The following is a 72,089-nucleotide window of genomic DNA, read 5'->3' on the forward strand; positions in this document are numbered from 1 at the left end:
CGGTTTTTTACCTGCGGAAAAGCTGCGGTTTTTTTTTCGCAGCATGTCAATTGTTTCTGCGGATTCTGCTGCGGTTTCACACCTTTAACATAGTAGAGGTGTGAAACCGCAGGGCAAAACCGCAGGCCAAACCGCAGCAAAACTGCAGGTCACTTTACCTGCGGTTTTACCTGCGTTTCCGCTGGAAAAACCCGCAGCAGAATCCGCAGCGTGTGCACTCACCCTAAATGTCAGCTCGGCGAGCGAAAAATAAGGCCTCACCCAGCCCCAGATTCCGAAAAATGACATGTTTTTTTGGCAAGCTTTAGAATTTTTCTTTTCACCACTTAAATAAAAAAAGGACCTAGACATGTTTGGTATCTGCGAATTCGAAATGACCTGGAGAATCATAATGGTAGGTCAGTATTAGCATTTAGTGAACACGTTAAAAAAAAACAATTGTGGGATTTCATTTTTTTTTTGCAATTTCACCGCTCCGTTTTCCAGTCCACTATATGGTAAAACCAATGGTGTTGCTCAAAAGTACAACTCGTCTTGCAAAAAAACAAGCGCTCACTTGGCCATATTGACAGAAAACTAAAGAAAGTTACAGCTCTGAGAAGAAGATGAACAAAAAAACAAATGCAAAAACCCCAAGGTTGTGAAGGGGTTACCTACTCACCCCATCTGCAGAATTGTCATTTTTCCCAGTGCAGAGAACAGGGCAATGCTGCCATCTAGTGGCGATCATGTACAAAAACAGACTACTCAGCCATAATACAGGATCATTTAAAGGGAACCTGTCACCCCCTATGGCGTTTTTCAGTTAAAGAGCCACCTTCAGCAGCACTAAGGCTGCATTCTGTGAAGGTGGCTCTTCTTTTTCTGACCCCTAGTAACACTGAAATATCGACTTTTATAAATAGCTCCTCATACCTGTAATGTGTCCCATAGGTATGATGTGTCCCCCTGTATCAGCCGCCTACCATCCGTCGATCATGCCTGTCCAGTGTCTCAGCGCCGCCCACTATCTGTCTATCATGATGCATCCGTGCGTTGCTAGCCTCCTCTTGATTTGAATTCCGGCACCTGCGCTGTGACAAGTGTTCTCGGGCATGCTGCCAGAGAACCGACATCAGGCTATTGCGCCTGCGTGTTGCGGAGGATCCAGCTCTGCAGTGTGAATACATCATAACACACTGCGTGGCGGGATCAGGGGCCTCCACAACGCGCAGGCTCAATAGCCTGATGACGGTTCTCGGGCAGCACGCACTGCACATGCCCGAGAACACTTGTCACAGTGTAAAAGCGTGCATGAATGAGTAGTATGTCACCACGGAGCAGACGGACCAACAGTTAAAGGGGAGGTTTATTTACAGGGGATAATACTGGTAAAGTAAACAGTATATGAATGAATATGATATGAACAGGTTAAACAAACAGCAGAAAAGCATAAACAGAATTCAAACGTTATAAAAGTTATTTTCCTATGGTGAAAACTTATCAGTCCTCAGGGGTCTTGATTGAAGGGATCACTCTTGTCCAACGTTGGCACCGAGGCACCAGCGGCGCTTGCAGTCCTCTGTCTCCTGAGCCTTTAACGTCATCCAGCCGGGGTATGAGGGGTTAATGCGGGAGCCAGAGGGGTATGAGACTGACGATATTCCCCTTTGCTCCAAGTCTTTCTTACTCTGCAGCGGTGCTCTCTCACCGGAATCAGGGGCTCTACATTAACACATAAGTCGCCGCAACCTTATACGCGGCTCAGTCTCTCTGTACAGGTCACAGTCCCGTTACTGAATGCCACTTCTTTACAGGGGAGCGTCTCACCACATAACACGGTCTCTCGGCGGGTGAGCATCATGTCACAGACCACAGTCACTCTGTGGGGCAGCGTCTTTTCACAGAGGGGAGTCAGCAACCTTCCTGACTGTGCAGTCCCAGGCTTCACGTACTCACTGTCCACTGTCTTTGTCCGCGGTCTTTCTGGCTCTGGTGGCTGTACCAGAGTTCTCTCCCCTGCTGCGTCAGCATCCTCCCCTGTCAGGTCTCTGTGCTGCTCTGAGGAAAATGCGTTCAGTTTTCCCACTCTCAGTCCTCCCCTCTTCCTGTTCCTGGCTGCTGAACAGTCTCGTAAAGTGTCCCCCGGGAAACCTAACGCCCTGCTCAATGGTTCCGGGCATGGAGCTGAGAAGGCAACCCCCCTCGGCTCCTTCTGTGCTTCACCCCCTTACATTCCCCCTCTCTGTGAGCTTGCCATTCTACGGGCAAGAGTTTCTGGAGCTCCTGCTCACAATCTTCCAGACCTTGTACAATTTGCTGCCAGATGAATTCATCCTGGTTGTAGCGTCTGGGGGGTACACCTGCCGTTGACCGATCAGAGCTTCTCAGATCAGTAGAGGTTGTGGAATCAGCCACTGGGAAAGTGGAAGTTGAATTTTCCTCGGTTACTTCCATAGTTTCAGGCACCAGCCCTGTTTCTGGGTTTCCCTGAAGGGGTAGACAGTCTCCCTCATCTTCGTCTTCAGCAGTGATCACTGGTTCAGCCACCGGGGGCACCGGGGCAGACGGCACCACTGGAGGGTCTCGAGACAAGCAGGGACGCGGCATATTCCGATGTAGTGTACGGGTGGGGAGCTCTTCACCTGTTTCAGGTTGAGCCTCATAGAGGGGTCCCCGTCCACCGAGCCGTCGCTTCACCCTGTATGGGCTCTTCTCCCACTGAAACTCCAACTTGTTGTGAGGGCACTTCTCCCTTACTAAGACTTGATCCCCCGGTCGTAGGGCTGTCCCCTTCTGGGGAGTGACCTGAGGGTGTTCCAATCCACGGAGTTGGTTTTGCACCAGCCGTTGAATGGTCCGTAGCCAGCAAAGATGTTCTCGAACCCAGGAGTACACGCCCGTCCGTGGGTAGTCCTCCTCAGGCTCCAGCGCCAATTCAACCAGTCCCTTCCCGGGCCGGCTGAAGAACAGTGAATAGGGTGTGAATCCTGTGGTACTGTGTTTATGGTTATGTACGCCCACACTAATTTGGGAACAGGCTCAGTACAGCGCGCTTTCTGATCTTCTTCTAGTGTCCTCAGCATCTGGATCAGGGTGCGGTTAAATCTCTCTCAAGCTCTGCTCCCCTGTGGATGGTAAGGGGTGGTCCGAGACTTATCGATTTTGTACAACTGATGTACCTCTTCCATCACCTTCCCAAGGAAGCAGGCTCCTTGATCAGAATGGATTAGCTTGGGATACCCTTACACTTGAATGAAATGTTTACAGATAGCATAGGCCGCAGACTCGGCAGTCTGGTCCCGAGGGGGCATGACCACAGCAAATTTGGAATACTGGTTGATCATCACAAGGCAATGCTCATAGCCCTGATGCGCCGGGCCAATTGTCAAGTAGTCTATGGCCAGTAGCTCCATGGGGGCAGAGGATCTCACTGTCTCTGTGGTGGCTCGCTGTTCCGGCGGTTTGACTAGTTCACAATTCTGGCACTGCTGACATACTCTCTCCACGATGTTCCTCAAGTGGGGATAATAGAATAAACGTTGCTGCCACTGGAATGTTTTTTCTGGCCCGAAGTGTGCTCCTTTCTGATGCGCTTCCTTAGCCACCTGTTCTACCAGGGACGACGGGATGATCGTCTGCCAAACGTGACTCAGTTCAGATTGTAGGTACACTTTCCTGTACAAGATACCATCCCGTAACTGTAGCCGCTCCCACTGGCGCAGCATCCGTAACATCTCAGGGGACATGGCTGTCCTCTCACTCTGGCCAGGCACTTGTTCGGCTACGAGCCACCATCTCAGCTGAGCTATCTCTCGATCTTCCTGCTATATTCGGACTCACTCATCACGGGGTTGTTCCAACAAATTCTCCGGTGTTCTTTCTTGAACTGTTTCCCACATCGCTGCCACCGTCCTGGCAGTTCCTCCAAACTCTAGAACCTCTATAGCCTCCAACTCTTCATCCCGACCGAGCACTGGCGGACGGTAATTTACTCGGGAAAGGGCGTCAGCATGAGTATTCTCCACTCCCCTCCTGTAGGAGATCTTGTACCAAAATTTTGAACTCGTGCTACCCAACGTTGTTCTAGGGCCCCCAGCTTAGCTGTTTCGAGGTGAGCCAACGGATTATTATCCATGCGCACGTGGACTTCCGAGCCGGCCAAATACTCTGCAAACTTCTCAGTCATTGCCCACACCAGTGCCAACAACTCTAGCTTGAATGAGCTGTAATTATCCGGATTTCTTTCCGAGTCATGTAAGGAGCGACTGGCGTATGCGATGACACGCTCCTTTCCATCCTGCTTCTGCGAGAGTACTGCCCTGAATCCTTGTAGACTTCCATCAGTAAGCAAGATAAACGGCTGCGTGAAGTCGGCATAGGCCAACACAGGGGCCTCGGTCAGGGCTCTCTTCAGAGCCGGAAATGCTTTCTCCTTTTGCTCTCCCCAGTATATGTTCCTGTTCTTCGCACATGAGGGTACTCCTTTCAACAATTCCAGGAGGGGGTTTGCAATGTGGGTAAAATCTTTCACAAAGCGCCGGAAGTATCCCATGAGTCCCAGGAATGCTCGCACATCCTTCATGGTTTTTGGGGTCGGCCACTCCTGCACCGCAGCGATTTTCTCCTGAGAGGGCTCGGCAGAGACAACATGCCCCAAATATTCGATTTGTGTCCGGAAGAGGTAGCACTTCTGGGGCTTCACTTTCAACCTGTACTTTTGTAGCCGACTCAGAACTTGCTCCAGTCTCCGGAGATGTTCTTCAACAGTGGGAGCAAAGATGATGATATCGTGTAGGTAAATCAGAGTGACTTTGAAGTTCAAGTCTCCCAGACATCTCTCCATGAGATGCTGAAATGTTCCTGGGGCATTGGCTAGCCCGAGAGGCATGAGGTCGAATTCATATAATCCCATTGGAAGAATGAAATCTGTCTTGGCTGGATCTTGTTCAGACATGGGTACTTTCCAGTACCCGCTGGCCAGGTCCAGTGTAGAAAATTTCCCAACGCCGACATGGACTCCTCTATCTGTGGCAGTGGATATGAATCTCGCACTGCACAAGCGTTGAGCCGGTGGTAATCCACACAGAAGCGTAAAGTACCATCCTTCTTCCGCACCAAGACGATGGGGGCAGCCCACGTGCTCTGGCTCTCATGGATCACTCCCTTCTTCAGCATCTGCGACAGCATTCCCTTTACCTCTTGATACATTTGTGGGGGTATCTGGCGATATCTCTCCCATATCGGTCCCGCATCCCCAGTGGGTATCTCGTGGGTGATGGCCGTCGTGTGCACAAAATCATCTTCATCTTTTGCGAACACCTCCTGGTACTTTCCTAACAAGGCCTCCACCTGAGGAACTTGATGAGAAGGCAGTTCTGAGAGTTCTGCCCACATTTGTTCTAGAATCCGTCGGCCTTCTTGTAGCAACCTGGGATCTGGGGTGGTCTCTGCCTTTACAGTTACCAACCATAGGTCTTCTGGCTTTGCAGTCAGCTGTACTGTTTTGGAGGGCACCAGCTCGTCTGGTACACCTAGGATGTGGGCCACTTCTCCTCTGGGGGCCAGGGTCCCGTCAGTCTCTCCCAAATTCACACAGCGCACGAGTACGGTGCCGTTACGCACAGTGGCCAAGGTCCGTGCGACCAGTATCCCAGACGGCAATTGATCAGCTGGGCTGGGCTCCACTTGTACCTCCACTCCTTCTAGAGGGACACCTGCTCGCACAGGTAGGGGAAGCATGGTCTGTCCAGGGGGCAACACTCGATTTAAAGAAGCGAGGACGATGATCTTGCCTAGTTCTTTTCCGCTGCTGCATATTTCCCGGACCTGGGCTGTCCGAGTCAGCTGTTGAAAGACCCTCTTCTGTGGGGTCTGGTCACTCCACTGTCGTAGGAATTGGTCTTAGGTCTCATTGAGAAGTATACTTCCAAGGTCTTTAAGCACGTTCATGCCCAGGGTAACGGTATGATCCCTAGCGGCTTCTCCATCTACCAACACCACTCCTTTTCTCCCCACATCTTTTCCACAGATTTCTATGTTCAGTCATACCACCCCTGCGACTGGGATAGGTAGGTGATTTGCCGCTGTAAGCCTAATGACTGGGCCCCATTCAGGCCGTAGTGCCTCCGTGAAATGTCTACGAAAAAATTTTTCGGGCACTGTTGTCACTTGCGAATCAGTGTCTACTAGGCACTGCACAGCTCTCCCGTTGATTTCGGCCCAGACCAGGGGGCACATGGAAACAAGGCTGGTGGGACTCTTTTCACTCCTCCTCTGCTCTTCACGCTCCGGGCGGTGTCCCTCGTGCTCGGAGCCACCTAGTTTAACGGGAGCCGTGGGGATGGTCGGCTCCGCTGGGGACACCACCGGGCAATATGACCGGGCTCTCCACAAGTATAGCATGTGAGGGGACGTCTTCTCTGGGTAGCTACAACTTCTCTTCGGGGAACAGCTCCTCTTCCTCGCACCAGCGAACCGGGCCTCTCTGCCTGGGTCCTCCTGGAAGTTGCCATTTCTTCGCGGAACTGACTGATCTCCATTCTCAGGTCTTCTACCCATCGGGTGACTTTGTCTTCAGTGGTGGTTGCCTCCCCGCTTTGCACCTTTCCCACTGACCCTGTCACTTCCTGTTCTTGCGCGTGCATACGCGCCTCACTACCTACTTCAGAGAAGGTCATGTCTGGCTTTACCCGCAGGCACTCTCGCATAGCCTGCTTCATCATTCCATCACATAGCCCTGTCACCACCTGATCTCTGAGCACCACGTCTACTGACCCCACGCCTACCCCGTCCATCCGTTTAATAGCAGTGTGGAGCTCTTGTAGGGCATTCATAAACTGAGTCAAGGTCTACCCCTCTCTTTGCACCCGATGGAACAGTTGCATACAGAGTTCCCCTACTTCAGTGGGGTCCCCGTGTGTCTCCTCTAGAATAAGCAGCACCTTGTCCAGAGTATTTCTTTCACGGGGGTCTATGCATGACCGAGTCCCGTGCCTCCCCCTCTAAGGCCATCAATGCTATCTCTGCCTCTAGTGCTGGTGCCAAGGGGTGCATCCACAGTAACCCCTGAATTCTCTCAGTCAAGTTCCACAACATCACATTGTTCCCCGTAAACCTCGGCAGATTATTCAACATGGCTCCCAGGGAAATGCTAGTCTTGAGGCCTTCCCTGACTACTTGGTCCGCTCCGTCCGCGCCTTCGTGTGACATCCTGCCAACTACACCAAATGTAAAAGCGTGCAGAAATGAGTAGTATGTCACCACGGAGCAGACGGATCAACAGTTAAAGGGGAGGTTTATTTACAGGGGATATTGCTGGTAAAGTAAACAGTATAGGAATGAATATGATACAGTTAGGTCCATATATATTTGGACAGAGACAACATTTTTCTAATTTTGGTTCTAGACGTTACCACAATGAATTTTAAACAAAACAATTCAGATGCAGTTGAAGTTCAGACTTTCAGCTTTCATTTGAGGGTATCCACATTAAAATTGGATGAAGGGTTTAGGAGTTTCAGCTCCTTAACATGTGCCACCCTGTTTTTAAAGGGACCAAAAGTAATAGGACAATTGACTCCAAGGCTATTTCATGGACAGATGTGGGCAATCCCTTCGTTATGTCATTCTCAATTAAGCAGATAAAAGGCCTGGAGTTCATTTGAGGTGTGGTGCTTGCATTTGGAAGGTTTTGCTGTGAAGGAAACAAGCGGTCAAAGGAGCTCTCCATGCAGGTGAAACAAGCCATCCTTAAGCTGCAAAAACAGAAAAAACCCATCCGAGAAATTGCTACAACATTAGGAGTGGCAAAATCTACAGTTTGGTACATCCTGAGAAAGAAAGCAAGCACTGGTGAACTCATCAATGCAAAAAGACCTGGGCGCCCACAGAAGACAACAGTGGTGGATGATCGCAGAATAATCTCCATGGTGAAGAGAAAACCCCTCACAACAGCCAACCAAGTGAACAACACTCTCCAGGAGGTAGGCGTATCAATATCCAAATCTACCATAAAGAGAAGACTGCATGAAAGTAAATAAAGAGGGTTCACTGCACGGTGCAAGCCACTCATAAGCATCAGGAATCAAAAGGCTAGACTGGACTTTGCTAAAAACATCTAAAAAGCCAGCACAGTTCTGGAAGAACATTCTTTGGACAGATGAAACCAAGATCAACCTCTACCAGAATGATGGAAAGAGAAAAGTATGGCGAAGGCGTGGTACAGCTCATGATCCAAAGCATACCACATCATCTGTAAAATGGCTTGGGCATGCATTGCTGGCACTGGCACTGGGTCACTAGTGTTTATTGATGATGTGACACAGGACAGAAGCAGCCGAATGCATTCTGAGGTATTTAGAGCCATACTGTGTGCTCAGATCCAGCCAAATGCAGCCAAACTGATTGGTCGTCGTTTCATACTACAGAAGTGTAATAACGTGCAGGAGGAATATATGTCACCACGGAGCAGGCAGACCAACAGTAAAAGGGGAGGTTAATTTACAGGGAGTAATACTGGTAAACATATAACAGAGAAAATTCTGTAAAAGGTTATATCAGAAACTGAAGAAATAACAGAGGTGCAAAACAACAGAAAGTTATTCTCTTATGGGGAAGAAACTTATTAGTTCCTGGAGGTCTTGATTGCAGAGATCACTCTTCTCCCACGTAGGCACCGAGGCACAAGCGGTGCTTGATGTCCTCTGTCTCTGGGGTCCTAGGTATAGTCCAACTGGCGTATGGAGGGTTAACGTGGAAGCCCAAGGGGTATGCGGATGGCGGTATCCCCCTGTACTCAAGGTCCTTATCTCTGCTGCTGCAGCAGCGGCGTTCTCTCACCAGGGTCAGGGGCTCTGCCTGGGACAGTCTCTCTTGGCAGGTCAGTGTCATGTTACGGTACGTCCCTTGGTCACAGGGAAGCTTTCTCAGGGTAAGGCAGGGTTTCACTGCAGGGGAGCGTCTTGTCAAGGCACACGGTCTGTCGGTGTGAGAAAGTCTTTAGCAGAAGGGGAGCGACCAGCCCTCCAAGCGGTGCAGTGACAGGCTTCTCGTACCAAGTCTCGTGCTCAGTGCTCACCGCATGTGTCTGCGGTCCCTCAGTGTTCAGTCGCTGGACCCGTCTCCTCTTCTCTCCTGTGTCCGCGTCCTCTCTGCTCCCGACCCCGCGCTGCTCTGCTGAAAGCATGCGCAATTCTCCCGCTCTCAGTCCTGCCCCCTTCCTGTTCCTGGTTCTAGTACAGTTCCCTAAAGCATCCCCCGGGGATGAGAAACAGAAGAGCCATCCTTCACAGAAATGCAGCCTTAGTGCTGCTGAAGGTGGCTCTTTAACTGAAAAACGCCCTGGGGGGTGACAGGTTCCTTTGACACCCAGTTCTCTCTGCTTCTTATTGCAGTTTCTTCACTGTGTTTTTTTTTTTTTTAACAAAAGTAGGAACAGAACCTACTGCCCACACAACAGTACAGCAAAGCTCCAAGGGGCTGAAGGGAGATGTGTTGTGCAACATTTTATCTAAGGATTTCCTATGGAGATGCACGGAGACCTAAAACTTACCACACTTACATCACAAAGCTGCAATATTTCCAATTGCCACAACTACCACGGAATCTTTTCTTGAGCGCATCTTTGGTTGGGACACAGGCCAGGTGGTCAATAAGCAATATGAGCGGCAGCTACAACGCAGGTAAATGCTTCATTGTATCTGGCACCGTGACAAAGAATTAAACTTGTGCCATGTTACCCATATCGGTAACACTGCAGGTTGGATGCTGTGTACATCCGTAATGTCCAACATGCAGCATTCAGATGTTACAGTAGAGTGGATGGGATTTCAAGAAATCCCATGCCCACTATGCGTGCACCGATGCCCGCGGATCACCCACAGAGACGGACATGCGGCACGTCTTTCCAGACCGCAGCATGTCTATTCAGTTGTGGCCAAAAGTATTGACACCCCTGCAATTCTGTCAGATAATACTCAGTTTTTTCCCTGAAAATGATTGCAATCACAAATTCTTTGGTATTATTATCTTCATTTAATTTGTCTTAAATGAAAAAAACACAAAAGAGAATGAAGCAAAAAGCAAAACATTGATCATTTCACACAAAACTCCAAATATGGGCCAGACAAAAGTATTGGCACCCTCAGCCTAATACTTGGTTGCACAACCTTTAGCCAAAATAACTGCGACCAACCGCTTCCGGTAACCATCAATGAGTTTCTTACAATGCTCTGCTGGAATTTTAGACCATTCTTCTTTGGCAAACTGCTCCAGGTCCCTGATATTTGAAGGGTGCCTTCTCCAAACTGCCATTTTTAGATCTCTCCACAGGTGTTCTATGGGATTCAGGTCTGGACTAATTGCTGGCCACCTTAGAAGTCTCCAGTGCTTTCTCTCAAACCATTTTCTAGTGCTTTTTGAAGTGTGTTTTGGGTCATTGTCCTGATGGAAGACCCATGACCTCTGAGGGAGACCCAGCTTTCTCACACTGGGCCCTACATTATGCTGCAAAATTTGTTGGTAGTCTTCAGACTTCATAATGCCATGCACACGGTCAAGCAGTCCAGTGCCAGAGGCAGCAAAGCAACCCCAAAACATCAGGGAACCGCCGCCATGTTTGACTGTAGGGACCGTGTTCTTTACTTTGAATGCCTCTTTTTTTCTCCTGTAAACTCTATGTTGATGCCTTTGCCCAAAAAGCTCTACTTTTGTCTCATCTGACCAGAGAACATTCTTCCAAAACGTTTTAGGCTGTGTGCGGAAAAGGTGCGGATTCATCCGCACGGATTTTGTACAATCCGCAGGTGAAACCGCAGGTCAAAAGACCTGCGGTTTTACCTGCGGATTGCTCTGCGGTTTTGCCCTGCGGTTTTTCATCTCCTCAATGGAGGAGATGGCAAACCGCAGGAGAATCCGCAGAAAGAATTGACATGTCAATTCTTTCTGCGGATTGAAAACCGCAGATAATCCGCGCGGAAAATTCCGCACCGTCTGCACTGCGGTTTTTGATTCCCATAGGGAATCATTGTACTGTACACCGCAGCAGAAACTGCTGCTGGTCCGTAGCGGCCAAAACCGCTGCGGAACCGCAGCAAAATCCGCAGCGTGTGCACACAGCCTTAGGCTTTTTCAGGTAAGTTTTGACATACTCCAGCCTGGCTTTTTTATGTCTCGGGGTAAGAAGTGGGGTCTTCCTGGGTCTCCTACCATACAGTCCCTTTTCATTCAGACGCCGACGGATAGTACGGGTTGACACTGTTGTATCCTCGGACTGCAGGGCAGCTTGAACTTGTTTGGATGTTAGTCGAGGTTCTTTATCCAACATCCGCACAATCTTGCGTTGAAATCTCTTGTCAATTTTTCTTTTCCGTCCACATCTAGGGAGGTTAGCCACAGTGCCATGGGCTTTAAACTTCTTGATGACACTACGCACGGTAGACACAGGAACATTCAGGTCTTTGGAGATGGACTTGTAGCCTTGAGATTGCTCATGTTTCCTCACAATTTGGTTTCTCAAGTCCTCAGACAGTTCTTTGGTCTTCTTTCTTTTCTCCATTCTCAATGTGGTACACACAAGGACACAGAACAGAGATTGAGTCAACTTTAATCCATGTCAACTGGCTGCAAGTGTGATTTTGTTATTGCCAACACCTGTTAGGTGCCACAGGTAAGTTACAGGTGCTGTTAATTACACAAATTAGAGAAGCATCACATGACTTTTCGAACAGTGCCAATACTTTTGTCCACCCTCTTTTTTGTGTTTGGTGTGGAATTATATCCAATTTGGCTTTAGGACAATTCTTTATGTGTTTTTCATTTAAGACAAATTAAATGAAGATAATAATACCAAAGAATTTGTGTTTGCAATCATTTTCAGGAAGAAACTGAGTATTATCTGACAGAATTGCAGGGGTGTCAATACTTTTGGCCACAACTTCAGGCAATATAGAATTGGTCTTCAGCTCACCTGATCCAGCCTGCCCAGTCCTCCTTTCCATGATCTCGGTGCACGGAATAAATCCATCCCCATCTGGGAGAAAATTCTTAGTGAAAAAAACTTTTGTAGTTCCAGCACACGATATAGAAAAATTAAAAAAAGCCTTTATTTAGTCCATCATTAAAAATTACAATAACATGTAATAAAAGCATGTGTAGGCTTACGCGTTTCAGATCATATTTGACCCTTAATCATAGCATAAAATACTGGATAAATGTTGCACTTATCAAGGAAAAGCAACCAAAGAAGGCTGCCTTGGGTAACACCCACCAGAATCAGCTGTAATAACAGCATCACTAAATCAAGGTTGGTAATAGTACCTCACTGGATTAACCCTATGATACATCCATCTTATACAAACATATTACAATGTGAATTCTCACTTAGTGATAATCTAATAGTTTAGTCACTTTTTAACCAAATTTTTATATATATAAATTCATCAGGATGGGATGGGATTACAGGCACACACCACCGCACAAAAAAAAAAAAAAAAAAATTTTAACAAAAAAAAAAAAAATTTTAAAAAAAGAAGAAAAAATTATAAAAAAATAATGTTTTTCCTTTTTTGTCTTAATTCCTTTCCCTTCCTCTTCCTTTCAATTTATCTCTATGTTTCCAACTATTTTAGTATAGATACATCAATTCATGCTTCAAATTTAATCCTGCTGGATATCTGGTGTTAAGTTTTAGAATCCATGGAGCTTCAGTCATCTGGAGTAGTTTAATTTTATCACCACCACGTCGAGGAGCAGGAACAAATTCCAAAGCACGTACTCGCAGGCTGCTCAATTCTCCCTTATGTTCAAGCAAAAAATGCTTAGAAGCTCCCGAAAGACTGCGGGTGGTGATATTATTGATGTCATAAATGTGTTCCGACAACCTTCTTCTTATACTACGACTTGTGGATCCTACATACTGTTTTCTGCATGTCGTGCAAAAGATGATATAAACACAGTAATCAGTAGCACAATTCATAAAAGTTTTGAGATTAAATACTTGACCCTCATTGCTTATAACAGACTTATTATTATTTATCATGAATTTATATAAACCACATGACTTCTGCCCGCATCTGAATGAGCCTTTCGTAGATAACCATGTACAACCTGTTTTACCTGTGTTCTCACTGAGTTCACTAGGAGAGATTATATTTCCTATGGTCAAGGATTTTTTTGGGACAAATTTACAACCATTTTTTAGAATTTCCCTAAGCGTACTATCAGTAATTAATAATGGTAGATGTTTTCGAACAACATTGATTACTTTGTAGTAATTACTATGATATGTAGTGGAAAAAATCATTTCATTGGAAAAATCTTTCCTATCTGAGTTTTTTGACTGAAGTAAATACTGATCTCTACTTTTTTCATTAGCCTTTATTTCAGCTTTTTTGACCATTTTATAATTATAACCCCTATGTTGTAGCCTTTTTTTAATATTATCACATTCCTCCTTATATTTTCTATCATCAGGTGCAGCACCTACGAGCTCTGATGAATTTCCCTGTGGGGATATTCCTGATCACATGTTGTGGGTGTTGACTAGAAGCATGCAAAATGGAATTTCCTAACATTTTTTTACGGAAAAGCTGACAATCTACTTTTTTGTTTGAACTATCACCGCTCAGTTGTATGTCGAGAAAGGAAATCATATCCCTATTGGTATCTACTATGAAAGACAAATTTAAATTATTATCATTAATGTAATCTTTTAAACTGGACACCAAATCATTTGATCCTTTCCACACTATCAAAATATAATCTATGAATCGTAAATATTGTTCTATATAATCTGAATAAGGATTAAATTCAGAATAAATAAATTTCGACTCCCACCAGTTCATGTACAAATTAGCCAGGGATGGGGAGAATTTAGCTCCCATGGAACATCCCTGACACTGCACATAGAACTGGCGGGAGAATTTAAAGTAGTTATTTTGAAGCAGAAATAAAGTAACATCTAAAATAAATTCTTTCATTGCATCAGAATAATTTGAGTATATATTCAGTTGATCTGTCCATGCTTGCATAACTAGGCCATGTGGAATACAGGAATACAGTGTTTTTACATCACAAGTTATCCACATGAAATTCTCATCCCAATTCTGATTTGACATTACTGATAGCCCATGTTTGCTGTCTTTCAAATAACTAGGTGACATAACTACCAATGGTTGCAATCTCTCATCTAACCAAGAACCAAGTCTTTCCAATAATGACTCTACACCTGACACTATAGGTCTGAAAGGGGGAGGAAAAAGCCCTTTATGAGTTTTAGGTAGGGCATGAAAAATGGAAATTTTGGAATTTATTGGTAATAGGGATTCTTTTTGTTTTAGATTGAAAATGCCTAGATCAAATCCTTCTTGCAAAATTTTTTCCAATTTTACTTTTATAATGTAACAACCCTGCTGGCATCACTGCATGGCCTCCCATCCCCCGCACACCAACTTACTTTCTGCTTCAAGCCATGCTGTGAAATCTGTCTGTTGCCAGTCCTGTGCTCCTTGCTTCTGCTCTCCATGTTTCCTGACTGTGTGTATAGGGGGGCGGCGCCAGAACTCTCTAGTTCTTATGCAGTCAGGGTGCACCTGCCTAATCTGTCCCTGACCAATCACCTAGAGCCCTTGAAGTGCCAGAAGACTGGAGAAGAGCAAATGTTGTTCCTATCTTCAAAAAGGGGAAGAAGGTGGACCCAGGCAACTATAGGCCGGTGAGTCTGACTTCTATACCAGGAAAGATCTTTGAACAAATTATTAAACAACATGTATGTCAATACCTGGATAAGAATGAAGTGATTAAACAGAGTCAGCATGGGTTTGTAACTAATAAGTCATGTCAGACTAACTTAATTTCCTTCTATGGCGGTATCACTGATTGGGTTGATCAAGGAAATGCTGTAGATATAGTATATCTAGACTTCAGCAAAGCATTTGACAAAGTCTCTCATACAATCCTTATTGAAAAAATGACTAAGTATGGAATGGACAAGGCAACTGTTAGGTGGATTCATAACTGGCTTAGTGATCGGACCCAAAGAGTGGTCGTAAATGGCTGCACATCCAGCTGGAAGAATGTCTCAAGTGGGGTACCACAGGGCTCTGTCCTGGGCCCTTTATTGTTCAACATCTTTATCAACGATTTAGATGATGGAATTGAGGGTAAACTGATTAAATTTGCTGATGACACAAAGCTAGGAGGGATAGCTAATACTAGAGAAGAGAGAGAGAGGATTCAAAAAGATTTAAATAAACTGGAGAAGTGGGCAGCAACTAACAGAATGGTTTTTAACAGGGAGAAATGCAAAGTACTACATCTGGGCAATAAAAATGAAAAAAGCATATATAGAATGGGAGGAATAGGGCTAAGTGACAGCACATGTGAAAAAGACTTGGGTATACTAATAGATCACAGACTGAATATGAGTCAACAGTGTGATGCAGCAGCAAAAAAGGCAAATGCAATTCTAGGATGTATTAACAGAAGCATACAGTCTAGATCACGTGAAGTCATTATTTCCCTCTACTCCTCTTTGGTCAGACCTCATCTGGAATATTGTGTCCAGTTTTGGGCACCACATTTTAAAAAAGACATCAACAAACTGGAGCAAGTTCAGAAAAGAGCGACCAAAATGGTGACCGGTCTGCAAACCCTGTCTTATGAGGAAAGGTTGCAGGATTTGGGAATGTTTAGTTTGCAAAAGAGAAGACTGAGAGATGACTTAATAGCTGTCTACAAATATCTAAAGGGCTGTCACATTGTAGAAGGATCAACTTTATTCTCATTTGCACAAGGAAAGACTAGAAGCAATGGGATGAAACTGAATGGGAGGAGACACAGATTAGTTATTAGAAAAAACTTCTTGACAGTTAGAGTGATCAATGAGTGGAACAAGCTGCCACGAGAAGTGGTGAGTTCTCCTTCAATGGAAGTCTTCAAACAGAGGCTGGACAGACATCTGACTGGGAAGATTTGGCGAATCCTGCTTTGAGCAGGGGGTTGGACCAGATGGCCCAGGAGGTCCCTTCCAACTCTACGATTCTATGATTCTATGATTCTATGACTATTTAGTTTCACCACACCCACTGAAACATTGCCTGTGCAATGTCTAAACTCAGTTAGCTCCTTGCTGCTGAGTTAGCCAGGCCCTGTCCTATGTCTTGCCTTCTCTGAAGGCTCTTATTGCATATTCCTGTGTCTTGGTACCTTGCCTAGTACTTCTCTGTCTGCCTGCCAGGAGGCTCCTTAGCCGCTCTGCCTGTTTGGCTCCTTAGCCGCTCTGCCTGTTCGGCTCCCTAGCCGCTCTGCCTGTTCGGCTCCTTAGCCGCTCTGCCTGTTCGGCTCCCTAGCCGCTCTGCCTGTTCGGCTCCCTAGCCGCTCTGCCTGCTCGGCTCCCTAGACGCTCTGCCTGCCTGGCTCCCTTGGAGCCCAGCTCTACTCCGCACCTCCTGTGTGAACAGGTCCAAACCTGTTCCTTCTTATTCCACTCCTTTCTGCCTATATCCATACCTGCACCTCCTGTGTGAACAGGTCCAAACCTGTTCTCTCATATATCACTCCTGCTTGCCCTGTGTCTCAAGCCGTCACCTACCTGTCCTGTGTCTCCAAGCCGTGCCCGCTTGCCCAGTGTCTCCAAGCCGTGCCCGCTTGCCCAGTGTCTCCAAGCCGTGCCCGCTTGCCCAGTGTCTCCAAGCCGTGCCCGCTTGCCCAGTGTCTCCAAGCCGTGCCCGCTTGCCCAGTGTCTCCAAGCCGTGCCCGCTTGCCCAGTGTCTCCAAGCCGTGTCTCCAAGCAGTGCCTGCCTGCCAGTGTACCAAGCCGTGCCTGCTTGCCCAGTGTCTCAGCCTGCCTGTTAGTCACACCTGTCCAAGTGACTTGTCTCCGAGTGGGATCAGCAGCCACAGCCAGACACCACCCTGGAGTGGCACCCGACAGCTACCTGCCGCACAAAACTGACCTCACCATCAGAGGCTCCAGTGAAGACCGAGGTAGCTGTCGTAGTCACGCCCCTTCCAGGGTTGCCCGGTTTGTGGCACAGTGGGGCCACAACCCCCCGGCTCACGCCATTCAGCCAAGGTGTGAGCGTGACATATAGTTTGAGTTGGATCCCCATCTATTTTCTTATAAGCATGGCTATCATTTAAAATGTTATTAACCTCTCTTACATATAGGGTCTTATCCAATATTACCACTGATCCCCCCCCTTATCTGCATTCTTTACTACAATGTTTGGATTATTTTGTATGTTTTTTAAAGCTTTTCTTTCTCCCTTGGATAAATTATCCCCCTTGTTATTATTGGAAAACACAGATTTTAATTCTCGTTCCACAGAGAGCTGAAACTCATCCATAATGGGGGCTCTTGATTGTAAGGGATAGAAATCCACATTTGGCACTCTAGAAACCACACTGTTATCACCAACAAAATTGTCCCTTTGTGAAGAATCAGATAAGGAATTAAGTTCTGTCAAGGCATATTGTTCTCTAAACGTGAGTCCTGCATATTCATTAACTGGTAAGAAAGAGGTATTAATTTCAGCAGCTGATTGATCCTGGTCGAAAAAAATGTTTCTTAATGGTTAATCTCCTCACAAATTTATTGACATCCAAAATTGTAGAAAAAAAAATCTCCATTGTTCTTAGGCACAAAGTTAAGCCCTTTGCGCAATACTTTCAGTTCATTATTAGTAAGAATACATGCAGATTGATTTAGGACCGTAAACTGATTTATTTGCGATACCTCGTTCTGTAATTGTATTTTATGCATTTTAGCTCTGTGCTTACGCCCCGCTCTTCTATAGGATTTTGATTTGGATCTATCTTTGGGGTTACTCTGTTTTTTGCCCCATTAGATCCTTCCCCTGAACTACAACAATCATTTTCATCTTCCATTTCTCCATCAGTCATTTCAAGTTCAGAGGAGCTAAAAGTAACTCGTGATGTTCCTCCACCTCCTAAAATCCTATTAACACTTTGACCTTTTAGAATTGATTTTGGTTTCTTTAAAGACCTGGAATTTCTATAAGGTCTTTGCGGGGGTCGCCAGTCATACACATGTCCGGTCTCAAAATCTTTAACATCTCTTTCATATTTTTTCTGTTTGTTTTCAACAATGGTATCCTCTAATTTATCCAATCTATCCATAATGTCAGATCTCAGTTTCTTATATGTGGCATTATCAAAAGATTCTGTCAAAGAATTTTCAATTTCTTTGATTTTTAGATCAAGTTCTTTCACTTTTTTTTTTCATAATCTATAAGAAGCTCCATAAGCTTAAGGGAACATCCCGTCAAAATGTCATTCCATTCTTTTCGGAAAACTTCATCAAATTGAACAGTAGACTGTCTTTTTATTCTTAGGGAATCATCAAATTTTCTACATACTTTTCAAGCATAATATGATCCCACCAGGTTCTCAGGCGTGTAGACAGGAGTTTCTCCAATTGTTGCATGTTATGTCTTAAATCAGCCTGACCTTCTATATTGGGATTTCCCTTATTTTTGGAGACTATAGTTGCCACTTTTTCCAGTTTGGATTTATCGTTTAAACTCAGGAATAAAGTATCCTTGAAAGTGACTTCCATTTTCTCAGAAAATTTGTAATCCAAATGAAAGGGGAATTCGGAGAGTGTAACAAACACTTATAACTCCTGTGGGCAGCTGTAACGCTGTTATTAGTGAAGGATAAAAATTCCTTCAGCGTTGATAAACCAGGGAGCACGAAAAAAGTTCAGACAGTATCAATATCAGGCCACAACTGTATTTGTAGCTGCGTAAATTATCCAGTCACTATCATTAGATGTGGTAAAACCGCATTATCTTCCCTTCCTAGTCACACGGGTATTAAGTGCGGGAACACAGCTTACTACACATGTGTACTAATTTACATAATGGTAAATTTCGTGACACAGCCGGACGTACATGACACAGAAAGTGGAGGAAAGCACAGAGAAAGGTCCCCTTCTTTTTAATAAATAAATAATTTTAAAAAAAAAGTAGCGTAGGGTCCCCCCCAGCCAGAGTAATGCAGACTACTGGGGCTGGTAAGGATCTAATATTTATGAACCTTATGAGCCTGATAATACCAGGACACAGCAGTCTGCATACAGTGGGGCAAAAAAGTATTTAGTCAGTCAGCAATAGTGCAAGTTCCACCACTTAAAAAGATGAGAGGCGTCTGTAATTTACATCATAGGTAGACCTCAACTATGGGAGACAAACTGAGAAAAAAAAATCCAGAAAATCACATTGTCTGTTTTTTTTTCATTTTATTTGCATATTATGGTGGAAAATAAGTATTTGGTCAGAAACAAGCAATCAAGATTTCTGGCTCTCACAGACCTGTAACTTCTTCTTTAAGAGTCTCCTCTTTCCTCCACTCATTACCTGTAGTAATGGCACCTGTTTAAACTTGTTATCAGTATAAAAAGACACCTGTGCACACCCTCAAACAGTCTGACTCCAAACTCCACTATGGTGAAGACCAAAGAGCTGTCAAAGGACACCAGAAACAAAATTGTAGCCCTGCACCAGGCTGGGAAGACTGAATCTGCAATAGCCAACCAGCTTGGAGTGAAGAAATCAACTGTGGGAGCAATAATTAGAAAATGGAAGACATACAAGACCACTGATAATCTCCCTCGATCTGGTGCTCCACTCAAAATCCCACCCCGTGGGGTCAGAATGATCACAAGAACGGTGAGCAAAAATCCCAGAACCACGCGGGGGGACCTAGTGAATGAACTGCAGAGAGCTGGGACCAATGTAACAAGGCCTACCATAAGTAACACACTACGCCACCATGGACTCAGATCCTGCAGTGCCAGACGTGTCCCACTGCTTAAGCCTGTACATGTCCGGGCCCATCTGAAGTTTGCTAGAGAGCATTTGGATGATCCAGAGGAGTTTTGGGAGAATGTCCTATGGTCTGATGAAACCAAACTGGAACTGTTTGGTAGAAACACAACTTGTCGTGTTTGGAGGAAAAAGAATACTGAGTTGCATCCATCAAACACCATACCTACTGTAAAGCATGGTGGTGGAAACATCATGCTTTGGGGCTGTTTCTCTGCAAAGGGGCCAGGACGACTGATCCGGGTACATGAAAGAATGAATGGGGCCATGTATCGTGAGATTTTGAGTGCAAACCTCCTTCCATCAGCAAGGGCATTGAATATGAAACGTGGCTGGGTCTTTCAACATGACAATGATCCAAAGCACACCGCCAGGGCAACGAAGGAGTGGCTTCGTAAGAAGCATTTCAAGGTCCTGGAGTGGCCTAGCCAGTCTCCAGATCTCAACCCTATAGAAAACCTTTGGAGGGAGTTGAAAGTCCGTGTTGCCAAGCGAAAAGCCAAAAACATCACTGCTCTAGAGGAGATCTGCATGGAGGAATGGGCCAACATACCAACAACAGTGTGTGGCAACCTTGTGAAGACTTACAGAAAACGTTTGACCTCTGTCATTGCCAACAAAGGATATATCACAAAGTATTGAGCTGAAATTTTGTTTCTGACCAAATACTTATTTTCCACCATAATATGCAAATAAAATGAAAAAAAAACAGACAATGTGATTTTCTGGATTTTTTTTTCTCAGTTTGTCTCCCATAGTTGAGGTCTACCTATGATGTAAATTACAGACGCCTCTCATCTTTTTAAGTGGTGGAACTTGCACTATTGCTGACTGACTAAATACTTTTTTGCCCCACTGTACCTTGGATGGTTGGCAAAAAAAGTGGGATCCCCTCCAAGAAAAATAGCATGGGGTCACCCTGTTTTTGTTAGCCAGCCAAGGAAAAAGCAGGCAGCTGCGGCCTGGTATTCTCAGGCTGGCGAGGCCCATGGATTTTGGCCCTCACCAGCCTAAAAACAGCAGCCTGCAGCCAAAGATGTGCATATTGTAGCACTTTACCTGGCTCTTCCCACTTGTCCTGTAGCGGTGTCAAGTGGGGTAATATTTGTGGGGTTGATGTCACCTCTGTATTGTCAGGTGACATCAAGCCCACGGTTTAGTAATGGAAAAGCGTCTATAAGACACCTATCCATTACTAATTCTATAGTTATATGGTAAATAAGGACACAGACAGAATAAAGTCCTTTAATTGAAATAATGACACCGACTCCTTTAATAGATCTTAATTAAACCATACTTACTGCATCGCCAATTCCACCGACGCCATCAATCTCCTGTAATAGAAATAAAATAAAAAAGCAACAGTATACCATACCTGTCCGCCGAGAAGATATACATACTGTCCCAAGACGAGTCCAACTCTGCTACATCTGGATGCCTTTGGCTGAACGGTGGCATTATGCCATTGCACACATAGTGGGTAATGGCATTTCTTGAAATCCCATCCACTATGCTGTAACATCTGGCCGCTGCGGGTTGGACGCTGTGGATGTACGCAGCGTCCAACCTGCAGAGTTTACTGACTGTGGGAACATACCCTAACAAGGTCCAGTCCATGTATGGAGCGGCCACGGGTCTCCTGGCCTGACAGCCCCATAGCATTCTTATAAGAGACCCGCGGCCGCTACGTGAAGCGTGATCCATACATGGATGTCAGAGGTGAGGCACAGGGACCTGGCACTTTTCTTTTCACTGCGGTGTGGTTACCTGGGGCTCCAAGGGTTAAAGACACTTTTCACCATTGCATTAGATTTTCAGATATATTAGGCTCCTCGATGATCATGTGTGCTCAAACGCTCATAAGCAATTGTTACATTCATTAAATCAGAATTTAAGAGAATGGGAACAATTGTGCTGTAAGAAAAGGCTTTATTTCATCTGGGTATCAGTGTCCATGTGAACACTGAATTAAGGGCGCAGTCAGACGACCGTGCAAATTGGACTGAGATTGGACTGTGATACACGATGTATGTGGATGCCTCCGCATGCGTCGTTTTGACGGTGCGGCGACCGCACCAAAATGCAACACGGTGCGTTCAACGCGGTTCACGGCACCGTCAAAACGACGCATGTGGGGGCATCCGCATGCGCACGGAGGAGCTGACCAGTCGAGGTGCGGCCGTGGGCGGAGCTTCACGGAGGAAGTCCGCATCCCTCCTCAGCTCCTCCATACGCTAGTGTGAAACTAGCCTAATACGTGTGAACACAACCGTAAAAGTGATACGACCGCTGACATCATTTTTAACCCCCAGATAGCACTCCATTTGTCACTGCTGTTGGTCCCGTTAGGACACAGACTCACACGGCCAGGGGCGGATACAACATTAGTGCAACGTGCGCAGCTGCACCTTGCATGGGCCCTAGAGGTGACAGAGCCACTTCTATCTCCATGGCAGGTGAGATTGTGCATTATCAGGAGCTATCTGACTGCAGAGGGCCCATATACTGTTCTCACAAAGGGGCCTCTGCCTGTGTCCGTCAGCGCATGCAACTGTCACCCTGCGGCTGAGATGCTGCTCAAAACCACAGTCTTCAATCCGAATGGTAACGTTTGAGAAGTTTACGGACAGAACTGCTGAGTGACCACCGTGACGGCTTTCCACACGCGGCTCCTCCCCACTGATTTTTTTGTCATTTCCTTCTCTGTTTGTGGTTTGTGAATCATCTGAAAGCAGAATTATAAATGTCAAAGCCTCTAATATTGCAACATGATATAAAAAGAGGTTTTGTACTTACAGCTGTTTGAGCTGGGAATGGACCTGGTGACCGGATACTGGTTCATGCAACTCTACCACAAGCATCCTGGGTGCATGCCCTACATATACAGTATATCACTGCCGTGTTCACTATTCTGCTGGTGCAGTCACTGTATATACACTACATTACATTACTGATCCTGAGTTACATCCTGAATTCTACCCCAGAGCTGCACTCACTATTCTGCAGGTGCAGTCACTGTGTACATACATTACATTACTGATCCTGTACTGATCCTGACTTACATCCTGTATTATACCCCAGAGCTGTACCCACTATTCTGCTGGTGCAGTCACTGTGTACATGTGGCACCCCTGAGGCTCATTCGCCACAGAGGTACTGCACCTGCTCCTCAGGTGTGGTGCCCCACCATCCAGGTGAGTTGGAGGCTCCTGACCATGCTCCAACACTTGTATCCCACACAACACAGTAGTTCAGCAAAGCCACATTGCAGCTCCCTGCTTGGAGTGTAGCAAAGCACCTTTGGTGGCTCCCTGCTTGGAACACGAAACGTGCTGGGAGGCGGGTGGAGTTAGAATACATAAAAGAGCAGGAGTGTTTAGGATTAGAGGTCAGTCAGTCAAAGAGTCACTCAGAGAGGAGTGAGGAGAGAAGATCCCTGGCAGAGGGATGGAGGAAGGAGGTGCTGCAGCAGATCTCAGTGACCTGGGTCTGCTGGCACGGGAAAGGAAAGAAGGAGAAAGACATTGAACCGAAACCTGAGCTTCCATAAGAAGGAAAGATTAGTACGGAATGTAGGGGAAAAAGGGAACAGAGGACGTGGGTTAGAAGAGAACCCTGCCTAGAAGTTCTAAGCGCAAGGCCGGGGCCCGGTCCCCGAGGTTGTATGGACACTAATGGTTCTGCAGCAGACACCAGTGGAGTAGTGGGCTGTAAATGCACTACTCCCATCTAAGACTTGGGGGCACAACAGCAACACTGATAGTGAGCCGGGACTCAGGAGTAAGGAGTCCCCGAAGCACGCTACAGCTGTCTGCCGTACAAGTAGAGTTCTTAGGAACAACTGTCAGGAGGAACTCCAGTGTAACTCAGTACTAGGAGTGCTTCACACTTAAAGGCGCTATAAGAGGAGACGTTCAGAAAGGCACATGTTGGCGGAGTGTTGGAAGGGAGCATTCCATCTGGCCTGGAGGTTGATTGAGTCCCTGACCCGGAGGACACGGCACGGAGGCAGGCACCTGTGTGTGCTACAGACTGTGAGTAAAGCTTTGGAACTACAAGTCCTGGTGTCCTCCATTCATTCTTGCGCCAACGCACCCAGCACCGCTACATCTGGGTACCAGCTTCTACACCACTTGTGCCTCTCCTCTCCCCCTACATCTACACTGCCCTGGGGCTACAGCTCCACCTGTGGGGAGCTTCACCATCTTGGCTGCAACACACCACCAGCCCCAGAGGATCTGTAGCAGCGTCGGCTGAACATCTCACTTGCCGAACACCACAGGTGGCGTCACGAACTATTCATTTACATTCCACCATTTGCAATCTTCCCCTTTTCTACATTGGGCACCCAGGGCCACGGACCGGGTCACCGCTGCTGTGACACATCCCGCTGACACTGGCCCTGTACCGAGTACCCCACGGCCCTGGGAGGGCGACCCATACACACATTACATTACTGATCCTGAGTTACATCCTGTATTATACTCCAGAGCTGCACTCACTATTGTGTTGGTGCAGTCACTGTGTACATACATTACATTACTGATCCTGTACTGATCCTGAGTTACATCCTGTATTATACCCCGGAGCTGCACTCACTATTCTGCTGGTGCAGTCACTGTGTACATGTACATTACATTACTGATCCTGAGTTACATTATGTATTATACTCCAGAGCTGTACTGACTATTCTGCTGGTGCAGTCACTGTGTACATGTACATTACATTACTGATCCTGAGTGACATCCTGTATTATACTCCAGAGCTGCACTCACTATACTGCTGGTGCAGTCAATGTGTTCATACATTACATTACTGATCCTGAGTTACATCCTGCATTATACTCCTGAGCTGCACTCACTATTCTGCTGGTGCTGTCACTGTAAACATACATTACATTACTGATCCTTATTCCAGCCTTTTCTGCTTTGACACCCTAGAGATATCTTTCTGTACAATGGCTGCTCGTTATGGGAGTAGGACGCCCGTTATTATCCCTTACATCCTGTATTAAACTCCAGAGCTGTACTCACTATTCTGCTGGTGCAGTCACTGTGTTCATACATTACATTACTGTTCCTGTACTAATCCTGAGTTACATCCTGTATTATACCCCAGAGCTGCGCTCACTATCCTGCTGGTGCAGTCACTGTGTTCATACATTACCTTACTAATACTGAATGACATCCTGTATTATACTCCAGAGTTGCACTCACTATTCTGCTGGTGCAGTCACTGTGTACATACATTACATTACTGTTCCTGTACTAATCCTGAGTTACATCCTGTATTATACCCCAGAGCTGCGCTCCCTATCCTGCTGGTGCAGTCACTGTGTACATTCATTACTTTACTAATTCTGAGTGACATCCTGTATTATACTCCAGAGTTGCACTCACTATTCTGCTGGTGCAGTCACTGTGAACATACATTACATTACTGATCCTGTACTGATCCTGAGTTACATCATGTATTATACTCCAGAGCTGCACTCACTATTCTGCTGGTGCAGTCACTGTGTACATACATTACATTACTGATCCTGAGTTACATCCTGTATTATACTCCAGAGCTGCACTCACTATTCTGCTGGGGCAGTCATTGTGTACATACATTACATTACTGATCCTGAGTTACAGCCTGTATTATACCCCAGAGCTGTACTCACTATTCTGCTGGTGCAGTCACTGTGAACATACATTACATTACTGATCCTGAGTTACCTCCTGTATTAGGCTATGTGCACACGCTGCGGATTCACGCGCGGATTTGTATCTGCGGATCCGCAGGTAAAATGACCTGTGGTTTTACCTGTGGATTGGCCTGAGGTTTTCCCCTGCGGTTTGCCACCTGGACAATGGAATAGGTGGCACACCGCAGTGGAATCCGCAGAAAGAATTGACATGTTAATTCTTTCTGCGGATTCAAAACCGCAGCTTTTCCGCAGTGGAAAAACCGCAGCATGTGCACAGCGGATTGTAAGTCACATAGACTTACATTGTACTGTACACTGTCTGCAGAACTGCTGTGGATCCGCAGCAGAATCAGCAGCGTGTGCTCATAGCCTTATACTCCTGAGCTGCACTCACTATTCTGCTGGTGCTGTCACTGTATACATACATTACTGATCCTTATTCCAGCCTTTTCTGCTTTGACACCCAAGAGATATCTTTCTGTACAATGGCTGCTTGTTATGGGAGTAGAACGCCCGTTATTATCCCTTGATATGCCGGATACGGTCGGTGCTCTGTAGACCCCAGTGACTGTAATGGTCGCTCTTATAGTCACATTGCGCTATGTTGGTTTTTGTTTCCTCTGACATCTGGCGCCCCTGAGGGTCCAGTCGCCACAGAGATTTTCACCTCACCCAGAGGTGTGGTATCCCACGACCAGGTAAAGTGGAGACACACAACCACATTCCACACCCACGTAGCATAGCAGAACACCCTTTATGGCCCCTGCTTTGGAACACGAAGGGTGTTGGGAGGTGGGCGGAGAGCAGATTGAGAGTGAAGTGAGTTCCCTCAGAGGGAGGGAAGGAGGATGTGTCTTTTGTGATTAGAGGCTGCTGGATAGATTGGATTATAAAGAAAGCTCCCTGAAGGAAAGGTGGTTCTTCTGAGACACAGCTGGAGCGTACTCCCCGTGGGGCTCATTTCCACGCTGAGTGACATCAGGGGGAGGAAGAAACTTGGTTGCAAAGGGTCACGGCCCCTAGCCTAGTGTGTGCACCTCAGGGCGCAACTAGCAAGCCGTCCAATAGCTGTGGTGACTTTATGGACCATCGCCCCTACCACAGTTATTCCGACTGGAAAGGCAGCTACATAGGATCACAGAAGCGAAGGCTACACGTTGTCTGACAGGATTCGCAGCTGCTGGCCTGGGACGGTAACTGTGAAGTGCTGGAAAGGAAGGAAAGCAGCAGATTGTGTGGAGACGGCCGGGAAAGGTACAAACTGACAAGGAGTGCTGGAAGGGTGTACTTCATTTTGCCTGGAAGTTGTCTGGACCCCTCACCTGGAGAACACAGCACTGAAGTGGGCATCTGTGCGCACCAGAACTGTACGTAAAGTCTTGGAACAGCACTCAATTGTGCCCTCTTTCTGCGTCACCAACCCAGCACTGCTACATCGTTGACTCCACACTACATCATCATCTCTAAATTCCTCCTAAACTGCCCTGGGACTACAGCTCTGCCTGTGGACAGCTTTGCCAACTCTGCTGCATCTTACCATCTGTCCCGGAGGATCTGCACTGCAGCATTGGTCACCCTGACCAGAAACCACAGGTGGCATCACGACTTATACACAAACTTTATTCCCATTCATTTCCCTTAACTTTTACATGAACGCCTGGGGCCACGGACCGGGTTATTGCCACTGTGACACATCCCTTTAAGACCACCAGCACGGTACCTAGTAACCCACGGCCCCTGGGGCGCTTCAGACACCTCCTCTGCAGATATGATCAGACCTGACTTGTCACTATCGGGATTCTGTTACCACAAGTGTCGGTATGTCACAGTTTTATTACAAAATTATTTTGTTTAGTTAAATACGATTTTTTTCTTAGATTTTTGTGACATAAAACTCTTTGCTCCTCTTCAACCTCTCGGATGTGGTGAATGTCTTCAGCTCGGAGCTGGGCGCAGACGGGGTCTTGACTTGGCAGCATTGCATTAAGGTCCTTGCGTCGGTCCTCCCGGCCTCGCTCATGAAGCAGTAGAGCAGGGGATCAGCCAGGCAATTGATACTCGATAATGCGACGGTCACTTTGTAAGGGATGAATATTGCCTTGGCGAAGTCGCAGTTGTCCGGCTCCCAAATGCTGCGTATGAAGAGCACAACGTGGTAGGGGGTGAAGCTGACGGTGAACATGACAACGATGCTGAGCAGCAGCTGCTTAATCTTCTGCTTGTCGTTGTCCACCGTGGCCTGGTTCATCTGCACTGCCACGTAGATCCTATAGTAGCAGAAGATCATGATCAGCAGTGGAAGGAAATGGCCAATGCTGACGTTAAAAATGCTGAAATGTGATTGCCACGACACCATGGGGAATTTGTCGTAGCACAAGATGTCTTCGGAATTGTTGTAGGTCTCGTTTTTCATCAGGATGATGACGTTGGAGGCGCTCTGCATCGTCCACACACCCAGGCTGATACAGATCGCCATTCTCCTCGTCCTGAGATGCTGAAAATACAAGGGATACACCACGGCCAGGTATCGGTCCACGGATATACAGGTCAGGAAGCCAGTGCTGCAGTATAGGTTAGTGTGCTGACTGTAGGCGCTCCAGGAGCACAACCATTCCGAATACTGCCAGCTGTTGTGATTGAGACTGAAGTTGATCCACAGTGGGAAGGTGAGAGCATAGAAGAGGTCAGCGCAGGACAGGTTGAACAGGTAGATGCCCAGCTCGTTCTTCTTCATCACCTGCTGGTAGGAGATGTACATGGAGATGACATTGGCTGGGACACTCAGTATGAACACCACAATGTAAGTGATGGGGAACAGGTACTGGTCCAGATTGTGGTCCGGGGTGCAGCTGAGGTTGGCGGCTGCAGAACTGGGATACATCATAGCAATGATATAATCATCCTAGTCGGTAATGTCTCTGCTCGTAGTCAGACATCTATGGATGGTGGTTTATTGTTGACATTACTTTGCTCCCTATAAATCCCCCGCGTTGTCCGGTGTTAGATCAGATGAGATTTCTCCAGGTTTCCTCCAAATTTCTACAATAAAATAAAGACAGTCAGCACTTCACATATAGTGACTGCACAGACAAGACAGCTCGTCATATGACTTACGCAGCGTAGGCACTGTATAAAGCAACTAGATAAACACCATATGGCAGTATTATGTGCTAAATGCATGGTATGGCAGGGATATCTAAACACTGTGTGGAACAACTATGAGAACACTGTATGACAACAATCTTCTATTATGTTAAGAGAGTATGACAGTGTTATGTGGTCACCGTATGTTAGCACACTATGGTACAATTACAGTGGGTACGGAAAAATATTCAGGATTGAGAGTCCTCAGTAGTTGATACCTTTTAATGGCTAACTGAAAAGATGGTAATACATTGCAAGCTTTCGAGACTACTCAGGTCTCTTCATCAGGCTAGAGTGGGTACGGAAAGTATTCAGACCCCTTTAAATTTTTCACTATTTGTTTTATTGCAGCCATTTGGTAAATAATGTACTCTCTGCACCCCATCTTATATATACACCTGATGAAGGCCTACATGGCCGAAATGTGTTGTGCTTTTTTATAACAAAAAATATTTTAATGTTTTTATTGTCTTTTATAAAAATTTTGCATTTTACTTAGCCAATAAAATATCATCTGATTTAACATCAGAGATACTCAGTTATTTGGCTATATAACCTTCTTGCTCCAAATTGGGTTAAGAATCCTCTGAAGGAAGCGCCCTGAAACTTCTTTATTTGCAATATCACGTGGAGGAAAATTTCTTTCTGGGAAAGAAAAATCATCTCCATGCTATTACAGACGGGCAGCATACCGGTGGAAGGATCACCCTTGTTTACAAACTTTTCCCGGTGTTGTGCCTCCTTGCACAACCACACCAGGTGAGCAAGCTTGAAGTTGTATTTTTCTCACCAAACTGAATTGACTGATCCACTACGCTTAGATAGCGCTCTCCCTCTTTTTTCCCCTCTTCCTCTCTTTTCCAGGATCTTATTCGCATATGGTACAATTATGTTAGCACAGTATGGAAGTGTTATGTGGTCACTAGGGTACAATTATGTTAGCACAGTATGACAGTCTTATTATACACTATACAGATTTACCATGTTACATCTGTAAGCAATACCATATGGTCACTCTATGGTATATTTATGTGAGTACTATATGGGCCCACTATGCTGACGTGTGGAAGTAATAGCTTGCACTATTGTGTGAGCAGTGCTATTTGGCACTAGAATCATAGAATAATCATTGAATCAATCACTATGAGGCGATATTCCTCATACACAATATGGATGTATAGCTGTAATCTTCATCCATAGCTTTCTGGGCCTATCAGTATTGGTGTGCTGCATGCGGATTCTGTCACTGCTACTTGTGTTCCCATAAACACAACATTGTAAAGCTGCTGAGAAATTATAATTATAGTATGGGGGTGGTCACTATGGAGGGGGTCACATACTTATGATAGCACTTCGTTATGTTACAGATTGATCCTAAATGGATTATCGGCACATCGTTATTTCCAAATCTGCTGTGTCCATTCCCTGCCTGTAGAGCTTTATGTACTCAGAAGACAAGACATGCAAGAATCACCACCATGGTTTGAAGCCCTATCTTGAGCGTAATCATTCTGGGAGTGAAATGACTCCTCTCTCCCCCTCACCTTCCCGCTGCACCTGCCGCTTCCATGGTCGACCAATACACGTCCTTCATACTTGTCAGGGAAAATGGGGCTTTGGTTGAGGGCTTCTATGAGGAACCACGTGACTGAGTCTAAGATGAGATAGTGGTTTGAGATATTCGCAGACACCGGAATCCTCGGCCGCCACTTCTGAAATCTCCTCATCACCTCCATCAGCAGATCACCTTATTCCTCATGGTTAAGTCCATCACAAGGTCCTTCATCCTGAAGATGTTTTCTTACATGTCCTTCAGTGTTACCAGACTACCGGTGTCTTCTTTTGTGGTTGTCCTGGTTTGGATAACAGTTGTCCTACAAATATTGTCAACCGCGGATCTCCTGTTTTTGTCACTTTTCCTACCTAGTTTGTGGTCTCCTGCTGTCACTCAGGTCAGTTAGAGTGGATTTTTCCACAATTCCACAGAGGTATTTCCAAGAAACAGAAGATTCTGCTGCATCGAGGCTATAACCTTCAAGGAGTAGCCTACTGTACATAATGGAGAATCTGGAGAGAGGTCTCATTCTGGAACTTCCTCATGAGATAGATTTAGTTTTTCATCAAGGCCGTTCACTGAGAAGCTGTATTTACTATGTAGGGATTCACACACAGCAGCAGATAGGCATTAGGTAAAGTTCACACAGGCAATGCAGTTTGATCTAAATGGGTGAAGTTTTATTACTTTCGTAAAACTCCAAGGGAATAAATACCAGCAAACAGTTCATTCAGCAGCTCATACGCCAGGGCGGCTCACCACAACAGAGTACAGTCCTGTCCCTTTCAGCTTCTACTGACACTGCCAACACCGGATGTCTTTTCTTCCTCTCAGACACAATAAGGTCATATATACAGTCTGATCTCCCAGAGCAAACTTTACATACAGAAGAGGTATGGTCCCAGCAATGTCTGCATCACCTTCAGCCTGATCTCCAGCACCTTCCAGCGTCAAACAAAAGTGTTCAACTCCAAGAACAGTTCGCACTGAACAGGATGCAGCTTCCACACATTACTCTGCAGCTCCCACACACAGACTGCTCAGCTTTCCTAGCTGACCCATTGTTACAGACTGACCTGGTTAGAGAAGTGACATTGCAACCACTAGGAGCAGCACCGGGCAGATAGTATAGTCTGGAATAGCCAAGGAGTCCATACACAGGAACAGCAATGTAGTTTGAAGGAATAAGTAGGAATCGTAGTCAAGGAAGCCAGGGGTCATTTACCATGAGCAGCAGCATCGTTTGAAGGAGTAGCAGGAATCGTAGTCAACGAATCCAGGGGTCGTTTACCAGGAGCAGCAGTATCGTTTGCAGGTGTAGCAGGTGGAAGGAAGCTTGACTAAAGGCAGGTAGCGCAATAATCACGCAAGGAACTGAGAGCAAGGCCAGGTTTAAAAACGGTGTGCAATCGGAATGAACCAATCAGGAACTCAGGGTGGTAACCAACAAGAAACTCAGGGAGTAGACATCAGCAACAACATAGGTTCAAGTATTTAGATAAGCACGGAACTGTCCAGCAAGCTGAATAGCTCAGAAGGAAAAGCTGCCAACTGGTGCACAGGAGCTACTAGGTTTGAATCCTGATACCCGTGCAGTCTCCATTCAGAAATAGACCTTGGCTTGTTTCTCTCCCAGCTACAGCTCACATTTTGGCAGGTCACTCAGGAGCAGCAACTCCACTCTTCTCAACATCCCCAGCAGACTCAGAGCTCCCAAGTGAATACATGCCCTGGTTCTTAGTGAAAACTAACTAAGGTGCATCTAATCGGAACCTGTAGAGCTAGGATTAGAACCTAGCCTGCCTGGCCTTGCTACAGCCATCATGTTGTTAATGTGCTGTGTGATCAAGGAGACGGTAAATTCTACAAGTCCGATCTGCACTCAAGGAGTTTTCTGTGGCCTTACATAGGACTGCAGGTGACATCTACTACCTTATATGTACTCAGGGAGTTATCAATGTGTTATCTATGGTGTTACATAGGACTGCAGGTGACATCTACTACATTATCTCTTACTCAGAGAGTTATCTGTGGTGTTACATAGGACTGCAGGTGACATCTACTACATTATCTGTAGTCCGAGAGTTATCACTGCTATCTGTGGTGTTACATAGGACTGCAGGTGACAGACTACATTATCTGTACTCAGAGAGTTATCACTGTTATCTGAGGTGTTACACAGGACTGCAGGTGACATCTACTACATTATCTGTAGTCCGAGAGTTATCACTGTTATCTGAGGTGTTACATAGGACTGCAGGTGACATCTACTACATTATCTGTACTCAGTTTTTAGTGGTGTTGTAATGACACTGGTAGTGTCACTGAGGAAGCCTAGGGGGCGCAAGCAGGGGGCACGGGACCAAGCGCAGGAAGTGTGGGAACTGAAGCACACAGTGCGCACAGGACCTGAGACTAAGCAGTCACGTGACTGCAGGGGCGAAGTCACCATTCGTGAGGATGGGGAAGCAGTTGAGAGCATGGAATACAGGGCAAAAACGATAACGTAGTCAGTAGCAAGCCAAGGATCAGAAGCCAGCTGAGAGCGAGGTACCCAGGGGCAAGACAAAAGAGTAAACAGAGACAAGCCGAGGGGTCAGAGAACCAGGAAGGACAGATCAGTACCGAGTAGAAAACAGAGGTAGAGGTCAGGGGACAAACCAGGTCATACACAGCAAATCTCACACGAACAGACGCACAACGTTAGTAACCTGGGTCAGCTTCCTCTAACCGAGTACATGGAAGTATCACCGACACTGAACCCAAGAACAACCAGCTGCCCCAGAACCAGAAAGAGGCAAACTCACTTAACCCTGACCCGACTAGAACAACCTCGTCCTGAGTCATGACAGGTGTTAGATAGGACTGCAGGTGACATCTACTACATCATCTGTACCCAGGGAGTTATCACTGTGTTTTCTGTGGTGTTACATAGGACTGCAGGTCACATCTACATTATCTGTACTCAGAGAGTTATCACTGTGTTATTTGTGGTGTTACATAGGACTGCAGGTCACATACAGTGAGTATGGAAAGTATTCAGACCCCTTTACATTTTTCACTCTTTGTTTCATTGCAACCATTTGGTAAATTGAAAAAGTTCATTTTTTTCTCATTAATGTACACTCTGCACCCCATCTTGACTAAAAAAAACCCCAGAAATGTAGAAATTTTTGCAAATTTATTAAAAAAGAAAAACTGAAATATCACATGGTCATAAGTATTCAGACCCTTTGCTCAGACACTCATATTTAAGTCACATGCTGTCCATTTCCTTGTGATCCTCCTTGAGATGGTTCTATCCCTTCATTGGAGTCCAGCTGTGTTTATTTAAACTGATAGGACTTGATTTGTAAAGGCACATACCTGTCTATATAAGACCTCACTGTTCACAGTGCATGTCAGACCAAATGAGGATCATGAGGTCAAAGGAACTGGCCAAAGAATTATGGCAATGCACAGATGTGGCCAAGGTTACAAAAGAATTTCTGCAGTACTCAGGGTTTCTAAGAGCACAATGGCCTCCATAATCCTTAAATGGAAGAAGTTTGGGACCACCAGAGGTTTTCCTAGACCTGGCCATCCAGCCAAACTGAGCAATCGTGGGAGAAGAACCTTGGTGAGAGAGGTAAAGAGGAACCCCAAGATCACTGTGGCTGAGCTCCACAGATGCTGTAGGGAGATGGGAGAAAGATCCACAATGTCAACTATCACTGCAGCCCTCCACCAGTCAGGCCTATATGGCAGAGTGGCCCGAGGGAAGCCTCTTCTCAGTGCAAGACATATGAAAGCCCACATAGAGTTTGTTAAAAAACACACGAAGGACTCCCAAACTATGAGAAATAAGATTCTCTGGTCTGATGAGACGAACACAGAACTTTTTGGTGAAAATTCTAAGTGGTATGTGTGGAGAAAACCAGGCACTGCTCATCACCTGCCCAATACAATCCAAACAGTGAAACATGGTGGTGGCAGCATCATGCTATGGGGGTGTTTTTCAGCTGCACGGACAGGACGACTGGTTGCAATTGTAAGAAACATGAATACAGCCAAGTACATCAATACCCTGGATGAAAACCTCTTCCAGAGTGCTCTGGACCTCAGACTTGGCCGAAGGTTTACCTACCTGTGGTACTCCAGGTACGCAGGATGCAGTGATGAGCCGGAGACAGAGCAAGTGTTAAACTTAACTTTTATATCTCTATATATAAAAGTGAATGTATGTATGTATGTGTGTGTGTGTGTGTGTGTGTGTGTGTGTGTATCACCAACCAATCACGAATCATCTTTCATTTCACCAGAGCTGTTTAAAAGAAGCTGAGTTGTGATTGGTTGCTATGAGCAACAGTTTTCCTTGCAGCCAATCGCTAAGCAAAGAAGCTGAGCTGTGATTGGATGCTATGAGCAATAGTTTTCTCACTCCACGACAACACCTCAGCAGACACTGCCATGGTGGGAGAAATCTAGCATCCCCGGGAACATAAGCTCCCAGCCATTGCCTGCCCCCAGAAAGGAGCAGAGAGCACAGGACAGAAATGAATCCCCCCGAGCCCATATACCCATCACACATCCTCCATCCCATAGGCACATCTTCCCTCTTAAAGGGATCATTGCTATGGAAGTCAGGGCAAGTCCATCCAGCGCTTTGGTTTTGACCCCAGGCCTCTCTTAAAGGGATCTCCGGTATGGAAGTTAGGATGTGGGATATTAGGGGTAGTAGTCCGATGGCTCTGGCTGAGGGGATGATGTGGGATATTAGGGGTAGTAGTCCGGTGGCTCTGATGGGATGATGTGGGATATTAGTGGTAGTAGTCCGATGGCTCTGGCTGATGGGATGATGTGGGATATTAGGGGTAGTAGTCCTATGGCTCTGGCTGACGGGATGATGTGGGATATTAGGGGTAGTTGTCCGGTGGCTCTGACGGAATGATGTGGGATATTAGGGGTAGTAGTACGGTGGCTCTGGCTGAGGGGATGATGTGAGATATTAGGGGCAGTAGTCCGGTGGCTCTGGCGGGATGATGTGGGATATTAGTGGTAGTAGTACTGTGGCTCTGGCTGAAGGGATGATGTTGGATATTAGGGGTAGTAGTCCGATGGATCTAGCTGACGGGATGATGTGGGATATTAGGGGGAGTATTCCGGTTGCTCTGGCTGACGGGATGATGTGGGATATTAGGGGTAGTAGTCGGGCGGCTGTGACGGGATTGTCATGTCCGCCATGTCTGTCATGTACGCCATGTCTGTTTTGTCTCATGACCCTGGGAGCGGTGTGCATGCGCATCTCATGTCTGCTATCCTGCATGTTCTCTAGAGCAGTGTGCACACTCACCTCATGACTGTTGAGCTGCGGGATGCCTGCGTTTCTACTCTGCCTTCTGTGATCATCTCGTCAAGTTTAGAACCCCTGATCATGTGTCCTTCCTATGTTCCAGCAGAGGCTGGTTCTGCATTCATCTCTGCATGTCTGGAAATCTGATCATGTGACCTGCCTAGGTTTCAGCACTGGTTCTGCCATCATCTCTGCATGTCTGGAACTCTGATCATGTGACCTGGCTAGGTTTCAGCACTGGTTCTGCAATCATCCCTGCATGTCTGGAATCCTGATCATGTGACTGCTCCCTGTGATCCTGGAGGATCTGAACTGGAAGTTCTCCGCTGGTCCTGTCCTGGAAGTGGAGGTGCTATGCCCTATATCAGACCGCCCCTTCCTATGCTCAGGGCCTGATTATTGTGTTGCTTCCCTGCATGGCTGCTTGGTCTGCTGGGTTGCTCCCTCTATTCTGTGCCCTTGCACTCTGCTCTGTCGTGCGTCTCTGCACACGCTCCGTGCTCGTATTCCGCCTCTTGTCTCATGCCTTGTCTGGTGTTTGTCCCTCGTGCCATGTTTTGTCTCTGCTCTGCTTTGCCTTGTAGTCCTTCTTTGCTCTGATTCCGTTCTGTGTTTCTGTCTATGTTTCCGTGCCTAGTTTCCTGTCTTGCCTTGCTGCTTCGTGTACCCTGTCCCTGGCGTGTCTCCCTACACGTGCATGCCTCCTTTCTGTACCCTGTCCCTGGCGTGTCTCTCTACATGTGCAGGCCTCCGCTTTGTACCCTGTCTAGTCCCAAGGCTCTTCCTTGGCCCGGCTCTGGGCTTCGGCCTACGCTCCGCTGCTAGACTCTGTCCCTGGCGTGCCTCTCTACACGTGCAGGCCTCCGCTCTGTACTCTGTCTAGTCCCAAGGCTCTCCCTTGGCCCGGCTCTGGGCTTCTGTCTACGTTCCGCTGCTAGACTCTGTCCCTGTCGTGCCCCTTGGCACGCGCAGGCCCTGTCTTGTACTTTGCCCCTGGCATGCCCTCTGCATGCGCAGGACTCTGCCTCTTACCCTATGCCTTGTCTCTGATGTTTCGTGCGCCCTTGCACTTTTCATGCTAGGCTTTGCCGTGCTGTCTCGCATGCGTCTCTGTCCTGTACCTTTGCCTAGCCCTGCCTTGTGGCTCCGTGCCCTCTTGCACGTGCCTGGTCGCCCGGTGCCTGCCTGTTGTGCCTCAACCGTGCCGCCTGTAGTCGTGCTTGCCTGTGTGCCTTAGCCATGCCCGCCGTCCTGTGCTATAGTGGTTACTGTCTGTGTGAGCCGCAGCACTGCCACCTCTAGTCGTGCCCGCCTGCATATGCCACCGTTGGTACCGCCTGCCGGTGCCCCAGCCGTGGTTTCCGTGCTCCCTTGCACTCACGCTGGTTCTCGCACTGTGCCTTTTCGTGCTACTCTTGCACAATCCTTTTGCTTACTTTGCTCTGCTCTGAACCCTGTCTTGCCTGCCGAATTCCGTAATCTGCCGACCGCTGCCAGAGGTCCGGACCTAGATGACTGCGGCCTGATGTCCGGAGCTGATGTCCGCAGTCTGATTCCTGGATCCTGTCGGTCGATGCTAGCACTCCGGATTCCGATGCCAATGTACCCTATCTTGGTCCCTGGCGTGTCCTCTGCACGCACAGCCCTCCATCCTGTATCTCTCCCTGGCGTGTCTCTTCGCACGCGCAGGCCACCATCCCTGTACCTGTCCCTGGCGTGCCCCTTGGCATGCGCAGGCCTCCGTCCTGTGAGTCTGACCCTGGCGTGTTCCTTAACACGCATCCTGTTTCTAACTTTGTCTTGTCTCATTGCACGGAACCCTGGTTTGCTTACCAGATGTCCGGAACCTGCCGATCACCTTCAGAGCTACAGAACCTGATGTCCCTGTTGATCGTTGCCTGCTATCCGGAGTCCGATGTCCTCGTGCCTCTGTCTACCATCTGCACGTACCATGCTTGGACCTCGGCGTGCCCTTGCACGCACCTTACTCTATGTACTGTGTATCATGATCCCAGTGCAGGTTTTTGAGCTGCACGTCAGGGGTTAATGTCTGGAGCTCTGTGCAGGTTTTGACCTGCACACATGAGGTTAATGATGGTGGCCTCTTTCTGGTTCTGGGAGAGCTTCTTAAACCCCTGGGAGGCTTCAATCCCTGCCAGTTATACTTTTGCCTTTGGCCTAGTGTGCTGACCCCTGTGTGCCTGTGCCTGTTTGTTGTTATAGCTTGTTTATATGGTTCTGACCCGGTTCTGTTTCCCGTTGTGAGTTTGCCTGTTGATTCTGTACTGCGTTATTATCTCTGTGTATGACTCATTGCCTGTGACCTGACTACTCTCTGCTCGCCCCTCTTGTACCTTGCAGCTATCTCTGTGTGTGACTCATTGGCTACGTCCTGACTATTCTCCCTGTCTATGCCCCTTGGTAACTTTGTCTCGCAGTTACCCTGCTAGGAGTTCTCTTGCTGCTCCTAGCTTCCTGGAGTTTAGGCCATGCCCCTAGCAGTCACATGCTTCAGGTCCTGCAGCTCTGAAGTTTGCATCTACTCGGCTGCTGCCCGCTCCACAGGTATCGTTGAGCACAGTGCGCTTTACTCAGGACACGCGCACTGGCTCAGTGAGCAAGTTCAGTGCGGTGTTCCTGACATTATAACTGGCCTGCAATTTTTTTTTTCTCTCCTCACTTCTGCAGCATGGACCCAATGTGTGCTTTATGTGAGCAGGTGAAATGCTTGACTCAGTCACTGAAGAAGCTCAGTTTGGAATACCAAGCTCTGGCCCAGTCTCAACGGCGGGTTGAGGACTCAGTTCAGGGAGTACTTTCCGCAGGCTTCCAGCAGGTGGGGAATAAAGATGTCATTTTGGTCCCACCCGAATCCCTGGTTAAATTGCCAGATACGTTTTCTGGTAACAAAGATGATTTCAGGGCATTTAAGGAGGGCTGTAAGCTCTTTTTCTCTTTGAGACCCCGCTCCTCTGGGGATGAGAAACAGAGGGTGGGGCTAGTTATGTCCCTACTTAGGGGGTCCCCACAAGCCTGGGCATTTTCGCTTTCCTCTTCTGCCCCTGAGAGAATGTCTGTAGATACGTTTTTTGAAGCCTTAGGGCTTATTTATGATGAGCCTGATAGAGTGCGGTTGGCTGAGGACAAGGTGATGAGTGTCTGTCAGGGGGAGCACTTGGCCGAATGGTTCTGTACTGAATTCAGACTTTGGGCAGCCGAGATTTCCTGGAGTGATGCCGCCCTTCGGGGGCTGTTCCACAGAGGCCTGTGTGAACGTCTGAAGGATGCTTTGGCACTCCATCCTCCGCCTGACTCCCTGGAGGATGTCATGACCCAAGCGGTTCGCATGGATCGCAGACTGCGGGCTAGAGGTGTTATGCAACGGGAAACACCATTATTCTTCAGTGGAGATGAGACCCGGACTCTTCCTGTGGCTATGGAGGTGAGCGCTGTCACCTGTGAGGAAAAAGAAAGAAGACGCCGCCGGGAGAAGCAGCTGTGCTTCTATTGTGGGGGAATCCGGACACTGGAAGAAGGACTGCCCCTCCTGTCCGTCATCCTCCAAGATGGCGGGAAACGACTAGGTCTGGGTAGTAGTCGAGGAGGCTACCTAGACCTTCAGGTACTATTTTCCTCACGTGCAAAAATGGTGCTGCAGGTGGAACTGGAACGTGGTTATGGTCCTGTTCAGACTACTGCTTTTGTTGACTGTGGTTCTGCTGTGAATCTGATTGATACCAAAGTTATGACTCTCAATAAGATAGGGACAGTCAGGCTTCAGGATCCTGTTAAACTTGTGGCAATTGACTCGTCTCCTCTTACCCAGGGCGGTATCTGTTGCAGGTCTGAACTTTTTTCTCTAAAAGTGGGTTCCACTCATGCGGAAAAACTAAGTTGTCTTGTGCTAGATAACTTGCCTGCAGGACTTGGTACTGGGGATGCCTTGGCTTCAACGCCATAATCCTACCATTGATTGGGTTACAGGGGAAATCACTCAATGGGGATGCAATGATAAATGTGGTGACCTGGGACATCTTGTTAACACTGTTAAATCCGTGTCTGTGTCGTCTGTTGGTCTGGAAGGTATTCCGGAGTACCTGAAGGATTTCAAAGACGTTTTTTCCGAAAGTGAGGCTGAGGCACTGCCACCACATAGACCCTACGATTGTGCCATTGATTTAGTACCCAGAGCCAAGTTACCTAAGGCTCGATTGTTCAATTTGTCTGGGCCTGAGCGCCAAGCCATGAAGGAGTACATAGCTGAGAGTCTCCGTAAAGGGCATATCAGGCCTTCTGTGTCACCTGTGGCAGCAGGATTCTTCTTTGTGAAGAAGAAAGATGGTGGCTTGCGGCCGTGCCTTGACTTTCGAGAACTTAACAAGATAACGGTTAGGAACACTTACCCGCTTCCCCTCATCCCAGACTTATGTAACCAGTTAGTGGGGGCCCAATGATTCTCCAAGTTAGATCTGCGGGGGCCTACAATCTGATAAGGATTCGGGAAGGGGACGAGTGGAAAACTGCATTCCTCACATCAGAAGGACTCTTTAAGAACCTGGTTATTCCGTTTGGGTTAACTAATGCACCCGCTATTTTCCAGAATTTCATCAATGTTGTGTTTTCTGACCTGATAGGCCGTTTTGTTATTATTTATTTGGATGACATTTTGGTGTATTCCCCGGACAGTCAATCTCACTTGCAACATCTAAGGACAGTTCTCCAGAGACTCAGGGAGAACCAATTGTTCGCTAAATTGGAATAATGTTCTTTTTTTGTACAGGAACTGTCTTTTTTGGGGTTGATTGTGTCCTGTGAGGGGTTTCGTATGGGTCCTAAGAAGGTGCTGGCTATCGCTGACTGGGTTCAGCCTCGAGATCTCAAGGGGCTCCAGCGCTTCTTAGAATTTGCGAAGTATTATCGAAGATTCATTAAAGGTTTCTCACAATTGGTTAAACCACTCACGGATCTTACCCAGAAGAGCGCTGATGTAAAAAATTGGTCTGTACTCGCTAAGGAGTCCTTATCAGCGATTAAGAAATGTTTCATGTCTGTCCCGATGTTGGTACAACCAAACCCGTCCAAACCATTCATTGTGGAGGTGGACGCTTCTGCAGTGGGGGTGGGGGCTGTGCTGTCCCAGGGTCCGGCCACCCTTACCAATCTCAAACCCTGTGCCTTCTTCTCCAAGAAGTTCTCCTCAGTTGAGAAAAACTATGATGTAGGCAATAGAGAACTTCTTGCAGTCAAGCTGGCGTTTGAGGAATGGAGGCACTTTTTGGAAGGGGCGGCTCACCCTATCACGATTGTCATGGATCACAAAAATTTGGCATACCTTGAATCTGCTAAGAGGCTTACTCCTAGACAAGCCTGTTGGTCACTTTTTTTTTCACGATTTCAGTTCTCCATTACTTTTCGACCGGGGTCAAAAAATGTTAAAGCGGATGCCTTGTCCAGAAGTTTTGATCCAGTGTCTCCCCCTGAGCCGCCGTCCTCCATTCTTCCCCCAGGGGTGGTAGTAGCGGGGGTCTCAACTGAGTTGGAACAAGAAATTCTAAGGGCTCAGGCCCTAGCTCCGGCAAACAGGCCAGGGGATAAACTGTTTGTTCCAGATTCGTTGCGGCCTAGACTTCTGCAGGAGTTTCATGAGTCTAGGCTGAGTGCTCATCCAGGTATCACGGCCACTAGAGAGGCAGTAGCCAGGGGTTTTTGGTGGCCTTCACTAAGGTCCGATGTCAAGGATTTTGTTTCTGCTTGTGGCATGTGTGCCCGTTCCAAAAGCTCGCATAACCGACCGGCTGGGGAACTCATACCTTTACCGGTTCCTGATAGGCCATGGACTCACCTTTCCATGGATTTTATTACCGGCCTTCCCCCTTCCAGGGGTAATACAGTGATCTGGGTGGTGGTGGATAGGATTTCTAAACAGGCCCATTTCATTCCCTTGGCAGCATTACCCTCAGCAGAAACATTGTCAAGGTTGTTTGTGCAGCATGTGGTCCGATTGCATGGGGTACCCCTGAATGTTGTGTCTGACAGAGGTGTGCAGTTTGTGGCCAAATTTTGGAGGGCGTTCTGTATGAAATTGGGGATCTCACTCTCCTTCGCGTCGGCATATCACCCGGAGAGTAATGGTCAGACAGAACGCACCAATCATTCTGTGGAACAAATTCTCAGGTGTCTGACCTCCGCCAGACAGGAGGATTGGTGTGATGCGTTACCGTTGGCGGAATTCGCTTTTAACAATCGAGTGAGTCAGTCCACCAACATGTCGCCATTCCTGATTAACTATGGGTTTAATCCGCATTTTGGGGAGTTTTCACAGGTGGATTCCGGTTGTCCAGGGGCAGAGGGGTCCGTTCAACGGTTAAAAAACCTCTGGGCTGAAGTCCGGCGTAATATCTCTCGGGCCCAGGGGAGATACAAATATTTTGCTGACAAAAAGAGATCTTCGGGAGACATGTTTCAGGTGAGAGAGAAGGTCTGGCTCTCCACACGTAACATCAACTTAAAGGTACCATCAGCTAAGTTGGGACCAAAGTTCATTGGTCCATATGAGATTATGGAGATAGTCAACCCAGTGGCATATAGGTTGCGTCTCCCCGCCTCTTTAAAAATATCCAATGTGTTCCATAAATCTCTGTTGAAACCCGCAGGGTCTGTCAAAGAGGACTCTGAGTCTGTTGTTCCTCCAGTGCTGGTGGAGGGTCAATTGGAGTTTGAGGTCGGACATATTGTGGACTCTCGGCGGGTGCGCCGCTCTTTGCAGTACCTGGTCCACTGGAAGGGATATGGACCAGAGGAGCGCTCATGGGTCCCTGCTCGCTCTGTACATGCAGATCGCCTCATTTGGACTTTCCATGCCAAGTACCCGGGGAAGCCTGGGGGTCCAGAGGCCCCCCGTTGAGAGGGGGGTACTGTCATGATCCCAGTGCAGGTTTTTGAGCTGCACGTCAGGGGTTATGTCTGGAGCTCTGTGCAGGTTTTGACCTGCACACATGGGGTTAATGATGGTGGCCTCTTTCTGGTTCTGGGAGAGCTTCTTAAACCCCTGGGAGGCTTCAATCCCTGCCAGTTATACTTTTGCCTTTGGCCTAGTGTGCTGACCCCTGTGTGCCTGTGCCTGTTTGTTGTTATAGCTTGTTTATATGGTTCTGACCCGGTTCTGTTTCCCATTGTGAGTTTGCCTGTTGATTCTGTACTGCGCTACCCTCTCTGTGTATGACTCGTTGCCTGTGATCTGACTACTCTCTGCTCGCCCCTCTTGTACCTTGCAGCTATCTCTGTGTGTGACTCATTGGCTACGTCCTGACTATTCTCCTTGTCTATGCCCCTTGGTAACTTTGTCTCGCAGTTACCCTGCTAGGAGTTCTCTTGCTGCTCCTAGCTTCCTGGAGTTTAGGCCACGCCCCTAGCAGTCACGTGCTTCAGGTCCTGCGGCCCTGAAATGCGCATCTACTCGGCTGCTGCCCGCTCCACAGGTATCGTTGAGCACAGTTCACTTTACTCAGGACACGCGCACTGGCTCAGTGAGCAAGTTCAGTGCGGTGTTCCTGACACTCTGTGTGTTCACGTTTTTCACCTGTTATACCCTGAAGTGTTCCTCATGAATTGGACCTTGGCGTGCCCTTGCACGCATCTTGTTTTATGTACTTTGTGTGTTCACGTTTTGCACCTGTTGTACCCAGCAGTGTTCCTTAATGAAGTTTCCTTGAGCTAATGTCTTGTCTCGCCTTGTCTTGTTTCCCTGAGCCGGCCGTCTGGTCCAGCTGCCGTGGTGGCTCACCCCCTTAGTCTTGCCCCTGATGCTCCCTGTATAGGGGGTGGTTCCTCACTAGGTCAGCTCGCCCTAGGTGGGTGGGTGCCACGGCCCAGAGGGTCCACTCATTCAAGAAAAACGACTCAGCTTAAGCTGACACTCGCCACAGGGATGATGTGGGATATTAGGGGTAGTAGTCCGGTGGCTCTGACGGGATGATGTGGGATATTAGGGGTAGTAGTCCGGTGGCTCTGACGGCATGATGTGGGATATTAGTGGTAGTAGTCCGGTGGCTCTGGCTGATGGGATGATGTGGGATATTAGCAGTAGTAATCCGGTGGCTCTGGCTGACGGGATGATGTGGAATATTATAGTGAATGTGGCTATGCGGAGTGGGCGGGGCTGTACACTCAGCTATATATATATATATATATATATATATATATATATATATACACACACACAATGAAAAGATGAAAAAGCAGCACAAACAAAATAAGAAAAAAGTGGGTGCGCGCTTCCAGCTTCCAGGCATATACCAAACCTTCAAACTATCCATCAAAAATTGAAAGCAGCACGCCTTGGAAAATTCAGTATGATGACGTTTATTCAGCCCATCAGGCTATGTGCCCATACAATAGGGGATGTGGAGACCACAAATTACGACCAAAGATCCAATAGCAAAAACCATATATACTTTATTAGGGAAAATACACAGAACGGGAAAATGGGGAACATATGCTTAAGAAAGCAAAGTGCTACAGTACAAGAGGACACGTGACCTAACCCTGACCAAATCTACATATATAGATATATACAAAAATAAAGGTAAGTCCCATCTTCACTGAAGGCCTATATAGCCTAAAAACCCTTAGATATATAAGGAGACTAGATCCTCCTTGGCTGCCAGTATACATGCATACCCATTTATGGATATTTATAGTGTGAACAAAACACAAGTACCATTATTAATGTAGATACTCAGGCAGTATAGTATTCAGTGAAACAAGGCATAGTATCCACCCCTACATTTGGCACATACTCCGCCCACCCACATCGAAGTGAACGGTGCCGGAGCGGAATTATTACCTCGAGGGAAGAAAAAGTAGATGGCCGGGCAGTCAGCGCGTCACCCCGACGCACGTTTCGGAGATGATCTCCTTCGTCAGGGGGCGTGTAATATGTAAAACCGGTGAGTTTAAATACCGCCGGACCGGAAGTGCCCATGATGCGGAACGGAAGTGACGCAGGTATGGTCATGGAGACCGGGAACGCAGGATGGACACGGGGTCATGCGGTGGAGAGGGGACCAAAAAGTTCAGACACTCCTCCGCCGCATAGAGACACCGAGGCTAGCCCACGCACCGGGACATGACTCACCCGCGTGCAGGGTCAGCGCCACGTCAGATTCGCCGTCACAGAGCCATGGATGAGATTGTCCGGGAGCATAATGAGACTATCCATATCATTGAACAAAATTGCCTTTACCAGATAATCCCTGTTTAGCATTAAATAAGAGGACATGTCTACATCATATTAGAGCCACATAATATACAGATATAAATATATAAAGACATAGTGTCATATTGAGAACGCATTTATATATGGGGCAATAATAGATGTTACCATCCAAAACCCTTATGCACAGGAAAAATCTGTCAGACGAAAACATGGACATATATATGTATATATATGTATCTCATTATGCAAAACATGGCAAGGCAAATGGGACATAGATATAACAAATATAATAAATACAGTGGGGCAAAAAAGTATTTAGTCAGTCAGCAATAGTGCAAGTTCCACCACTTAAAAAGATGAGAGGCGTCTGTAATTTACATCATAGGTAGACCTCAACTATGGGAGACAAACTGAGAAAAAAAAATCCAGAAAATCACATTGTCTGTTTTTTTTTCATTTTATTTGCATATTATGGTGGAAAATAAGTATTTGGTCAGAAACAAGCAATCAAGATTTCTGGCTCTCACAGACCTGTAACTTCTTCTTTAAGAGTCTCCTCTTTCCTCCACTCATTACCTGTAGTAATGGCACCTGTTTAAACTTGTTATCAGTATAAAAAGACACCTGTGCACACCCTCAAACAGTCTGACTCCAAACTCCACTATGGTGAAGACCAAAGAGCTGTCAAAGGACACCAGAAACAAAATTGTAGCCCTGCACCAGGCTGGGAAGACTGAATCTGCAATAGCCAACCAGCTTGGAGTGAAGAAATCAACTGTGGGAGCAATAATTAGAAAATGGAAGACATACAAGACCACTGATAACCTCCCTCGATCTGGTGCTCCACGCAAAATCCCACCCCGTGGGGTCAGAATGATCACAAGAACGGTGAGCAAAAATCCCAGAACCACGCGGGGGGACCTAGTGAATGAACTGCAGAGAGCTGGGACCAATGTAACAAGGCCTACCATAAGTAACACACTACGCCACCATGGACTCAGATCCTGCAGTGCCAGACGTGTCCCACTGCTTAAGCCTGTACATGTCCGGGCCCGTCTGAAGTTTGCTAGAGAGCATTTGGATGATCCAGAGGAGTTTTGGGAGAATGTCCTATGGTCTGATGAAACCAAACTGGAACTGTTTGGTAGAAACACAACTTGTCGTGTTTGGAGGAAAAAGAATACTGAGTTGCATCCATCAAACACCATACCTACTGTAAAGCATGGTGGTGTAAACATCATGCTTTGGGGCTGTTTCTCTGCAAAGGGGCCAGGACGACTGATCCGGGTACATGAAAGAATGAATGGGGCCATGTATCGTGAGATTTTGAGTGCAAACCTCCTTCCATCAGCAAGGGCATTGAATATGAAACGTGGCTGGGTCTTTCAACATGACAATGATCCAAAGCACACCGCCAGGGCAACGAAGGAGTGGCTTCGTAAGAAGCATTTCAAGGTCCTGGAGTGGCCTAGCCAGTCTCCAGATCTCAACCCTATAGAAAACCTTTGGAGGGTGTTGAAAGTCCGTGTTGCCAAGCGAAAAGCCAAAAACATCACTGCTCTAGAGGAGATCTGCATGGAGGAATGGGCCAACATACCAACAACAGTGTGTGGCAACCTTGTGAAGACTTACAGAAAACGTTTGACCTCTGTCATTGCCAACAAAGGATATATCACAAAGTATTGAGATGAAATTTTGTTTCTGACCAAATACTTATTTTCCACCATAATATGCAAATAAAATGAAAAAAAAACAGACAATGTGATTTTCTGGATTTTTTTTTCTCAGTTTGTCTCCCATAGTTGAGGTCTACCTATGATGTAAATTACAGACGCCTCTCATCTTTTTAAGTGGTGGAACTTGCACTATTGCTGACTGACTAAATACTTTTTTGCCCCACTGTATATACGCTATCCATATATATAAATATGAAAATACTACATTATTTAAAATTAAGTAACATACACTAAATAATCAAAATTATGAAAAAAATAATATAAAGTATAATGAAAATTACACCAAGTAAAATAAAATACATCCCCTAGGACTTAATGAAAATTTATCATATATTCCATTCTTGTGATGGCCCGTTTTTGGAGCAGTGCATGGATATGCATTGCGCTGCAGTTTTGATTTTGTGTTTGTTTTTAATTGATTTTAATTATCTTCTGTTTTAGTTTTTCTTAGATTGTTTTTTCATGATCCGGACTGGAATAGCACGGAAGATCACGGATCTCCCCTTCTGCCATGGATGAAGATTGGTCCTTCTCTCTTTTTCCTCCCCCTTTCTCCTTCCCTTTCCCCTTCCGTATGGACAAGACTATGCGATATATATATGTATTATGTTTTTTTGGTTTATAGAATTCCATAATTTATTTAATTTTTGGTTGTTTTTTATTTTATTTTATTTTACTTGGTGTTATTTTCATTATACTTTATATTATTTTTATCATAATTTTGATTATTTAGTATATGTTACTTTATTTAAAATTATGTAATATTTTCAGATTTATATATATGGATAGCGTATATTTTTATTTTATTTGTTATATCTATGTCCCATTTGCCTTGCCATGTTTTGCATAATGAGATATATATATATATATATATATATACATACATATATATATATATATATATATGTCCATGTTTTCGTCTGACAGATTTTTCCTGTGCATGAGAGTTTTGGATGGTAACATCTATTATTGCCCCATTTATAAATGCGTTCTCAATATGACAGTATGTCTTTGTATATTTATATCTGTATATTATGTGGCTCTAATATGATGTAGACATGTCCTCTTATTTAATGCTATACAGGGATTATCTGGTATAGGCAATTTTGTTCAATGATATGGATAGTCTCATTATGCTCCTGGACAATCTCCTCCATGGTTCTGTGACGGCGGATCTGACGTGGCGCTGACCCTGCACGCGTGTGAGTCATGTCCCGGTTCGTGGGCTGGCCTCGGTGTCTCTATGCGGCGGAGGAGCGTCTGAACTTTTTGGTCTCCTCCCCACTGCATGACGCCGTGTCCATCCTGCGTTCCCGGTCTCCATGACTACACCCACGTCACTTACGGTCCGCGTCATGGGCACTTCCCGTCCGGCGGTATTTAAACTCACCGGTTTTACACATTACACGCCCCCTGACGAAGGAGATCCTCTCCGAAATGCGCGTCGGGGTGACGCGCTGACCGCCCGTCCATCTACTTTTTCTTCCCTGGAGGTAATAATTCCGCTCCGGCACCGTTCACTTCTATGTGGTGGGCACCGTTCACTTCTATGTGCTAGATGTAGGGGTTGATACTATGCCTTGGTTTCACTGAATACTATACTGCCTGAGTATCTACTTTAATAATGGTACTTGTGTTTTGTTCACACTATAAATATCCGTAAATGGGTATGGATGTATACTGGCAGCCAAGGAGGATCTAGTCTCCTTATATATCTAAGGGTTTTAAGCTATATAGGCCATCAGTGAAGATGGGACTTACCTTTATCTATGTATATATCTACAGTATATATGTAGATTTGGTCAGGGTTAGGTCTCGTGTCCTCTTGTACTGTAGCGCTTTGCTTTCTTAAGCATATGTTCCCCATTTTCCCGTTCTGTGTATTTTCCCTAAGTATATATGGTGTTTGCTATTGGATCTTTGGTCGTAATTTGTGGTCTCCACATCCCCTATGGTATGTGCTCTAAGCGACTGATCCTTTGTTTATCCAACATTATTGGCATCCAATATTTGTAGTATACATGATGCTGTTGCACACCTTTGCTTGCTTGTTATACTTTTTATGTGCCCATACAGTGCGACGTTTCGGTCCAGGAAGGGTGCGGACCTTTCTCAAGCTGTCTCAAGCTGTCATGGTCACGTGTGTCAGGACGCAGATGATGTCGCAAGGCGAACCCATAACACACGTGACCCTGGATACACCGCCTCCAGTGGGGCGAATTTAAATAATAAAGCGTGCAGGTGGATACGCCGCCTCCACCTGGCGGATTTAGGTATTACACGCCATGCATACATATATCTGGAAACACCGCCTCCAGTAAGGCGCATTTAAATAATAAGGGGGGAACCTGGGTAACTTTAACAATGGTGGGCCCTGCGATAGGGAATGGGAAAATGGAGACCTCCTGCACTCCCCTGAGCCAGTGTCCCTACACTCCTCACATTCCCTAAACAGGCTCCGCACCTGTCGCCGCACGCGTACCTTAACGCCCTTGCTCGCCCTGACCCTAAACCCTCACTAGGGAATGGGTCGGTGCGGAGACTAATCCCACCACTGCACTAATAACACACATGAGGAAAGAGACAATACAGGGGAAACACCACTTATCTTTGCTCTGTTGCGTGCGCTCCTAGCAACAGAGCCCACCACCTGTGTGCATCTTCTCCTCCACCCTGATCCATCACATAACTGGATCCATCACCATCGTGCAGCCTGGGAGCAGAGTCCATCACCACTTGCAGCAGTCCAGTACACAGAGTCCCAAGATGAGTCCAGCCTCTGCCAAGAATCCAAGCATGCTCGAGTCCAGTTCTCAGCAACCAAGTAGAGCATGCTGAGTGCAACTCTCTTCCTAGTCGCCACTCCTCTAAGCCATGCCCGCACTTCCCGCCGACACCATAAACTGCGACTCCACCAAGCCATGCCAGTCCTTCCTGCAGACACCATTAGCTGGCACTCATTCTCTCTGGCTGACTGCGCAGGACTCCTATCCAGCTCCATCCTTCCACCAGGCTCTCCAACAACTCAGAAAGAAATATCACCAGCGGTGAGTGAACCCCCTAAGCACACCTTTATAGGGAGTCACACCTGATTCCTAATTAAGTGCAACCTAACCTAAACCTAAGGTGCGATACCGCTAACCACCACCGGGGACAGTCAAAACACCTTTGAACTCAACCAAAGTAAAAAAAGTTCACTTTGTGCTTTTAATACCGCCAGATCCAACACTGGATCATGACACAAGCACTGCTTGAGAAAGGTCCGCACCCTTCCTGGACCGAAACGTCACACTGTATAGGCACATAGCCTGATGGGCTGAATAAACATCATCATACTGAATTTTCCAAGGCGTGCTGCTTTCAATTTTTGATGGATATATATACTGTGTATATATATATAATCATTATAATTTGTTATAACTAACCGTAGCTAGTTACTATGCCTGGGCAGCGCCGGGCTCTTCAGCTAGTATATGGATAAAGAAGAAAGCTAACAACAGTTTTCCACGCAGGGAAGCCAGACACAAATACACAAGTAACACAATACTAAACGGTACGGCGAGAAGTGGCGACTATATGGTCACGGTATGGCCGGCTACAGGTCCTTGGGCTAAATATGAACAAACGGAGTGTTACTTATCGATCTCTGACATCCTGCAGAGTTGTTGTCCGGGAGATGGATGTCTGGTCGGCACCTCAGCCGCCGGGTCCAGCCAAAGAAGAGTTGCCGAAGGCTTCGGGCGTTCCTACACCCTGGTGCTGGGTGGGCAATACAGGCCCCGGGCCGGTCCCCTACCGCTGGGGTTGCCTCGTCAGGAGGCAAGGCAGAAGAGGCCGCGGGTCACGGCGTACAGGTTGCAGCCGCGATATAGCAGGGCAGTGGCGGCTGCGGGTATCGCTGTACAGGCCACAGCCGCGGTATGGAGCGGGGCAGTGTCAGCCACGGATCTCGCTGTACAGGCCGCAGCCGCGGTATGGAGCGGGGCAGTGGTGGCCGCGGGTCTTGCTGTACAGGCTGCAGCCGCGGTATGGAGCGGGACAGTGGCGGCAGCGGGTTTCGCTGTACAGGCTGCACCCACGGTATGGAGCGGGGCAGTGGCGGCCGCTGGACTCTCTGGATATCTTCCTCGTGCTGCTCAGCACCATCCGCTTCCCTGGTCAGGTGAGCCCCCGTCTCTCCTGTGTCGAAAGTGCTCACTTACTCTCGCTCCTGGACGCCACTTAGACTCCTCCCTCCTGTCTCTCGTCTCCGTTGTCTCCCCGCCGAGTGTCCCCTGCTGGTCTCCACCGCTCGTTTTATAGTTGCCCCGCCCCCTATCTTTGACCCACCCCCACGTTTCCTGGTCGACTGTCGGTCCTGGCCCCCGGGATCATACCCCCTGGGAACCCGGGTGACAGACCCCCTAGTTCCGGCCCAGACATACGGCGGGCCCTTTTTCCGGGACCCTCTACTCTACATACCAACAAGACAATGACCCTAAGCACATAGCTAAAATAACAAAGGAGTGGCTTAAGAACAACTCTGTGACCATTCTTGACTGGCCCAGCCAGAGCCCTGACCTAAACCTAATTGAGCATCTCTAGAGAGACCTGAAAGTGGCTGTCCACCATCCAACCTGACGGAACTGGAGAGGATCTGCAAGGAAGAATGGCAGAGGATCCCCGAATCCAGGTGTGAAAAGCGTATTGCATCATTTCCAAGAAGACTCATGGCTGTACTAGCTCAAAAAGGTGCCTCTACTCAATACCGAGCAAAGGGTTTGAATACTTATGACCATGTGATATTTCAGTTTTTCTTTTTTAATAAATTTGCAAAAATTTCTACATTTCTGTGTTTTTCAGTCAAGATGGGGTGCAGGGTGTACATTAATGAGAAAAAAATTAACTTTTTTCAATTTATCAAATGGCTGCAATGAAACAAAGAGTGAAAAATTTAAAGAGGTCTAAATACTTTCTGTACCCACTGTATACCACATTATCTGTACTGAGAATTATCACTGTGTTATCTGTTGTGTTACATAGGACTGCAGGTGACATCTACTACATTGTCTGTAGTCAGAGAGTTATTACTGTTATCTGTGGTGTTACATAGGACTACATGTGACATCTACTACATTATCTGTACTCAACGAGTTATCTGTGGACTTACATAAGACTGCAGATGACATCTACTACATTATCTGTACTAAGGGAGTTATCAGTGGTGTAACATAGTACTGCAGGTGACATCTTCATTATCTGTACTCAGAGAGTTATCACTGTGTTATCCGTGGTGTTACATAGGACTGCAGGTGACATATACCACATGATCTGTACTCTGAAAATTATCACTGTGTTTTCTGTGGTGTTACATACTGTAGGACGGCAAGTGACGTCTACTACATTATCTGTACTCAGAAAGTCATCACTGTGTTATCTGTCGTGTTACATAGGACTGCAGGTGACATTCTCTACATTATCTGTACTCAGAGAGTGATCACTGTGTTATCTGTGGTGTTACATAGGACTGCAGGTGACATCTACTACATTATCTGTACTCAGAGAGTTATCACTGTTAGCTGTGGTGTTACATAGGACTGCAGGTGACATCTACTACATTATCTGTACTCAGAGAGTTATCACTGTTAGCTGTGGTGTTTCATAGGACTGCAGGTGACATCTACTACACTGTGTTATCTTTGATGTTACATAGGACTGCACATCTTCTACACTGAATATTGAAGTGATAATAATACTATCATGTCTGCTACATCAGTGTTTGTCATGTGAACATTGGTAGGTTCTCTGGTTTCGGACATTTGCCCGTGGGGTCAGCACTCACCCGTCTCCGGAGTCTGCGGTGCCTGTGTGAAAGCAGAAACTCTCAGTTTCCTCCTAAACTCCAGTTTCACAAAAGTGAAATAGTTTCTCACATCTGTTCCTTATTGTGACAACTTCGCACTGTGCACATCAATAATCACTGACCTCCTCGCACACTGTACAATCCAGGACCTGCGGGACCTGCTGATCCGGAGTCGGCGCTGTTGAGCTCTGCTACATCACACAGCACATGCGAACACACACAAAATCTACATTGTGAAACCTCCGCCCCTGGACCGCAGAGTCATGGAGGACAGCCAAGACATCAAATATGAGACAGAAATAAAGATCGGGGGCTAGCCATCACCTGCTGACAACCACTGTGCCACTGCTGCTCTCTCCGAGGTTGTCGCTCAGATTTTCCAGTGCCCTAAATGAGGGAACGGATCAATGCAAATCTGCAGAACAAGCAAATGTTCCCGACTTCCTCTTTTTCGATTCAAGGTTTCAGGTTTCCTGTACTTAGCTTTATAACTTTTATTTCTCTACATTTCAAGATCACTGAATGCTGTCAGAAAATGGAATTACTCTCAGTAAGGCTACTTTCACACATCAGTTTTTTGCCGTCAGGCAGGATCCGGCTATTTTTAGAAAAAACGGATCCGGCATAAATTTTGAAGAACTGTAGAAACGGATCCGTTTTTTTGCTGGATCCGTCTAGCAGGTTATATCTGTTCCTGGAGGCTGGCCAATTGGATCTGAGCATGCGCAGACTTAAAAAACCGGATCCGGTGGCTTGATCCGTCTTTTTCTGGATCCGGCGCATTCCGGCGCCCATAGACTTTCATTGTAGCAAAAAGCTGGAAGCGCCGGATCCGGCGCTTCCGGCTTTTTCGCCGGAGACAAAAAACGTTACAGTAGCCGTTTTTTCCAGACGCCGGAATGAGACAAGTTGCCGGATCCGGCAAAAAACGGATGAAGCGCAATGCCATCCGGCACGATCCGGCGCTAATGCAAGTCAATGGGGAAAAACTGGATCCGGCATTGCATTTTGCCGGATCCGGTTTTACAAAAAAAAGCCGGATCGCGCCTGAAGGCAAAAAACTGATGTGTGAAAGAGGCCTTAGTGATACATTGTAGCAAGCAGTCCATAAGTGGAGGAGGAAGAAGGAGCCCTCTTCATAAGTGAGAAAAGGGGGCGGAAGAAGCCCTTCATAGGTGGAGGAGGAGGGGGAGGCAGGAGCCTTTCATAGGTGGAGGAGGAGGAATGAGCCCTTCATAGGTGAGAAGGAGGAATGAGCCCTTCATAGGTGAGGAGGAATTAGTCCTTCATAGGTGGAGGAAGCAGGAGCACTCCAATACCACCAGGATGCTATGCTGCCACGAGTTCCTCGTTTGATGCTAAAACCTTTATCGGGTCAGGAACCAACCCACGGGGTAGCGTGATTTGGTGCAGAGTACGTGTCAGTTCGATCATAGGGCAAAAAGAACGAAACTAGTACATTTACTGCAGATAATATAGGCAGTGTGTCACGCTGCAGCTCTGCAGGTAAGTGCAAACGCCACAAGATGGCAACAGAGTGGAGGAAAGACTGAAATACTGCACAGAGCAGACCAGCAGCACTGCAGCGAGGCTACCACCAGGTGGCAGCACAATAGTAAAACAAGCCGGGTCGATACTAGAGCGTAGCACAGTACCAAGGGAAATACCAAACACAGTGTCAGAGGAACGCCAAAAAGGTCAGCCAAAGCAGAGTCAGGTACCGGGGAATCGAAACACACAAGGACACATAGAGATGGGACAGGCAGGGATGGAGCACACAGACACAAGCAAAGTCAGCTAAGCGTAGCAGGACAAACCAGGGGTTCTCCAGAGTCAGTTACACAAGCCATAGGCAGGAAATATAACTGACACTAAAAACCTGACACTGCCTGCAGGAAGCAGCGCAGAGAAATATCCGACCTGACACCAGAACGAGGCAGAGAAAAGTTAACCCCTGAATGACCAGACCGGGAAAAGGAGAGACAGGAAAAACCCGGTCTGGATCATGATACAGTGTTTACAAAAATACAAAAGATATTATAAAAAGAGGCATGTACAGACAGTAACAAATAAAAGGGATTAAAATAAAAAACTTACACTCTCAGCCACTGACATGACGTGTCGATAAAGGGGAGAAGGGCCTTCCCAAGGAAAATGGTTCATCTGCACTGCATCTTAGTTGGCTCTCCTGTCATCAGGTCTGCATCTTGTCACGGAAGAGCTCAAAGGGGGAGAACCACGTCGAGGCCTGTGGAACTTCTCGGTAAGCAAATAGCAGATGCGGGAGATACCGCTCCCAGGCACGTAGCCTGGGCCTCAACCAGCATTTTAGCCTCTGTTTGAGAGTACCATTGAAGCGCTCACACAAACTATTGGTTTGGGGGTGATATGCGCTCGATACCAGATGCTTCACCTGCATTTTCTTACAGAGAGCCGCCATTAGGCGAGACATGAATTGAGTCCCCTGGTCGGTAAGCATCTCCCTGGGAAATCTTACTTGGGAAAGATGGCCAACAGGGCATCCGCTACCTTATCTGCCCTAGTTGAGGACAAAGCCACTGCTTCCGGATACCGGGTAGCATAGTCTATCACAGTAAGGATGTAGCACTTTACAGCCAATGGTCCCTCAATGTCCACAGCAATCCTCTGGAAAGGCTCCTCTATCACTGGCAAAAAGATTAGGGAAGCCTTGGGAGCAGGCCCTGACTTCCACACTCTTTGACATGAGATACAGGAGCGGCAGAAGTTGGTTACATCTGTTCTCATCTTGGGCCAATAGAAGTGTTGAGACAGCCAGGCCTTAGTTTTGCTGATCCACAAGTGTCCAGCGAGTGGAATATCATGGACAATCTGTAACAACTCACCCCTAAATTGGTAGGGTATGATGTTGTGAATTCCCTTGCTTGGACTTCTGAGTCGGAGCTCCCTCTGCTCCCACTGGTGGTTACTGGGAGTTGTGGAGCTGGCCAGGTTCATGGAAGTTTGCCACCTGATGATGATAATTGGGAACCTGGGATTACTGGCTGGGAGCATATAATTGAGCAGGCTTCCCTTGGTAGTTGCTGGTGATTTCCTCCTTGTGCATTTGGAGTTCTTTTGTCTCCTGCCTGATCTGCATGGTTCAGTTAAGTGATTCTTTTGCTAATCCTTTGCATCTAATCTGATTGTGCCTTTTTTTTGCTTTCTGCTTTGTTGCTAGGGTTTAGCGTACTCCCTGCTGGGGGCAGCGCTGGGCCCCGCTCATATGTTACAGCTTGTGTCAGTTTGTTCAGTCCCCTGTTATGTTAGTATCTTTTGCTTTGCTTCCAGTTCATACCAGAGTACTGATCTAGGGGGGGTGTGAGGTCGTGTGGCCTCAGGTTTTTTGTATATCAGATGTGTTGGATTTTTTTAGGGTTTTGTGCATGATTGCAGACAGTATCTTTTCTGTTCTGTCCTGTCTAGACAGCTTGGGCCCCACCGTTTGCTCAGTCTGTTCTCTGCCTGTGTTTGTGTCTCATCTTGTCTCACCGACAATATATGTTTGGGGGCTGTCTATTCCTTTGGGGATCTGCTCCGGGGCAGTTTAGATTTCACCTCTCTGGCTTTAGGCTTAGTTAGTTCTCCGGCTGTGCCGAGGCATCTAGGGCATCGTAGGAACGCTCCACGGCTACTGCTAGTTGTGTTGATAGGATCAGGGGTCTACAATCCGCTTAGTTACCAACCTCTCTGGTTTTCTGGTGGCTTAGCCTGTTCCTGCCATCCTCTTCGGTGACCCATTCATAACAGTACGGCCAGCTGTCTTTCCCTCAACTACTCCTGTTGGGCTTAACCGGGAATTGTCTCCTGGTACAACCTTCCTTGTTCTCAGATTCTCAGAATACCCTCTCCATTTCAGTTTCGGAGGTGGGCTTCTCGGCGAGGTTTCTCAGGGTCTTCAGGCTGGCATCAGAGTGCAGAGAAGCCTGAAACTCCTGGCTGGAGGCAGCCAGAAGTGACGTTAAAGTCCCTTCCTCACGGGGACCCTCTGGGACCTGCTCTAGGTCCGTCTCTTGTTCAGTCATCCCTTTGACTGAGGAGGGTCCAGAAGGCAGGGCGTTGCCTGCATTCTGTGCATTCGGACTGTGGGTGACAGCGACTATCGAATATACAGGCCATCTCCCCGGGGATTACCACAGTCCCATCAGCCTTCTCGGCTATGGGTACCACCTCCCCAACCTCCCCTATTACCTCAGGAGAAGCGGTATATATGGGGCAGTTACCTTCGGCCAGGACACCTTCCTTTGCGGCACTGGTCAGTTGCATCACCTTTTTCATGGTTCCCGTGCCTCTCACCATTTCCCTTAGCACCGATGCTTGCTCCTGTTAAGGGGTCCTCAGCTACATCACCCCGCAGCGTGACGTGGCTGAGCAATCCTGTACCTCCATATACATCATCATTATCAGGTAAAGAATACCAATTCACATCATTAGCAGTAATATTACCCTCAGTATCAGATCGGGGTGTCGGGGACATAATATGCAAACATCCTCCCCAAATCAGTTCCCAACAAAACGTGTGTGGGTAAGTTTTTGGACACCCCCACTTCCTTCACCCCGTTCCCGGCACCCCAAACTATAAAAACCTGGGCCATCGGCAAGGGACAACAGACGCCCCCAATCCCGGTGACAGTTAGGGTTTTCCCCGGGATAATCTCTTCAGGGGTCACCAGTTCTGGTCAGATGAGGGCTCATTCAGCCCCGGTGTCCTTGAGACCTATAGCGACATTGTGCCCCATGGTGACTTTCTGCAAATTTTCAGAGGCCTTCTCAATTGCCCCACCCACAAAAAGAACTGCCGCATTAGGCCCTGAGGCCTTGGTTGGGGGGCTCTTCTTCTGCTTCTCCGGACAAGTGGCGCTAAGATGTCCAGTCCAACTGCAGAAATAACACTTGCGGGGATCGGATGTAGGCCTGGCGTTGGCAAAGGGGACGAGGCCTCCGGTGGGTCGGCTGGTAGGGGTACTGGGGTTGGTTGATGGCTTACCCCCTTTCCAGCTGGTGGTGACTAGCTTCCGCGCCTCCGGTTTATGATTGGCCTCGTAGGTGTTGGCGATCTGCACTGCTTTGTCCACGTCTTTTGGCTCTTCGTCCATCATGAACTGTTGCATCTCAGCCGGACAGAGATGTAGAAACTGATCTTTTACCATCAGGTCCTTCAGCTGCTCAAAGGTGATCACTGACAGTCCTTGGACCCACTGGTCAAAATGGGTTCTGAGTCCATGCACCACATCACTGTAGCTGTTGTGTGGGCCAGGTTGCAGGTTCTGGAACTTTTTATGGTAAACCTCAGTAGTCAGTTGGTGCTTCTTTATCAGGGCCTGCTTGATGGCCTCATAGACTCCACCTTGGTCTCGAGGGAGAGAAGCAAACGCCTCCAGAGCTTTTCCTTTGAACCATGGGGTTAAATATCGGGCCCACTGGTTCTCAGGCAACTGTTACTGTCTGCGGGCTTTTTCAAATCCCCGCAGAAATATGTCCAGGTCCCCGTCCTTCTCCATCACAGGAAAATGCTCAGGATTGGGTTTGAGGAAATGGGCATTGCTGGACTCGCTGCTGGGCTGGGAAGACCACTGCTCCTGGATTCGGGCTAACTCCAGCTGGTACTGTCTCTCTTCCCACTCGGCCTCTCGCTGGGCTTGGACTGTCGCTCAGCTCTCTGGCACCCCCTTTACCCTCAGGTCAGTCAGGGAACTGCACCTAGGATAAGTGGTCGCCGGAAAGGCTGCCTTGTCACGTACTGGCTATCGGGCACTCTGCAGTGAGGGTGGTATGTATATCACCAGTCCTAGGCTAGAAATACACACATAAACCTCCGATCCATCACTGCCAGGGTTCTCCATTACCACTAGGACGCTATGCTGCCACCAGTTCCTTGTTTTATGCTATAGCATATACAGTGGGGCAAAAAAGTATTTAGTCAGTCAGCAATAGTGCAAGTTCCACCACTTAAAAAGATGAGAGGCGTCTGTAATGTACATCATAGGTAGACCTCAACTATGGGAGACAAACTGAGAAAAAAAAATCCAGAAAATCACATTGTCTGTTTTTTTTTCATTTTATTTGCATATTATGGTGGAAAATAAGTATTTGGTCAGAAACAAAATTTCATCTCAATACTTTGTGATATATCCTTTGTTGGCAATGACAGAGGTCAAACGTTTTCTGTAAGTCTTCACAAGGTTGCCACACACTGTTGTTGGTATGTTGGCCCATTCCTCCATGCAGATCTCCTCTAGAGCAGTGATGTTTTTGGCTTTTCGTTTGGCAACACGGACTTTCAACACCCTCCAAAGGTTTTCTATAGGGTTGAGATCTGGAGACTGGCTAGGCCACTCCAGGACCTTGAAATGCTTCTTACGAAGCCACTCCTTCGTTGCCCTGGCGGTGTGCTTTGGATCATTGTCATGTTGAAAGACCCAGCCACGTTTCATATTCAATGCCCTTGCTGATGGAAGGAGGTTTGCACTCAAAATCTCACGATACATGGCCCCATTCATTCATTCATGTACCCGGATCAGTCGTCCTGGCCCCTTTGCAGAGAAACAGCCCCAAAGCATGATGTTTCCACCACCATGCTTTACAGTAGGTATGGTGTTTGATGGATGCAACTCAGTATTCTTTTTCCTCCAAACACGACAAGTTGTGTTTCTACCAAACAGTTCCAGTTTGGTTTCATCAGACCATAGGACATTCTCCCAAAACTCCTCTGGATCATCCAAATGCTCTCTAGCAAACTTCAGACGGGCCCGGACATGTACAGGCTTAAGCAGTGGGACACGTCTGGCACTGCAGGATCTGAGTCCATGGTGGCGTAGTGTGTTACTTATGGTAGGCCTTGTTACATTGGTCCCAGCTCTCTGCAGTTCATTCACTAGGTCCCCCCGCGTGGTTCTGGGATTTTTGCTCACCGTTCTTGTGATCATTCTGACCCCACGGGGTGGGATTTTGCGTGGAGCACCAGATCGAGGGAGATTATCAGTGGTCTTGTATGTCTTCCATTTTCTAATTATTGCTCCCACAGTTGATTTCTTCACTCCAAGCTGGTTGGCTATTGCAGATTCAGTCTTCCCAGCCTGGTGCAGGGCTACAATTTTGTTTCTGGTGTCCTTTGACAGCTCTTTGGTCTTCACCATAGTGGAGCTTGGAGTCAGACTGTTTGAGGGTGTGCACAGGTGTCTTTTTATACTGATAACAAGTTTAAACAGGTGCCATTACTACAGGTAATGAGTGGAGGAAAGAGGAGACTCTTAAAGAAGAAGTTACAGGTCTGTGAGAGCCAGAAATCTTGATTGCTTGTTTCTGACCAAATACTTATTTTCCACCATAATATGCAAATAAAATGAAAAAAAAACAGACAATGTGATTTTCTGGATTTTTTTTTCTCAGTTTGTCTCCCATAGTTGAGGTCTACCTATGATGTAAATTACAGACGCCTCTCATCTTTTTAAGTGGTGGAACTTGCACTATTGCTGACTGACTAAATACTTTTTTGCCCCACTGTATTGCGTCAGGAACCAACCAACAGGGTAGCGTGATTTGACGGGGAGTACGTGTCGGTTTGAACATAGAGTAAAAATAACGAAACTAGTAAATTTATAAGTTTACTCCAGAAAATAAAGGCAGTGTTTATAAAAATACAAGATATTACAAAAGGAGACAAAATACTTTACGTACAGACAGTTACAAATAAAAAGGATTAAAATAAGAAACTTAAGGCCCTTTTACATTTAGCGATGCACCAGCGATCCAACCAGCGATCCGACCCGGTCAGGATCGCTGATGCATCGCTAAATGATCGCTAGTGAGCTTTCATACAGAAAGATCTCACAGCGATGCAGCAGCGACGCAGCGGACGATACTTACCATTCACACACAGTGATCCTGCGTCCTCCCGCCCGCCTCCACGCGTCGCTGGACGTCACAGCAGGAAGCAGACGACGAGAAATGGAGCCGGACATTCTCGCGCGATCAGCGATGAGCAGCGGGGGAGCCGGTCGCTGGTAAGTATCACACATAGCGATATCGCTAGCAATATCGCTATAACGTCACAAAACCAGTGACGTTTTAGCGATATTGCTAGCGATATTGCTTAGTGTAAAACCCCCTTTACTCTATCTCAGCCACAGATGTGACGTGTCTATCTCAGCCACAGATATGACGGGTTGATAAAGGGGAGGAGGGCCTTCCCAAGGAAAATTGTTCTTCTGCACAGCATCTTAGCTGGCTCTCCTGTCATCTGACACCTCCACAATTGAGCATCTTAGCTTTATGCTTTTACCCAAAACCAAGGGACTCCTCTCTTGCTGACTTCACTTGGTGGGCTGGGTTAGAGGACATATGCCCCTTTTGAAAAGTTATAAAAACTCCTATTTTTCCATATCTCTGGCTGGGGGGCTCACAGGGTGATGACAGGGGCATTAATTTTTCCCCTGCGACATGACCATTATTTTGAGACCAAATATGACATGCATGCGTGTTACTGGGGAGCAGAGACTGTTTTCCCGGATTCTGATGGGCGTACCAGCTGCAAAACGCTGCCGTGGGTAGCCCTAATTCTACCGATTCTGGAAATATATTTTTCCTGTCTCTATGATTATTGTGTGTTATTAAATTCGACCTGGAATAGCCAAAGGAAATCTTGGCTGGAAAAAACCCACACTTAACTGGCCAGATGAATTAAAATTGACTATCTGCTGAGGGGAGGGGGGGAAGTGGATGGAGCTTCACAGGAGCAGTGGGAGGGGGGCTGCAGCTGCGAGGGGGGATCGCTGGTGAAGCTTGTTCTTTACAAACCAATGGGGGGAAGAGCAGTAATTCATCTCTGGATGTGTACCTGGGATATCAGAAAATAACTCATGTTAGGTAGAGGAGGCAGGAGCCCTTCAGAGGTGAAGGAGGAGGAAGGAGCCCTTCAGATGACATATACTGTATATTGTCCCTTGGCATCGGTGGACACAGAACAGGGCCCCTGTGTAAGAAGTGTCATCATCATGCCCCATTATATGTCTGTGACAGAGGCTACTTCTTGCTTTGGAGGTGATACTGGATGCCTGAACCTCTGGGGCCCACATGAAGCTGCTCTGCAGGGGCAGGTCTACTATTAGGGACATGACATTGGTGCAACATGTGCAGCCACATGGGGTCCAGAACATCAGAGGGCTACATCTACCTCTAAAGCAGGTGGGATTGTGTATTATGAGAAGCTATTAGGCTGCAGAGGACCCCTATATTGAACTTGCACAGGGGCCGCCTCAGTCTGAGGCCGCACAGCTTGCACCATTCATATGTCTTCCTTGTACTGATGTCAGTGATGGGGCTGGACTGCAGGTACGGACAGGGACTGAAATTCAGCCCTGGCATTTGAAATCACACAGGCCCATGCTGTCCCTGTCCCCAAACACCAGATGGGGTATATTACTAATATTACCATTGATGGAGGATAGCAATATTTGCTAAAAGACCATATTGCTAATGACACCTATGGCCTGCTGGGGCAAATGACGGAGTCAGAGACTTTGTGCTCTGTCACAACTCTTAACAGAATAGGTGTCTTGAGAATACTGATTATGTTAGCAGGCAAGGCAGCCCATGACCAGATAGGCCCTTCTGGCATTTGCCAGAATTGCCAGATGGCCAGTACGGCCTTGGGCTGGAGCTTTGACAACCTTACAAAACTTTCGAATTGTGGTTGTCACTAATATTATAATAAAGGGAGTGATGTCAGTGAATAATAAATGACTGCCTGGCAGAATAGAAAAGCTCCCTGCAAGGAAGGTGGACCCCTCTCGGTCCTGGATAGTCTCCGCACTGCAGTCATCAGACAGATGACATCTCAGTAACCTGGCGGGGTGACATCTGCTCCACAGTGAGATGAGGGGTGATCCTCTTCTGCTGCCGGCTTGCAGCACCCCTCTAAGCTCCAGTGGATGCTTAGATGATATCCTATTTCCTATAAATAAGGGGTACTTCACACTAAGCGAGATCGCTGATGCGTCACCGATTTTGTGACGCATCAGCGATCTCACTGTGTGTGGCACGCATCAGCGACCGGACCCCCTGCCGGGTTTCGCTGATCGTGCAGGAATCTCATGGGACATTTTATGATCGTTGGTCTCCCACTGGCCAGCATGCATCGCTGCGTGTGGCAGCGGGAGACCAACGATCAGCGAACTCCCAGTGCTGTAAGCAGACGCTGGGAGCTGGTATCCAGGGTAAACAGCGGGTAACTAAGTGCCCGTGCGCGAGCACGCTGGTATCCATGATAAACAGCAGGTAACTAAGCGACGCGCGCGCTTAGTTACCCGCTATTTACCGTGGATACCAGCGTCCTCGCTGGTCCTGACCGCTGGTGAGGAACAGCGATCATGTAGTGATGCACCAGCAATCCTGACCAGGTCGTATCATTGTCGGGATCTCTGGTGCGTCGTTTAGTGTAACGGGACCCTAAGGGACAACAGTGACCGATCCTTATCTGAGAAATCAAATCCAACCAGACTGTTCACTCCTCTGGGGTCCGCAGTCTGGAGGAATAGTAGCCAGGGGGGCACGGTGTACATGGGTTGTATCTGTGCAGGACTCCACTTATGGAGCGCCCTGCCAGGGCAAAGGGGTACTCGGTATCGGGACGCTTCTTAAAGGGGCAGTGTCACAGCAGCGGTGACCCGGTCCGTGGCCCTGGCCATCCAATAAAAGGGGAGTATTTACAGGGGAGTGAAAAATAAAGAGTTTTTGTATAAAGTGTTTGTGACGCCACCTGTGGTATCTGATCAGAAGGGACCATCGCTGCAGTGCAGATCCTCTGGGACTGATGGTGTGTTGCAGCAGTGTTGGAATAGCTATCCACAGGCAGAGCTGTTGACCCAGAGCAATTGTGGTTGGTAAAGGATGCAATGCTTGCTGATGGTAGATGCAGCAGAGCTGAGTGAGTGTTGAGGCAAGAATTCAAAGGGCACAGTGGAGTGCAGTTCCAAAGCTTTACTCACAATTCTGGTGCAACACAGATGCCCGCTTAGTGCCATGTCCTCCAGGTGAGGGATCAGCCAACTCCCAGACAGATAGAGGACGCCTTTCCAGTACTCCCTGTCAGTATGTGCCTTCCCTGGCCATCTCCACAGTGCTAATTTCCACTTTCCTTCCATCACCTCATCCCATCTGGCTGCCTTTCCGGAGAAGATAACTGTGGTAGTTGGCTGTGGCCCCTAAAGTTGCCACAGTTATCGGCTTGCTAGTTAAGTCCTGTTGTCCACTCCACTAGACTAGGAGCCGAGACCCTTCTGTGGCCTGGATTTTCCCCCACCTGACGTCCGTCAGCGTGGAACAAGCCCCACGGGGAGCACACTCTCCACCCGTGCCTCTGGGAAATCCCTTTCCCCTTCAGGGAGCTTACTTCAGTCCTTCAGTCTGTTCCAGTAGCCCCTCAGACCAGGGGTCTGCTGCACAATCATATCTCTTCCCACCTTCCCCTACCGGAAGGCTGCCTATGCACGTCTTTCCCCTTCTTCCCCTAGGGAAGACTGTCCTAACTAGTGATGTTCGTTAGTGAATGATCCTATACAAAGAGCCGGCTCCCTGCTGTGAACGAAATGAGTTGGCTCTGCAGGGTGAACGAGCCGTTTTTTTTTGTTTTTTTTCTGGCACCTGGCAGCAGCTTATCAGACCCAGCTTAGTGAAGCCTGACTGTGACTCATCTGGGGGGAGAAGCAGTCAGGAGAGGACTGTGAATAAGTGCAGGGGAGTTAACCCTTCAGTCCCAAATATACACTGCCAGTTCCTCCATGGCATATATAGAAGAAAAGGTGCGTGGTCTGGAAAAAAGAATTGCAACTTTGAAACTCATCAAAGAAAATGAAGACTTCCTAGATAGAACAGAAGCATCTCTACTGGTCACAGAAGGTGAAGAAAGTGTCAGAGAACCTCCAAAAGCAGACGAGTGGAAGCATGTGACCAAAAGAAGCAAGAAGACCATAGAGACATCATTAACCACACAACTGACTAACCGATACCAAGGCCTTGCGGAGGATGATGATGGTACACCTAAGGATGAGCAGCATGGTGGCTCAGTGGTTAGTCCTGGGTTCGAATCCCACCAAGGACAACATCTGCAAGGAGTTTGTATGTTCTCCCCGTGTTTGCGTGGGTTTCGTACTCCGGTTTCCTCCCACATTCCAAAGACATACTGATAGGGAATTTAGATTGTGAGCCCTATCGGGGACGGTGATGATAATGTGTGCAAACTGTAAAGCGCTGCAGAATATGTTAGCGCTATATAAAAATAAAGATTATTATTTATTATTAGGATGAGGCACAACCAGCAAGCAAAGAAGAAAAGGGCACACAGCAACACCCAGAAGTGACAACAAAAAGTACAGCGAAGAAGAGTGGCAGTGGTGGGAGACTCACTACTGAGAGGCACAGAAGCAGCCATCTGCAGACCGGATATAACCGCAAGAGAAGTATGCTGCCTCCCAGGTGCGAAGATCAAGGATGTGACCGATAGGATACCAAAGCTCATCAGTTCCAAGGACGTCCACCCATTTCTTCTGATACATGTTGGCACCAATGATACGGCAAGGAAGGACCTATCGACAATCTGCAAGGACTTTGAAGAGTTGGGGAAGAAAGTAAAGGAACTGGATGCACAGATAGTTTTTTCTTCTATCCTTCCAGTAGATGGGCATGGCACCAGGAGATGGAACAGGATCCTTGATGCGAACAACTGGACTCCTCGCCAGAGACGGACTACACCTCAACAAACCTGGGAAACACACATTCGCCAGAAGACTTGCTACACTCATCAGGAGAGCGTTAAACTAGAAGAAGAGGGGATGGGAAGAAAAACGTTAGACACGAACATTAAACCAGATATTATATTGATGAATGATGTTAGGTGTGGCAAAGAAGATCCAAGACAACATACTTAGAAGGGAGGTAAGAAAATTTCTAAAACAATCAACAGGGAGGAGATTGGAACAAAGCAAAATTCTCTAAAATGCATGCTCGCAAACGCCAGAAGCCTGACAAACAAGATGGAAGAACTAGAAGCAGAAATATCTACAGGTAACTATGACATAGTGGGAATAACCGAGACATGGTTAGATGAAAGCTATGACTGGGCAGTTAACTTACAGGGTTACAGTCTGTTTAGAAAGGATCGTAAAAATCGGAGTGGAGGAGAGGTTTGTCTTTATGTAAAGTCTTGTCTAAAGTCCACTTTAAGGGAAGATATTAGCGAAGGGAATGAGGATGTCAAGTCCATATGGGTCGAAATACATGGAGGGAAAAATAGTAACAAAATTCTCTTTGGGGTCTGTTACAAACCCCCAAATATAACAGAAATCATGTAAAGTTTACTACTAAGGCAGATAAATGAAGCTGCAACCCATAATGAGGTCCTTGTTATGGGGGACTTTAACTACCCGGATATTAACTGGGAAACAGAGACCTGCGAAACCCATAAAGGCAACAGGTTTCTGCTAATAGCCAAGAATAATTACAGTGCTGGCCAAAAGTATTGACACCCCTGCAATTCTGTCAGATAATACTCAGTTTCTTCCTGAAACTGTTTGCAAACACAAATTCTTTGGTATTATTATCTTCATTTAATTTGTCTTAAATGAAAAAAAACAAAAAGAATTGTCCTAAAGCAAAATTGGATATAATTCCACACCAAACATAAAAAAGAGGGTGGACAAAAGTATTGGCACTGTTCGAAAAATCATGTGATGCTTCTCTAATTTGTGTAATTAACAGCACCTGTAACTTACCTGTGGCACCTAACAGGTGTTGGCAATAACTAAATCACACTTGCAGCCAGTTGACATGGATTAAAGTTGACTCAATCTCTGTTCTGTGTCCTTGTGTGTACCACATTGAGAATGGAGAAAAGAAAGAAGACCAAAGAACTGTCTGAGGACTTGAGAAACCAAATTGTGAGGAAGCCTGAATGTTCCTGTGTCTACCGTGCGCAGTGTCATCAAGAAGTTTAAAGCCCATGGCACTGTGGCTAACCTCCCTAGATGGTGGACGGAAAAGAAAAATTGACAGATTTCAATGCAAGATTGTGCGGATGTTGAATAAAGAACCTCAACTAACATCCAAACAAGTTCAAGCTGCCCTGCAGTCCGAGGCTACAACAGTGTCAACCTGTACTATCCATCGGCGTCTGAATGAAAAGGGACTGTATGGTAGGAGACCCAGGAAGACCCCACTTCTTACCCCGAGACATAAAAAGCCAGGCTGGAGTTTGCCAAAACTTACCTGAAAAAGCCTAAAACGTTTTGGAAGAATGTTCTCTGGTCAGATGAGACAAAAGTAGAGCTTTTTGGGCAAAGGCATCAACATAGAGTTTACAGGAGAAAAAAAGAGGAATTCAAGGAAAAGAACACGGTCCCTACAGTCAAACATGGCGGAGGTTCCCTGATGTTTTGGGGTTGCTTTTCTGCCTCTGGCACTGGACTGCTTGACCATGTGCATGGCATTATGAAGTCTGAAGACTACCAACAAATTTTGCAGCATAATGTAGGGCCCAGTGTGAGAAAGCTGGGTCTTCCTCAGAGGTCATGGGTCTTCCAGCAGGACAATGACCCAAAACACACTTCAAAAAGCACTAGAAAATGGTTTGAGAGAAAGCACTGGAGACTTCCGTTACACACTGCGATATCGCTAGCAATATCGCTGTAAAGTCACCTATTTTGTGACGTTACAGCGATATTACTAGCGATATCGCTGCATGTGATACTTACCTCCGACCGGCTCCCCCGCTGGTTATCGCTGATCGCGCGAGAAGCTCCTGGATCATTTCTCGTTGTCAGCTTCCTGCGGCGCTTCCTGCTGTGACGACGAGCGACGCGTGGAGCCGGGCGGGAGGACTCAGGATCGCCTGGTGTGACAGGTAAGTAGCGATCCCCGTCCCCAGCGATGTCGCTGGTGAGATCTGCCTGAGTGGCAGCTCACTAGCGACCACCCAGCGATTCACCAGCGATCCTGACCGCGTCATATCGCTGGTCGGGATCACTGGTGAGTCGCTAGGTGTAACGGTACCCTAAGGTGGCCAGCAATGAGTCCAGACCTGAATCCCATAGAACACCTGTGGAGAGATCTAAAAATGGCAGTTTGGAGAAGGCACCCTTCAAATATCAGGGACCTGGAGCAGTTTGCCAAAGAAGAATGGTCTAAAATTCCAGTAGAGCATTGTAAGAAACTCATTGATGGTTACCGGAAGCGGTTGGTCACAGTTATTTTGGCTAAAGATTGTGCAACCAAGTATTAGGCTGAGGGTGCCAATATTTTTGTCTGGCCCATTTTTGGCGTTTTGTGTGAAATGATCAATGTTTTGATTTTTGCTTCATTCTCTTTTGTGTTTTTTCATTTAAAACAAATTAAATGAAGATAATAATTCCAAAGAATTTGTGTTTGCAATCATTTTCAGGAAGAAACTGAGTATTGTCTGACAGAATTGCAGGGGTGTCAATACTTTTGGCCACAACTGTATCTTTCACAATTGGTGCAATCCAACCAGAGGAGCAGCACTTTTAGACCTAATACTATCTAACAGACCCGACAGAATAACAAATCTGCAGGTTGTTGGGCATCTAGGAAATAGCGACCACAATATTGTACAGTTTCACTTGTCTTTCACTAGGGGGACATGTCAGGGAGTCACAAAAACACAACTTTAGGAAGGCAAAGTTTGACCAGCTCAGAGATGCCCTTAATCTGGTTGACTGGGACAATGTCCTCAGAAATAAGAATACCGAAAATAAATGGGAAATGTTTAAGAACATCCTTAATAGGCACTGTAAGCGGTTTATACCTTGTGGGAATAAAAGGACAAGAAATAGGAAAAACCCAATGTGGCTAAACAGAAAAGTAAGAGGGACAATTAACAGTAAAAAGAAAGCATTTAAACTACTAAAGCAGGATGGCACCATTGAAGCTCTAAAAAACTATAAGGAGAAAAATTCTTTATCTAAAAAAATAATTAAAGCTACCAAAAAGGAAACAGAGAAGCACATTGCTAAGGAGAGTAAAACTAATCCCAAGCTGTTCTTCAACTATATCAATAGTAAAAGAATCAAAATTGAAAGTGTAGGCTTATTAAAACATTGTGAGGAAAGAATGGTTGTAGATGATGAGGAAAAAGCTAATATATTAAACACCTTCTTCTCCACGGTATTCACGGTGGAAAATGAAATGCTAGGCGAAATGCCGAGAGACAAAGAAAAACCTATATTAAGGGTCACCAATCTAACCCAAGAAGAGGTGCAAAACCGGCTAAATAAGATTAAAATAGATAAATCTCCGGGTCCGGATGGCATACATCCACGAGTACTAAGAGAACTAAGTAATGTAAAAGATAAACCATTATTTCTTATATTTAGAGACTCTATAGCGACGGGGTCTGTTCCACAGGACTGGCGCATAGCAAATGTGGTACCAATATTCAAAAAGGGCTCTAAAAGTGAACCTGGAAATTATAGGCCAGTAAGTCTAACCTCTATTGTTGGTAAAATATTTGAAGGGTTTCTGAGGGATGTTATTCTGGATTATCTCAATGAGAATAACTGTTTAACGCCATATCAGCATGGGTTTATGAGGAATCGCTCCTGTCAAACCAATCTAATCAGTTTTTATGAAGAGGTAAGCTATAGACTGGACCAAGGTGAGTCATTGGATGTGGTATATCTTGATTTTTCCAAAGCGTTTGATACCGTGCCACATAAAAGGTTGGTACACAAAATGAGAATGCTGGGTCTGGGGGAAAATGTGTGTAAATGGGTAAGTAACATGCTTAGTGATAGAAAGCAGAGGGTGGTTATAAATGGTATATTCTCTAACTGGGTCGCTGTGACCAGTGGGGTACCGCAGGGGTCGGTGTTGGGACCTATTCTCTTCAACATATTTATTAATGATCTGGTAGAAGGTTTACACAGTAAAATATCGATATTTGCAGATGATACAAAACTATGTAAAGAAGTCAATACAAGAGAAGATAGTATTCTGCTACAGATGGATCTGGATAAGATGGGAACTTGGGCCGAAAGGTGGCAGATGCAGTTTAACAATGATGATAAATGTAAGGTTATACACATGGGAAGATGGAATCAATATCACCATTACACACTGAACGGTAAACCACTGGGTAAATCTGACATGGAGAAGGACTTAGGGATCCTTGTTAATGATAAACTTACCTGGAGCAGCCAGTGCCAGGCAGCGGCTGCCAAGGCAAACAGGATCATGGGGTGCATTAAAAGAGGTCTGGATACACATGATGAGAGCATTATACTGCCTCTGTACAAATCCCTGGTTAGACCGCACATGGAGTACTGTGTACAGTTTTGGGCACCGGTGCTCAGAAAGGATATAATGGAACTAGAGTGGGTACAAAGGAGCGCAACAAAATTAATAAAGGGAATGGGGGAACTACAATACCCAGAGAGATTAGCAAAATTAGGATTATTTAGTCTAGAAAAAAGACTGAGGGGCGATCTAATAACCATGTATAAGTATATAAGGGGACAATACAAATATCTCTCCTAGGATCTGTTTATACCAAGGAAAGTGACGGTCACAAGGGGGCATTCTCTGCGTCTGGAGGAGAAAAGGTTTTTCCACCAACATAGAAGAGGATTCTTTACTGTTAGGGCAGTGAGAATCATGAATTCCCTGCCTGAGGAGGCGGTGATGGTGAACTCAGTAGAAGGGTTCAAGAGAGGCCTGGATGTCTTCCTGGAGCGTAACAATATTGTATCTTACAGTTATTGTTAGGTTCTTTAGAAGGACGTAGATCTGGGGATTTATTCTGACAGAATTTTATAGGCCGAACTGGATGGACTATTGTCTTTTTTCGGCCTTACTATCTATGTTACTATGTTACTATGTTATATCTGGCATGGAGGGACTCAGCACATTGTCATCATCATCATCATCTGCAATGACCTGTGCGTTACCTTTAGTCCCAAATAAAGATCTACTTTCCTGGCCCCTCATCCATGGCATGGACATACAGTATATGGTATGTGTAGGAGGAGAGACTCAGCACATTGTTTGGTATATCATCTTCTCATAGTATTAGGCCAGGTTCACATTGCGTTAATGGCCCTGCGTTCAACGGGATCCGTTACATAGCGGCACTAACGCACCCATTGGCCGCAATGCTACTAACGCATCCAAACGCATGCCAAAATCAGCATGATGTGTTACTTCATGACGCACCCCCAAATGCTGCAGACTGCATTCAAGGGTACGTCATGAAGTAACGCATCATGCCGATTTTGGATGCGTTAGTATCATTGCGGCCAAAGGGTGCGTTAGTGCCGCTATGTAACGGATCCCGTTGAATGCAGGGCCAGGAGGATTCAGGACAACACTACAGGGAGGAGGATAGACGACGGCAGTTGTTGCTGCTAAGGGCTCATACTCACTAACGAGAGACTCGGACGATTCTTGTGCGTGTCTCTCGCATGAAAACCTGGCACTGCCGCCGGCACTCGGGACCGGAGCGTGCGGATACATGTATTTCTATGCAGCCGCACGCTCCAGTCCCAGTGCCGGCGGCAGGGCCAGGTTTCCATGCGAGAGACTCGCACAAGAATCACGCGAGTCTCTCGCAAGTGAGTAAGATCCCTAAGGGTAGGGTAAGAAATATAAAGTGATTTTAGGCAAAACCTGTGGAGATTTCAGGTCCAGCCCCAATCATTATATAGAGGTAAGTTGGTTTCCCACTTGCGTATTTTGGAATCCATGTTAAAATGGCTGCACACGGATCCGTTTTCGTCTCCATTGACTTTCAGTGGTGACGGATGGGACTTGCGCGTGCATCCAGATGTCACCGTTTTCCCACAGATCCGCATGTCTGCATATTTTATCAGATGCACAAAAACGTAACTTGTTGCAGTTTTGTGTCATCTGAAAAACACGCAGGCACAGGAAGACGCACGGATCCGTGGCTACACGTCTGAAATTAAAATGGAGAACGGATCCGTGTACAGGGATCCGTTTTGCGGCACTGAGCATGCTCGGAAGCGAGGGATGTGCTGTATGGGAAGGTGATAACACTGTATGGGACCAGTATGCAGACATAATATAGACTATGTCCGCATGCTGCTCTGTCATACAGTGAACTTTCCCACCTCAATAGAAGGTAATGATAATAAAATGTATTGGGAGCATGTATATAACATGGGGGCACCTGGTTAGGGGCTGCACGAGTGGTCTGCGTTCACACTAGTCCTGTGGTACGGTGCGTTGTGATGCGTAGTAATCCTGATGCATCCTGATCCAGATTACATCCCTATACTTAACATAGGGATGCATGGACCTGTGTTTGCATCAGGATCAGGATGCATCATGTGCACCAACACATATCACAGCACTTACTAATTCACAAAGCACATGAACAAAACATGCCACCATACATGGTAAGGCTACAACTGAGGAGCCGGGGCGTGATCACAAGAGCTCACAATCTGAGGAAACAGCAATGCTGAATAACAGTCTACACTGTGTCACTAGTTCCTTATACAGGGGTATAATGAGGTCTCACTGTACAGGAGAGACCGGAGAGAGGAGCAGGGGCCTGATCACAAGAGCTGACAATCTGAGGAAACAGCAATGCTGAATAATAGTCTACACTGTGTCACTAGATCCTTATACAGGAGTATAATGAGGTCTCACTGTACAGGAGAGACCGGAGCGAGGAGCAGGGGACTGATCAC

General features: G+C 46.8%; 1 protein-coding gene across 4 annotated transcripts; it reads right to left on the reverse strand.

Moving 5' to 3' along the window:
* Window positions 1-27,128: 27,128 nt before the first annotated feature.
* GPR65 (G protein-coupled receptor 65) lies at window positions 27,129-52,733 on the reverse strand. 4 transcript variants are annotated; one of them, XM_073578240.1, is made up of 2 exons: window positions 52,675-52,733; window positions 27,129-28,563 (listed from the first exon to the last, which is right to left on the reverse strand). In XM_073578240.1, exon 2 carries the CDS (start codon window positions 28,406-28,408, stop codon window positions 27,398-27,400), a length of 1,011 nt encoding a protein of 336 aa, XP_073434341.1. In that variant the 5' UTR covers window positions 28,409-28,563; window positions 52,675-52,733; the 3' UTR covers window positions 27,129-27,397. The 4 variants fall into 4 exon arrangements, with proteins under 4 accessions (XP_073434341.1, XP_073434343.1, XP_073434342.1 ...); XM_073578242.1 differs by lacking the exon at window positions 52,675-52,733 and adding an exon at window positions 52,473-52,647; XM_073578241.1 differs by lacking the exon at window positions 52,675-52,733 and adding an exon at window positions 52,330-52,440.
* Between the last annotated feature and the right edge of the window lie 19,356 nt (window positions 52,734-72,089).

This window comes from Dendrobates tinctorius, unplaced genomic scaffold (genome assembly GCF_039654945.1).
Source record: "Dendrobates tinctorius isolate UK_male_01 unplaced genomic scaffold, ASM3965494v1 ptg000058l, whole genome shotgun sequence".
Taxonomy (NCBI): Eukaryota; Metazoa; Chordata; class Amphibia; order Anura; family Dendrobatidae; genus Dendrobates; species Dendrobates tinctorius.

Coding starts and splice junctions, on each gene's coding strand:
- GPR65 (XM_073578240.1), bottom strand. CDS start 28,408: ATGATGTATCCCAGTTCTGCAGCCGCCAACCTCAGCTGCACCCCGGAC.